Raw genomic sequence first — 72089 nt, 5'->3', positions numbered from 1 at the left:
CAGAATGGGGGGAAAAGGTGGAGAGAATAAGAAGCATAATTGGTACGTACAAAATAGACAGGGGGAGGTTAAGGATCGTGTAGGAAATGGAGAAGTCAAAGAACTTATATGTATGACCCATGGACATGAGCTAAGTGAGGAAGAATGCAGGAGGGAGGGAATGGGGGTACTGGGCAGAGGGGAATAGAAGGGAGAAAAAATGGGACACCTGTAACAGCATAATTAATAAAATATACTAAAAAGCAAAATCAAACAAAGTAGCATGCTTTTGAATATACATGCAGCTGCATAGGAGAAATAGATACAATCAATTCCATGACATTAGTTTATGAAAAAATATGTTAAAAAGTGTGCTATAATTACTTTGTTAAAGAGAAATATATACCTGCTAGATAATTTACAAACTCTCTGGAGAGGGGTACCTGACTGGATGGAGCAGCAGATGTAGGGATATCTATTCAAAAATTAAATTGTAAAAGCAAATCTCCACATAGCCTAGTAAATTAGTCATCAAAGAAAATTAAGTGATTTTATAATCATACATAGTATGATTCCAGTTATACAAATTAAAACCTTAACAGAGAAAGGGAAATTGCGAGAAATACTCTATATCAAGTTAATTACATTTGTATTTGCGCAATGGAGCTCAGGGGGGTTAGTTCATGTTTCTCTGTTGTTATAACAATAGCCCATGGTCACTTAAAACAAACTTCCAGTGTTTCTCATTCGTTCTCATGAGAAGTTGCTCCTGACAAATTTGAAGGAAGATTAAATATTTGTCCCCCCCCCCTTCTGGGTCGGGGAAGCCTTCAATTACTCTCGCAGGCCATTCAACCAAGGCTGGACTCCCAGTTCATGGCAAGCAGCATACTGGTGAATCAACAAAAAGATAGCTCCTCAGTTTCCTGGAACCACACAGTTCTTCCCCAAACCCTCTCTGGGAGAGCAGTGGCGATGCAAACTTCTCCAGTGAATCTCTCCTTCCGGGGGGGGCGGGGGGAGGACGTAGGAAGGAGAAGGTCTTAGAACTGGGGTTTCCTTCCACACCAGGACCTAGGCTAGCTTCTAGGCCCTCTGAGAACACCCCGAATGCGGGCCCCAAAGACTACATGGAGCTATTTGACTTTTGCCAAATCAAAACGGAGGTCTGATTGTGTATGCACGTCTGAGAGGAGAGAAAGAGCAGGTGGTAAACCAGATGTGGCAAAACAGAAGGTGTGGGGATGTTCACTGGAATTTGTTTTCAACTCTTCTGCAGGCAAATATTTTTCCAAATAAAAAGTTTAGGTAAAAAGGAAACGTAAAGAACCATATGATCTCAGTCATATGTGGGATATAAAACTGAAAGCAACCCATGAACCAACAAGAAAATCAAACAAAAACTCACCGACAACAGTACAGGTGGTTACCAAGCAACGGGCAGTGGGGGCGGGCAGTAAAGGGTAAAGGCGCCAAAGTGGTTGGCGATGGACGAAGATCTGACTTTCGGTGGTGGACACACAATGCAATATACAGGTGATGCGTCACAGAATCGTACATTTGAAGACTATATAAGTTTATTAATCAACATCTTCCCGATACATTTAATTTTAAAAATTAATTAATTAAAAAGAAGGAGAATCTGGCCAGGAAGCCTTTTGCAAACACTGCAGAATGAAGCTATAAAGTTCCCTAACTCAGCCAGTTTCCACTGTCAGAGGCCTGAGAGTGGGGGGCTGGTGGTGTGGGTATCAGGCAGTATCTGCCCCCCCCCCCCGTGGGCCGGGCAGTGCTCTTGCATAAAAGACACCGTTAGTCTGTTTTCCTCTTTCTCTCCAACGCTCTGGGTATCGATTCACTAGCCCTCTCTCCTTGAGCATGGAAATGAACGTGTAAAAAAAGTGGGTCTCTACCCCTGCCCCGGCATAGCTTTAGCTGCCCTGGAATGTTGCCTTCCTTAAGTGAAGAAAGCGAGGCGTGGCTTTGTGTGTCAGACCCGCATGTCAATCACATCCACGAGAACACTCGGGTCTGAATTAAGATTGGGCACAGCAGTGCTTGATTTTTAAAGATTTACACTAATCCCTTCTTTGGTGCGCTCTCTCCTGATGACCACCTAGAACAAGCTCCCTGGCCCCGGGCCATGGTGACCTGTTAGGAACAGGGCCCCGCAGCAGGGGGGGAGGGCGGTGGAGGAGTGAAGCTTCTTCTGTGTGTCCTGCGGCGGTCCTCACTCCCGCGACCTCCTGTCAGGTCAGTGGTGGCAGTAGACTGTCACAGGAGCGGGAACCCTACTGTGAGCCGTGCGTGTGAGGGATCTGGGTTGCTAACGCCTGACAGTCCGAGGCAGAGCTGAGCCAGTGATGGAAGCAGCCCTGGGAGCGGCTGCAAACACAGATCATCGTTAGCAGGGAGGTTTGACTGCACGGAGACCGTAAGAGGTCGATTCCTCCCAGGCTCATGTCAAAACCCGATCTGTGCCCTGGCTGGCGCAGCTCAGTGGATCGAGTGCGAGCCTGTGAACCAAAGGATCGCAGTTTGCTTCCCAGTCAGGGCACAGGCCTGGGTTGCAGGCCAGTTCCCGGCAGGGGACACAGAAGAGGCAACCGCACATTGATATTTCTCTTCCTCTCTCCTTCCCTTCCCCTCTAAAGATAAATAAATAAAATCTTAAAAAAAAAAAAAAAAACCCTATCGATGAGTGGCAAGTGACAATTAAGCGTCACCTGAGGGCAGGCTACAAGGCTGTCTGTCCCCCACCCTCCACTAGCCCGTGGAAAAACTGTCTTCCCCAAAACCGGTCCCTGGTGCCAAAAAAGTTGGGGACCGCTGACCTAGAAGGAAAACCATTTGTCGAGGGCCTCCCAAAGCCAAGTAACAAGTTACACCTCGGGAAAGCTGTGAGGAAACTCCCTTTTACTAAACACTGGCCACACTGTAACCCCCATTCCATTTACCTATAGTCACATGATGAAATCAGGGGTGTTCTTTTTATGACACTTCTTTCCTTTCTTAATCCTAGGTGATGTCTGTGGGTCGCCCCACTCTCCTCGGAATGAAGTCATCATTTCCGAGGCCTGGAGTCCACTTCAGGACGCTGCGTCCTTTCGGTGGAACACCACCAGGTGCTCTGGGGAGCCACCAGGTGGCCTTGGGGCCCGCAGGCCGCCCTTATCTCAGCCTCCCTGCCCTCAGTGTTTCTCCTGAGTGTTCTTGGCTTGAACTCTGCCACCAGAACATGCTTCCTAAAAGAATCTCAAAGGGTCCGCAGAGGGGTCAACGACCAGCAGGCCAACGTTTTTTTGTTTGCTTGTTTGTTGGTTGTTACAATTTCATTTGAGTGACTTCAAATAAAAGAATACTGACTCCTATTGCTGCTAGAAAATACCAGGAAGGTCTGGCTGCAACCTACGCTCCGTCTCCATCTGGCAACCCTTGTTGGAGTGCAAAGTCTCCCTTCTGCCAAGTCGGCACGGCCCTGCTTCACTCGGGTCTTCCTTACACCGCAGGGTTTCGGTGCCCAGGGCCGAGCCCGTGCTGCTCAGCGCGGTCTGTACCTGAGCATTACCCGGGACCTTCAGAAATGCAGGCGTTCAGGCTCTTTTCCTATCTGCTTAACTGCAGTCTGCATTTTCACAAAAGCCACAGGAGACTTTATTTCTCCCATTGAGGGCGAGCATCTGAGAGGCCGTGATCACGTCCCGTCTCAGCTCCCCTCACCACCTACTAATGTGCCATTTCGTGTGAGCTCTTAGGCAGAGGCTCCGCACATGTGCAACGCAGAATGCCCTCAGAGGGTGAGAATGTTATCGTGTGAATTCCTGTTCAAAAAACTTGACTCCAGGTGAAGCTTTTAATAATCAGGTGGACAGAGCCACCAAATTGGACAGCTTTTTCCACCAGCCAGGCAGCAGCTTGCTCAGGGGCTCATGAAATCTTGGAAACAATACGATAGCTGCTGCAAAAGAGACAAAGGAACAGAGTACAGGGGTCGAAATATAGGACTCAAAGATTGCCAACACTCACCGAACACAGTTCCCAACCATAAAAACTTAAATGCACTTATATATCTCATAACTTTTTTCTCCTACCCTTAGAAGTGTGGGAGGAATGACATTCCTTAGAGAAAATAAACATTTGTGTCCAAAAGTTCCTTGATTTTGTTTTGAGAAAATTAAAGGAATTATAAAATTGCCTGCTTTCTTATGAGGAGTGACCTGTGTGCTGGTAAATATTGAATAACCTGTGAGGCTGGGGAGAATGATCTGTGACGTTCACTGACTCCCACGGTGTAAACTACCCACCAGGACTGGCTGCAAGGTGTGTACGTGATGTCAACTGGCTGGCAAAGTTTCTGAAAATCAACCATTGGCTCTTGATGGTTCCAGCACGGCGAGGAGCGGGAAGCACTAACAAAATGGTCATCAGGGGCACAGCTTAAAGGAGAAGCCTACGGACTTGGAGTGGAACGAGGAAGGAGAGTTAGAACGAGGAACAAAGGCCTCCGGCTGTGTCCCTCTCCTCTGTCATCTTGGCTGAAATGCGCTAGCTGTCACTTTTACTGTTCGCCTGTTCCCCTACCGCCCCCTTACAATTTCCTGTAATTGGGGGGAGCAAAAAGAAACCTATCTGGAGAGGAGAGACGAGGACAAGCCACAGGGGCCGTCACCCCACCTGCACTGGAAGTACAGGGCCACCTTGCCCCCACCTGTGCCCACGTTGAATAAAACCTCCCACGCAGACCCCATCTCCGCTGTCCTGCTCTTAGAGGCCAACAGCTCTCATTTCTCGAGGGCATCCTGTCACTTTAATACATTTACTGTGCTTTGCTAAATCTTTCTGTCTCTTGAATTCTTTCTTGTTTTGTGACAAGAACCTGGATGGGGTGGAGGTCTCCCCTGGTGCTGCCTGACCTCAGGAAGAAACAGAAATTGGAAGAGGCCGAATGATTCTTTCGGTCAAATTAAATTAAGTACCTCAGTAATACAAAGGAAAAAACAAGTAGCATCTCTACTGTGGTCCCATTTCTATGACTAGAGCTCTCCGCCCACCCACAGAGGCACAGGTACTGCCAGTACATGGCCCACGTGTTTTTGGACATGACCCAGTTAAGAGGTCATCTCCTGGAAAGTCAAGGCAAAATTTTCTTGCCTAGGAAAGGAAAACTGAGGGCAATCGAATGCCCTGCCCCTGTGTTAAATAACATTTAGATCATTAAAACTGATTCCAAGGCTGCTTTAGGCCGTTCGCTCAGGGAAGATAAGCCCGAATGACCTCAAACCGCGTGAAGAACAGCACGTACACTCGTACTCGCCAGGCCCCTTGCCCAGCTGGAATCACTGAGCCTCTGCTCAGGTCGTAAACTTGGCTCTGCCCCCAACGGCTCTCTGCCTGCAAACCACCTTAGAAATTGCCTAACACAGACCCTGAACCCATATAGGTATCCTCCACTTCTTTCCCCATAAGGACACTACATGGAGCCTGTCCAGTGTGTTTTCCCTCACTGCGGCGAGTCTAGACAGCGTCTGGGGGTCTCTCTGTGAGAGTGGGCAGCTGTGCGTGACAGGAGAGAATCTCAAAATTAGACATCTCCCTTTCCAGCCCCTTCCTGGATGCCTTGCTTGGATGAGGCAATGGCTAAAACTGTAACAACCAGCTCTGATCAGTGAAGACCACGGCCGAGGACAAGGGGCAACAGGTTGAAGAGCGAAGGGTGGGTGGAGTGGGGCAAGACGGAAAGACTGTGGACCGCCTGACCAGTCTGGAGGTGGTCGAGCTGTCTGATCAGCCACAGGTCCATTTACCTCCAGTCTCCCTGCCCTGTTTCTCAGTTTCAGAGTGTTCAGTGATGCTTGTCACTCAGTGCATTATGGCGGACGGATAGCATCTCCGGGGACCTGCCACGGGCAGGAAGGGCACCTTGAACTGAAAGGACACAGAGACATGAGCTCTCCAGTCGGAGCAGATGGCATCCTCCATTTGTTTTCACGAATGTAGGGAAACTTCACTGGAGTGCGGTGGCCCTATGGAGCAAGGGCAGCCGCCCTGGTGCGTCTTCCCGGTGTTACCGACCAGCTTTGTAAAGTCAGTCTCCTGATGGATGCCAAAGGGTAGTTTGAAACGGAACCACGGGCTCTTTCTACATCACACGTAATGACTATGCAAAAATATGTCTACACACAGTTTACGTTTGTCCTGTTCCCATTAATAGAAATTCTACAGACATCGAGATCTTCCTAGTACAAGACATGCCGGCAGGGCAGGCAGAGCACACCCTTACTCTGGGCGGGAAGAAAACCACTCTGCCTTCGGATTCATTATTTTCATTCTCCTGTGATTCTGGCTACCTGGACAATCCCATGTCAATCAGTCAATTTGTTAGTAATGAACTGCTGGTATTAATAACTCTTAATATTAATGAGTAATATATGTTAATTTATCAAGAATAGGTTTATTTTGTTAGCTTTAAATACTCAGAACAATTGCTTTCGATCCACAATTCAAACCACCATCACTTACTACTTGTTTACAGGTCTGAAGCTTGCAAACCAGTAGCCTGAGGAAGCACGAGGTTTCTGTTAGATACAAGGTAGCACTGTGGTAGGGCTAGAGGACAAGGTCGCTCGCTCACAAAGTAACCAGCAGCTGATCGCTGGCCCCTCCGCCATCCCAGCTGGAACATTTGTTTCTCTCTCTTCCTCCAGTACGCTCTTACAAGAATAATTTTCTGGATTAGACTGTTTTCATTTTACTAAGTTCCCCATAAGTGCCAACTTCTGCACAGCTGCCACCTTATTTTTATTGATTTATTTTTACCAAATTTTCACCTTACTTGTCCAGGATTCAAGCTTATCTGAGGAGCTCCCTGGGCCTCTCCTTCCTCCCCTTTTCTTCTAATTTTTCCTCTTTAAACTGGCAAGGTTTCTGCTTTTATTTTTGCCTTGCTTTAGAGTTATATAAATTGTGTCATGAAAGCTAAAGAGCTTGATACTAGTATTCATTTAAAAATTCTTCATCTTATAATTGTCATAGAAATGACCTGATATATTCCAGGTAACCTCTGACATTAAAATGTTGTTAGTTGTTTAAAGGAAATTGAGTTTACTATTTATTTATTCTCCAGGGTTTTAAATTTAATTTACTTCTATCAAAGGAATACATAAACGTCAGCTCCTAAGGTCAAAAACTATTGTTAAGGTTTATAATCTTTAAAAAATCAAACCAAAATAGGTTCTTTTCCTACATTCCTGCTACCTAGACACAGTCACATTCCCCTCAATCCTTTCTACAGAATTTACATATCCCTTAAATTCCTTTTGAGACATTATTAATGGCGCCCTGCTGTAAGAAAGAAGGATTAACTTTTATTACCCCTTATTCCCTACAGATAACTTCCCCTCCCCCATCATTCCCATATAGTTATGACAACTGATGATATCCTTTTCCATTGTCTACTTAGTAACCACAGAAATATTCTTTACTTGAACAAATACTCAACCACTTTCCTTTTTTATGAAGTTAACAACTGTCACATTTTTTTGCATATGAATTTCCTTCCTTTATTTTTAAAACATTTTCATGTACCTAACACTACTTCATTCCTTAAATTTTCCCAGGAGAGAAAGAGCTATAAAGCTCTTCCTGATACAGTCAAATCTCTGCCAGATAATCAGTTCTATTTCTTTTTTTTCCTTTCAAGACACCCTTTTGTGAGTCTTCTGCCTTTTGTTCTAATTTGGGCTAGCTGTTGTTGTCATTCCTGGGATTTTAATTCCCTTATATTTCACCTTTTCTGTGTCACATCTACCATTTCGGGGGTTCTATTTTTCTTGGTGTACTCCCCCAGAGTAACGGAGCATATCCTATTACAGCTTTGCAAGCACAGGGATCCCCATGCTAAACTGAGACCTGGGCTAGGTCTGGACTGTAAATTGGCAGTTTTCTCCCCAGAACTGGGAAACACATCACTCCTGCGGTGGCACTCTCTAGTATCCATAGTGAGAACTAAAAAGCACTCTGATTTGATATTTTACATGGGTGACCTACTCTCCCCTCTTGGGAGTTGTTAGGAGTTTATCCCTAATTTTCTGGGATACCCCTGGCAATGCTCGGCTTTGGGGTCGGTTGTCAGTCTAATTGCAGAGTTCCTGGACTGCATGGACGGATGGATGGGCGGGTGGATGGACAGACAGACTGATGGATGGATGTTCATTTACCTTTTTTCTTTTTTAGTTTTTGTCTTCCAGCTCTCCTTTCTAGGATACTTTCAAATTATGTTATTCCACCCTTTAAAATTTTTTTAAAATACACACAGCATTTCTAGAATATCTTTTCATCTCTCTATTTACATCAATGACAATTTTAAAGTTTTCCTCCAAATTCTACCTCCTACTGTTGGCCTTCACCTTTCATTCTTCATATTGTTCTTCACTAATTATTTACTGTCCATTTCTTATGTGTGAGCACAGTACTTGACAAGAGCCTTGAAAGTATGTGGACACCAAATACCAAGTCTTCTCTCCGGGGCAACTATTCCCTTGATCTAAGAGTCTGCCTTGAGGCAAGGACAGAACCCTGAGAGTCAGCATTCCAGAGGCCCGGCGCCCTAGGAGTCCATCTTACTGTTCGGAATGCAAGAACAAAGCCCATTTATTTTTAACAAGCAGTCTGTTCACCAAATATTTAATGAGTGGCTACTGTGGACTTTTCTCAGCATTTAAGGTGAGAAACAGAGGTAAATAAGACATCTTTTCTAAAGGGGGAATGCGAGTAACATGTGTTCTCGGCGAAAGCATGGCTGTACTGTGCCACAAAAAGAATAAGCCACTGATCTTCCATTGGGGGAACAAAATCCATCAGGTTCTCAACTAGCCAGTGGTACTGTAGGTATGTATTACCACTAGACTTCTGGGTGATAGAAGAATTTCAGTCCTTGTGCGAGAACTCTATTTTAGATAAACACACCTAAAACAGAACTCTCAAGAACTGCATGGATTTTGAAGCTCATATATGAGCCACAAAGAAATCTCCCAGAGTAACTATCACCAGCTAACGGGAAAATGACTCTTGGGACTTCCAATCAGTACACAGTCTTAACCTGTAATGGGCTCTGTTCATCTCTGAGCATCCACAGCCTTCTCTCTAGCAGGTGTTTCATCTCACCTTTGCTGCTAAGGACAGTACTGCTCCAGCCCATCCGCGACACTAGAATGAACTGCTGTACGTGTGTGAACAAGTATCATCTGTTCTTGATGATTGAATAGGCTTAAACCCTCTTCACACAGTGGATTGCCTTCCCTTTTAGGTGGAGCAATAAATTAGGCTCCACACTCACCTCCTGTAAATACATCTCAGCATCTACATCTGAGCCCGAAAGCCGGTCTGCTCTCGGGTCGGAAAATACTCAATTCTGATTTTTTAAGTCATAAATATTGGGAGACATATTTGGCGAAACTTGATGGTCACTGGATCATAAGATACTAGAGACTTCTCACTGGCAGCCATCGCCTTAGCAAAACAAAAAATAAATAAATAAATAAAACATTCTTAACAGTTGCTTAGACAGAATTGTACTCCAAAGCTCCGAACTGTCTCACCTGCTCACGAACGTCAGAAATCCTGTTTTGTTTTTATGTAAAATGCCCAGCACACAGGGACCCCTTAATGACTACTTAGCAGTTGTTCTGTTCACCAGTTATTCAGTCCTTGCCATCATGGAGGTTACATTCCAGACAAGCAAGACAGATAATAACTAATACTAATTCAGGCAATTTATGCTATAAAGAAAATACTATAGGGTAAGAGTTTAAGGAATGAAAGTGAGAATTAGATAGAATGTCCGGGGAAGGCCTTTCTTAATGGAGTATAGATTGTGGGAGGCAAGAGTAGAGGCAAATCCAGCAAGAAGCCTGCCAGTTGTCTAAATGAAAGACAGTGGTCTGGACTAGTGTGACAAAAGGGAAGACAGTTTAAAAAAAAATGCTTGGATTGGGAGATATTTGGAAGGTAGAACTAACTATACTTGCTGATGGATTGAACGTAGAATGATAGCAAAAATAAATGGTGATTCCAAAGTAAATCGAAATAAAGTGAACCCATGAAGCTTATATAAAACACTGGGTTTCTAAGAGGTTGGCACATTTGGAAATGTGGTTGGTTCAAACTGGGATGGGGAAGACATTCCTATTGGATATTCACGTCTTTTTCCTAAGATTTTACAAAGAGGGTTTGGCCTAAAAAAGTGAAGTACGTCACACACCGCCTCCAGTTTCCTGGGTGCACAGTAGACCCAGAGTACACGCAGGAAACTAGTGTCTCTGCCCCTCTCTCCAGAATGAGAAATCTAACTCCACAGTGAGTATGAGGGTAGGCTAACCTCTGAGGATATTCACATGCATAGTCCCTGGACTGAAGTTCACTAGTTCTTTGAAGTGCTCAATCCCAACTTCAATAGCTTTTAGCTTCAGTCATTTCTCAAGCCAAAGAACTAGAGTTAAGGCACTGCAGGAAGTAAGCTTAGTCCTTCAGACCCAACCCCTCCTTCAGAGAGAAGATCCCCTGGTATTGCTAAGCACCAGGGGGGACCACATAGTTCTCCTATCAGAATCAGGAGACACAGTACAGGGTAACCTGGATCTGATTAGGGAGGGCTCAATAGGATGAACACATATCTGATCGAAATACTCACTTAGAAAAGAAATTCATAAAGGGTCTGAAACTATTTTTTGACTATGAGTTGTATTACACCAATCCATAAATACAGTTCATGCAAATGACTTCCCATTAAGTTTCTATTAACCTCCTCTTTGGAGAAATGTGAATTTTATGTGGACATCAGTACGGGGCTGGCCTTGCCCCACCCTCCCCTGGCAGTCGGCCTCGGCTATCTCACAGATCACACCCTCAGGGAAGTGCCGACCCCGGTGGCTGACACACTAAATGGACTGGTTTCTCTAGTCTGCCTCACATACTGTCCGGTGATTTTTAGCATATTTCTGTCCTGAAAAAACTAAATAAAAAGCATATACTTCTTAGAAATAAAAGAAATAGATAGTGAGGTTAACACCCACAAGAGTTTGGAGCCTCACCTTGCAGAGAATGTAAGTATAAACTTAAATTATTTTACTATGTAGTGTTGAATTCTATCTAACACTTTTTTCCATTCTATTGCCATTGTCTGTTGCTGCAGAGAATTCCTTCCTCTTGCTAGGGTAAGTTACAATCTCACATTGGTTTTTTCCAGGGCAAATGCCCCCATTCTCTGGCATGCTAAATTGCCAAGACAACTAAAAGGCAGCTTTCTGCAACTTTCTGTCTCTATCTATGTGCTTTGTAACTTCGGTGTGCCACTGATGATGTTTATTATATTCGAATCTAGAAATCCAAGAAATCAAAGCTTCAGGTCACTTTCTTTCCCATTCCCCATAAATTCCTCCTCTCCCCTTTATCTTTTTCTTGCTTGCTTTATACAAGATCAAAAAAAATTAACCTGCAGTGAGGTCACCTGCCTTTCCCTTTTTTCACCCAAATTATTTCAGCAGACTGCCTGGTACCTCAATGGAAGGTGAGTATGCTTGGGTGGGTATAAGCTTTGAGCCTTCCCTGAATTCTTAAACTGGAAGTGTATTGGTAGTTTAGCTATAAAGAATTTCACAGCTTGACTTTGCTACACATTTGCAGAGCACTATTTCCAAGTTATGACTACAGAGTGAAACTGGATTTTTTACTTAAATGTGCCCTGGCCAAAAAACTTATTATCGTATGCAAAGTGTTTTAAGGGTAGAGATATAACCCCAGCATGGTAATATCCTCCTAAATGTTCCAAACTACTGGAGGCTTCTCCCATGACCCAAGATTTCCCCGGTCTGGCTTAGACCAGATATTGAATGCTATGCAACTTCCGCTTATACCTTATCTCACCAACCAACTTCCCGAAGCAGCAGTTTGACTGGCAGTCCCAGTCATATGAACCAAGCATGCTGGGTCTTCACCACAGGCAGCTTGCAAAACTCATACCGGGGTTGCAGGCCGGTTCCCTGCAGGCCAGTTCCCAGCAGGGGACGCACAAAAGGCAACCATACATTGATGTTTCTCTCCCTCTCTCCTTCCCTTCCTCTCTAAAGATAAATAAAATCTTAAAAAAAAAACAAAACAAAAAAACTCACTCCAATCTGCAAACTCACAGCCCAGCTCCCCAGCACTACCCTCCAATCTTTATAGCTTAAGACTTAAAATTGTCAGCCACCCGAAAGGATGAGCCACAGACCAAACCAGCTGTTGTCAGTTTCTTGCCTCTGCTGAAGTTCCTGCTGTGGCTGCACTTTGTAATTACCCTGGGGGCTTTGGAAAAGTGATGCCTGGGTTCCAGCTGGGGATTTTTGAGTACCTACGGGGTGGGGGGGATGAAGGTGGGCCTAAAGATTAAGGGGTTTAACTCAAGGGATTTTAGCACAATTGGTAACCCTGCTGCTCTACATAAAAAGCCATTTTCATACCAACCCATCTGATGTGGGATGAACTGTCATTGTTCCCACTGCACACACACACACACACACACACACGAGAACTTACTTAGAAACAGGGTCATGATGTTACAGAACAACAGGTGGGGGGGGCAATACTTGGCCCATCTAGGGATGCCAAAAACTGCTACAGAACAGGGGCCCCTCCCAAGGACACAATACTAATATCTCATGGGCTCTTCTGTCCGCCGCCAATTGGAAAGACATCTCTCAATGCCAGAGACTTGTGAAAAGGAAACGAAATGTTTATTTAATGCTATTCAGGCCTAACGCCTCCACTAAAATATCACAGTCCTTTAGGGTATACACCTACACCCACACAGAGCTCCCTTCTCCCACTGTCCCAACCTCGGGTACCGTAAATCAGGAAAAGAGCATACGTCTGTGTTTCAGGCCGCTGGTACCATCAGCTGTGTCGCCGTGCAGGAATTCTAGTTAATCCAAAGTCACGTGGCACCTTCTCATGGTCCATGAGCAAAAATTCTTTCTACCAAGTTCCAAGCAAAGTCTCTCCTGCTTTCCAGGCCACACGGCCAAAGGGGGCACCCCAAAGCTGTGTGGGCCTCTTCTGCCAAAGCTGCAGGGGTCAGCACTCTGACCAAAAGTTCATGTGGCTTTCTTCTTGACCTGGCCGCAGGGATCTCCATTCTGGCAAAGCTGTGTGGTTTTCCCTTTCACTTTGCTGAAACCACGTGGTTCTCTCTTTCATCTGGCTGCAGGGATCTCCATTCTGGCAAAGCTGAGTGGTACTCTTTTCACTCTCCTCCAAACCGCGTGGCTCTCCCTTTCACCTAGCTGCAGGGGTCTGCACTCTGGCCAAGAGGGGGGGATCTTAACTCAGTTGAGATTGAGTAACTCTCTCTCCTCTTCACCTCGGCAAGAGGGCGTCTTAACTCAGCTGAGACTCCGTGGCTCTCTCTTTCAGTGGCTGCCGCGTCTAGGTTTAAATCTCTGAACCCATCCTCCTTTGCGGCCCTCTTTTCAACTCCTCCTACAATCAGTTACACCTGCCAGGACTCTCGTACCCTCCCTGCCTTACTGGACTGCCATCATTAGTCTGGGCAGGTATGGCCCCAGGGCGTGGAGCCAATCAACTCCAAGCTCTCATGCAGGCGCTGTAACTCAGGGGACCAGCCCCCAGTTACATCCTGGGTGGAAGCCACTCCCTTCTCCCTGGCTCAAAACTTGGCCACAGCTATTTAACATATCTGTGAAACCAGTTAGTTATAGATATGTTAAATGACCGTTCCAGAGGTTAGTTGCAAAACTGTCGCTATGCAAAACAGCTCTCAATGGCCCTGGCTTCCTTTGTTCCTTCCCCCTGGGGCGAGGGGGTGGTGAGGACATCTTAATATTTCCTGGATACCCTGAGCTCTGGACCCCATTCCAAATCCTTTTCTGGGGCCCCCCTCTTGGCTGTGCCCTGTTCCAATGATGTTAAAATGAGGCCCTAACTGTAGCGTGTGCCCCTCGTCCAATACAACTGAATGACTGGTGCCCTTATTTAAAAAAAAAAAAAATTTGAAAAAGAAGCCATGCAAAGGGTCAGCTTCACAGGGAGAACAAATGAAGGCAGAATCAGAGGAGGTGACTCATCAATGAGCCAAGGACCACCCGAGATCACCAGGAACCTTCCAGAAGTGAGATCAGCATGGGACTGTCCTCAGGAACCACCGACACCGTGGTTTTGAATTGCAGGCCTTCAGGAACGTAAGACAATACATTTCTATTACTGAAGCCCAGTTTGTGACCTTCTGGTATGGCTGCCCCAGCAGACTGCACCACAGCTTCACCTGAAGTCTCATTGACCTTGGAGTTTCCAGGCAGGCATACCTCTCCTCCATTCCACCCCCACCAACGGTTCCTGTAGTTCACCACGGTTCCTGCTTCCCCTGCTCATTCTTAATGAATACACACTGAAAGACAGACTGCACTAGGGACTATTTAACAGCAGAAAGAAAAACCAAAACGGGCAGTCCTTACTCTCGTGGAATTTACAGTCGAGGAGAGAATGCAATCAAATGACCAACTAGATTAAAAAAAAATCGCAGCTGTGGTTTGTATAACACGATCTGTCCTTGTTGCAGTGATCTCCCAGGATTCCCTCTTAAACATGCCTAAGAGGAGTGCCCCTTGAGGGAAGATCTACAGAATGAGCCAGAATTAGCAGAAAGAGCAGAGTGCTGCCCAAAGGACGGGACCTTGCAGGTGCAGGGTCTCCGTGAGTGGAGGGAGGCCCTGGGCGTCCCCCTGCAGAGTCAGTGGGCAGTGTCCATTATCTCCAAAGGCCTAAAAGATGACCCATACACACTGGCAGACGGACCTGTGTCAAAGATTTTATTCAGCTCAGTCATTCATTAGGGATCCAGGCAGACAGTAAAATTGGTTCCACAAAGAACGCCAAGCAGTTTATACAAGTCATCAAGACTATAAAAGAATTTAAAATAAGATTGCTTAGGTCAGATACAAAACTGGTTAATACTTCACAGGACAAAATAAAAACACCTTTGGTGAGAGTTTCTTTCTACCACATAAGTCACTGACTTAACATGTAAGAACATCACAGGGTGGGTTCTCATTGGTAATCACTGAAGTCTAGTGCAGGCATGGTTTTGTAGAAAACATGAGTGTTTGTTAGACAATGTCCTCAGTGACAATATAGAAAACATGATCACAATGATTACAAATTCTCATACTTCTCTATACAATAAATCACCACCTTTTCTTTTTCTCTCAGAAAATTGGGAAGGGGTCTGAGAGCTGCCCCTTGAGTTTTTAATCTTTGTGTTCCAAGTAGTTATCTCACTCCTAAGCCATTCACCAAACCCAACACCCACCTCTGAGATGAGGGCTACTTTCTTTGATTGGGTGTGAGATGGGCGAAGACTTTTTCTAAGCTACTGCTTTACATACACACATAAACTATCCACATGATGTCTAAGAGGAAGACTGAAAACTTCAAAGGGTCAATTAAAAATTTTTCCCCCAAACGGAAGTAAATAAAACTATACCTACCCGCATCCCAATAGAAACTATTTTCTTATATTTGCCTCTTATTTTGCGCATCCTGAAGAACAGAGACTCCATCATACATACAGAGAACACCTAGAGAGGGAAGTGTAAACAACATACTTCCCCTCTTCCTCTAGAAATCAGCCTGCATTTTTAGGAAAGGGGGATAAAATCAGACCACCATCCTAGCAGGTCATGTGTGCACAGCAGGTTCCTACACAACAGAATTCAAGAGGGAGCTTGCTTTTTGGCAGGTTGATCCAAATGTAATTCATTATCCTTGTTACTTGGGATATAAAGTTGATAAGCCTTTCACGTAAAAGCCCCCCTATAAATCTGTTGTCACCCACTTCTCAGAACTGTACAACTGCCCCCGACAAGGCCGTACAAAAGAACATCTTTCAGTGGATCGTCAAACAGAGAAAGACGGGAGCATTACAAGACAGTATTACTTAATGTGCTTCAAAGTATCAAGGCTTCTTTTAAGAACTCTAAAAAGGAGGATACTTAAAAATAATTTTAAAATATTCACATTTCTAGTGACACCTCCCTTTCCACCTGATAAAATACGCAGGGAAATTAAGTGGTTCTCCACTTGGAGTGATAAATGTTATGAAGTCTTGATACTAGCAGCAATAGCAACAGTAATAGGGCATCTCCATTCCACAAGTAGCTATGATATCTTCAAACCTGAAGTCCTGATTATACCTAATTCTGTTTTCAGAAATCTCTCGAATCCTGCACCTAGTCCTAAGGATGCCAGACTATTATTTATTTCTCCTCTAACTTCCCAAACTTATGCTGCTCACGCATCTGTTGTTCTAATTAGCATGGGGCACTCCAGTTAAGATTCGGTTTAAAAGTAGCCTCTCTTACACGAAATAGGTGTGCAAAGCCAGGCCACAGTGCAAAAGTTCTAGGGGTAGAGAACAACAGTTCCAACTCACTGCGAGAAGTCTTTTTCATGGATTACTTAATAAAAACTCATTTATAAAGTCAGGCCCTTGACTTTTGAGCATCTTGTGGTTTTAGATTTCACAGGTGGGAGGGCTGAGGGTCAACAGCACCATCATAAGAATCGGCCTCTGGGAGGCAGATGGTAAGGGATTCTGTATCTGTGACTCTTCTTGGAAAACAGAGAGAAAATAAAGGCTTGACAACTCCATCAAAGACAAGATGAGAGAAACTATAAATGAGGAGTCCCTTTGTCACATCATAGAATGCTACCTGCCCGTACTTATAGTCTAAGAAAACTCCAACTCTGTGGATTCGCTCTCCCGAGAATACCCTTTTTAAAGGAGGAAAGGCCCAGAAGGTACAGTCGGCTCCCATCATGGACGCCATGAGCAAGCATTTATCTCCAGAAGCTTTGAGCATGATGTCCGGTCCGCTGGCAGTGTCTTCGTATACACCCAACTGCCATTTGGTTGCCTGTCCCACATCCACCTCCCAGTAATGCCTGCCCGAGGTGAAACTCTCCACACCCAACACAGAAGCACTGTAGTCGAATCTCTCTGGGTGGCCAAGCTCATTCTGCTGGATAGTTCTGAATCTGACAGTTCTCAGATGCTCGCATAAGAGAAGGAAGGGATGAGCTGTTGTGGGGTCCAAAGTGACGGGTCCTACAAGGAGAGAGAGATTTGGTTAACTCGGGGGGTCCGTCACTGCCGGTGCCTGAGACTGAGGATTCCCAACACGCAGGGGCTTCCCAGGGAGAGGCCCAAGTCTCAGAGGCAGAGACAGCAGAGGAAATGCAGGGAAGTCCAGGAAAAGAAACCTCTAAGCTTTGTTTCAAGAAAAGACCTCGCAGGAGAGAAAACGTTGACAAGATGATGGAAGGACAGACCGCGCTCTCCACGGAGGAAGGACAAAACCGAGACTAATGGACTACAAAGAGGTATGGAAGTACGCTTCAGACCATGAGGGAACTTGACCTGGCTGAAATGTCCCGGCATCCAGTCCTAGCCAGATACCACCTGGGACCCAACTCTAGTCTCCTAAAGATCTTCTCCAAGCCTGCAACAGCCGGAAACACTGAGTCTCCTAATAAAACCAGTTGAGCCGTGCTCTTCCCTGTGACTGAATTGCTCTCCTCACCTTACCTGTCACCAGGTTGCGACGCAGATGCCTAGACACTGCTGCCAGCATGCCCTTGAGAGTGAGCAAATCCAAAGTGAAGGTATTAGCAGAGGCGACAAAACCTGTGAGACTACTCCAGAAAAATCAAGCTGAGAACAAGAAAGTTTAAAGTATTATCTCCTACCTGAGTGCAACTGATCCTTGCCTTCATGTCTGACTGTTTTGTTCCCTTCCCTCTCTGTTCTGACTCTAAAGATAGTGATTTTTCACAGCTTTGTCTTAGGCCTGCCTTTTCCACTTCTTGTCCTCCTTCCCCCATGTGACTTCATCTAGCCTCAGTGTTAAATATCTTCTATATGTTCATTACTTACTCCATCCATAGAAAAGCTGCCAAATACAAGCTGGACAGAACACAGGCCTTTCAAACACACTGCATCCAGAATGGGGCTCCCAGACCTCTCCCTTCCCACTTGCTACTTTCCAGTTAACAGCACACTCAGTACTCAGGTTGATCACGTTATAAACCTGGAGTGGCTCTTTATTTCCTACTTTCTTTCACATTAATCCAGTAGCAAGTTTTATGGCCAAAGAAACTTAAGTCTCTGGACCTGCAACCCAGTTCACATCATTATTATTAGAGCAATCGTAGAAGGCCACAAAGCCTTGATTCTAAGTTTCAAGTTGCCCCTGGCTCCCAGCATTTCTAGAAGACTGGCAGAGACAAATGCAAATTCTTTCTGGAAGAATGCACACCTTTGTTCTTGGCCTCAAAGAATTTCTAAAATTAATATCTAAGGAAAAAAGGAAAGCTTCCTTCTTTAAAAAAGCACGAGACACACACTCACAAAGTAAGGGGGCGGTACTGCGCAGAGTAGCAGAAACAAATCTGAAGAACTCAAACACTGAAATTACCGGGCACAGACTCTGCTTACTATTTTGAAGGGGAAAAAAAGCCTAAAAAGTATCTACAGGATGTAGCAAACTGAAAAGTGAGGCCGAGTGGGCTTGACGAAGAACCACAGAGATTATCTGCAGATGAAAATATTCAAGTGAATTAGCTGAAGTGTCAATGGATGACAACAAGAAAAGAAAGCTACAGACCAATGTGCTTCATTAACATAAATACAAAAGTTCTTAAAAAAAATTAGCACATTAAATTCAGAAATATATAAAATGGACAAAATACCACTGCCAAGAGTTTACCCTGGGAATGTAATACCAGTGCAACATATGAAAATAATATAATTCATCACATTAATAGAGGAAGAAAACACAGGTGCACATTTTTGTAGAAACAGAAACTTAGAAAACACATCTAATATATTCACCATCCATTCATGATAAAAGGTTTTATCAAACCAGGAACAGAGGGGAATGCCCTCGGCTTGATGAAAGGCAACTACGGAAAACATACACTTAAACTTGAAGGTGGAAGACTTAGTGCTTTCTTCCCTGAGATCCAGAATGAGGCATGCGTCTCTCATTTCTATATTCAGCACCCTTTTGGAGGTCCTGGCCGACCCAATCAGGTGACAGAAACAGAGAAAAGACTTACAGATTGAGAAGAAGGAAATGCAACTGTATTCATAGATTACCAGACTATCTCTGCAGATAATTCCACAGAATCCAGTAGATCTTGTAAATGAGTTTAGTATAATGATAAAATGTTAATATTTACAAACCAGTATTTTTCTCTGTACTAGTAATAATCTAAAATTAAATGAAATTTAAATGAGAAATTCATACTTAATACTAATAATAGCACTAAAAATAAAATACTTAGGGATCCATTTAATTAAATATGCACAATATTTGTTTCCTGAAGACTACAAAACCCACCTAAATAAATGGCTACATTACCTTATCCCTAAATTAATCTATATAACCAATGTAATACCAACGACAAACCCAGGAGTTTTTTTTTTTTTTTATAAAAGCCAACAAGCTAAAATTTATGGGAAAAGGACAAGATATAGAATAGCCAAAATTGCTTTGTAAAGGAAAATCTGCAGAATTCATGATGCCCAGTTTCATGACTTCTTATGGAATAATGAGACAAGCCAGTGTGGTATTAGCGAAAGGGTAAACAGACAAAAACACGATGGCCAATGGTTTTTGAGAGTCCAAACAGACTTGCTCACACACGCCCACTGATTTCCAACACAGGTGTGAGGCACACTGAAGGGAGGACAGTGTTTTCAACAAGCGATGCTGGAACAACCGGACATAGGTATGCACACTAAAGGGGACGTGTACCATACCCTGGATCACGAAGAAACGTTAACTCTGAGTGGATAACAGACCTACACATCCGAACTAAAGCCGTAAAACTTCTGCCGAGAAAAAGCTTTGCTGGGACAAGAAAAAATTTCTTAGGATGCAAAAAGCAGTCATGAAAGATAAAAATGAAACAAAGTTTCCAAATTTAAGACTTCTCTTTGAAAGACTATTAGGTAAATGATAATATAAACCACGCACTAGGAGAAATCTTTGCAAAACACATACCTAATAAATGATTTATAATCAGAATATAAATAAATCGCAAATCTCAGTAAGAAAACACAACAGTTTTTAAAACTGGGAAATGTTCACAGATATACTTCAAAAAAAACAATAGTAAAGGGTGAGTAAATGCATGAAAATATGCTCAATATCATTAATCATGTCAGAAATGCAAATTTAAAATCAAAGTGATACGCCAGTGTATGCTTATTGTGTTAGCTGATAAAAAACAACACTACCAAACACGGGCAAGGAGGCAGAGCAACCGTTCAACCAAAAGAACCGTGGCCTAAATCTACATAAGCCACGGCCACACAAAAATCTGTAAGGAACTATGTATAGCACAAGGTTGGAAACAACGTAAGTGTGTGCGGAATCACAAAAACGATAATCATGGTACACGCCCACAATGGATGCCCCATGACAGCAAAAAGGAACAAGCTCCGGAACACGCAACAACCTGGGAAGTGCCTCGCACACAGCGCACTCAGTGATAGAGGACAGACTCAAACGGCCACAGACTGTACGAATTCACCTGCCCCATGACAGGACACTCAGAAAAAGACAGAGCTCAGTGCGGGAGGCATTAATCCTTCGTTACACATATCGCCGTTCTTCCCTAGGAGTTCAACAGTTTTAAACAGCAGAATCTGCCTGCAATTACGTGGCAAGCCTGGGAAGAAGGGGAAGGATTTGCACAGGACAGCCTTTCAACATAAGAGCAACAATCACTGTGATAGCTTTCTAATGTATGTAAGCCTCTTAAACGCCACGCTCCTTTACACCCTTCGGCTTTCTGGAATTTACCATTATTTATGGTAGGATGTAGTAACAGATGCCAACTTACTTTGAAGTCCTCCCAGTATCTTCCTTATTCCCGGGATCTGGCACAGTCTCGGGTCCATGATTTGGGCAGGCTCTAGGCTCTGAAGCAGCACCAGGCTGCTACCTCTGTAAAGAAGGGCAGCGTGAGGCCGGTGGCAGGTCCCGGGCCCTCTACCCAGAGGACGACCTCAGGACATGAACTTCCTGTCCTTCCCTGACACCTCCACTCAGGTCTGCTCACATGTTAGCCCCTGATCCTGACCCAAGAATCTCCAAGGTGAAAACTTACCGTTCGAAATAATCTCGTGCATCCTGCAGGGAAACAGGGAGACAAGGTTACTGTATCTGAGCCAAGCCTTTGGTGAGGAGTTAGGCCCATGAAAATATCTTCTAACCAGGAAACTCCAGTTCCATGTAATTTCTTCAGTCTCATGATGCTAATTCTCAGATATCAAACCTTGACACTGAATAGGAAAAACTGGACAAACGGTGTGAAGTCATCATGACATTCCCAAGAGAAGTATTATCCATACCTCACCTCAGCCATCTTACTCAGGACGTGCGTCATCCCAATTCAGAGCATCTATTTGCTTTCCACGCCTGGGGTGGCGAGGGCTGAGCATGCGAAGGGGCCTGCTAAGCTGCGAGGGGGGTAGAGCCAAGTTGGGAACTGCGCAAAACTGACTCACACCTACCTCTGCTTTGGAACTAGCCTTGGCTCTAAATTGGAAATTAAGGGTTTATGGGCAGGGGCTTCTCGAATAAGAGCACCATGTTACAAATACCGGCCAGGCAGAGATACAAATGGAGTCTTTAAAAGGTAATAATGTACTTGTTAAAAATGCAACATAAATTGCTACAGAAAGTTTTAAAGATATACAATACTATCCAAATAAATATCCCAAGGTTACCACTGATTAAAATGTGTCTTTTTTTTTTGCCAGAGGCAGTCTGAATGTTAATGAGCATGTCTCTGTGTTTATACACATTCTTTAAAGCCAAACAAGACACGGTTCTGCATCTTTTTTTCCACTTAACTAGGTATCTTGAAGATAACCTTTCAGTGCCCACAGAACTACTTCATTCCTTTTTTATGGTGGCAGAACATTCTATTGTATAGATGTATCCTAATTTGACTAACCAATCATTTAGGTATCAGGGACATCTCAATTCAAACTTACTACTCATGATTTTAAGGGGAGTAGCTCTATGATTTTACCATGCTCCATGATTTTGGTGATAGGAAAATAGCCAAATAGCCTCCATGAATGGTTGAAAATCACTGGATATTGTGCTCTGGACATGACCCCTAACGAGTCCAGTCCGCTTCTCGTTTCTCAAACACCGTAATGACGGTTCTTGCTAGACTCTCACCTTGAGCAACACCAACGGCATCTCCTCACACTTGCTCTCCAGCTCTTGGATGGTCACCTGCAGCACGTAGATCTGCTCGTAGAGTCTGAGTTCACTCTCCTGCAGCTTACTCATGTTCTCCATCCTCAGCTCCCTCAGTTTCTGCGGAGGCACCGCCTCATTACTATCCACCAGCCAGCAATTTCTCTCCTTCACTAACAACCACCTTTTTAACAACCCGTTTTATCGCCTGCCACCCCGGGAATACACATAATTGGGTAAGGCCAGGACATCCCTCCGTCAAGCAAGACACCTCAGCAACTTGATTCCGTGACACAATGTTTTTATGCTGACACGAACGCTGTGCATATAGTCTGCTCATTCAGATAACAACCTGGACCTAAAATGCATCATTGTTTAATGGGAAGTTTTGTTTAAAAATTTTCCTATTTCCTTCATCAAATTAAAAACTAAGATTTGAATCAAAAATTAAACATCAATAAGAATAATTCATCAAGCCACTGACATCACTTTCCTTTTCATCCTTGTGAAGATGCCCACATAGGTGCAAAGTACGTGTCCGTGATATTTCTTAACTGATTTCACAGAGAGAGGGAGAGAAACATCAATTTGTTGTTCCACTTACTTAGGCATTTACTGGTTGATTCTTTTATGTGCCCTGACTAGTGATTGAACCTACAGCCTTGGTGTATTGAGATGATGCTCTAACCAACTGAGCTATCCAGCCAGGACCCATTTTTTTTTTCCTTTAAAGAACACAAATAATTGAATATTATACTGTATTATTGATCTGACAACTTGCTTTTCCCTAATGTTCTGGTGGGACATCCCTTAACCATACACACAGCCTATTATCTTTTCTAAAAGCTAAAGAGCATTTATTTTATGACATAAGTCTATTTTGTAAGTCCGAGATTGATATAGGTTGTACCTAGTCTCTTGTTATCAATAAATGTTATAGAAGTAATAATACCTAATACTTATCTGGTGCACAAAATGTACAAACACTATTTCCATTTTATTGACTGATTTTAGAGGGAGAGGAAGGGAGAACAGGGGAGAAAGAAAATTGATTTGTTGTTCTATTTATGCATTAATAGGTTGATCCTTTGTTTAAAATGTATTGATTGATTTTAAAGAGAGGGTGGGGAGAGGGGGGAGAAGGAAAGAGAGGAGAAAAGGAGAGGGGGAGAGAGAGCAATCTTCTCGTTCCACTTATACATACATTCATTAGTTGATTCTTGTATGTGCCCTGACTGAGGATAAAACCTGCAACCTTGGCGTTCAGGGGGCAACGCTCTAACCAACTGAGCTAACCGGCCAAGACTACGAACACCATTTTAAAATCTTGCTAGGTTCCCTCCCTACCTTGTTCCCTCTCAGTTGTGCATCTCCTACACCCTCAGGGTCTCCATCAGGCTTGCAACGTGGGAGCAATGGGCAGAGGCAGCTCATCCTAGTCTTGCCCCTGAGCACGACTCAAAGCCCCATTTTTTCTAACTTCCTAGTGAGCCGAAGCAGCCCCACCCAGGCCCCTTTCTTGTTTCACTGTCCTTCGGCTTATTAACGTACTCTCAAAATCACCTGGACTCATATCATGAAATCGTTCCTGCATGAAGTCAAGGACTTGAACACTACTCACCAGCCTGAGGCCAATCTGTTCTTGCCTGGTTCCTGTCCAGTAACAAGGACAGTAGTGACTTTTGGGTTGGGGGATGTTAGTGACTAGGCTGGCACTCCAAGAAAGCTTCTGGGGGACGGCAAATTCCTGATTCTTGATCTGAGTGTTGGGCTATCACTGGGGTGTGATTCAGTTTGACAAAACTCGGTTATAATTCATGCTCTATGTTTTTCCTCAATTAAAAAAAAAAAGCTTATGTAGATTGCCACTCTCAGTCCTCACATCAGTATTATGTACCAGGAGCCATTATTATCCTCACCTTACAGCTAAGAAAACCAAGCCCAAAGCCACAGAGAGGCTAGTAAAGAGCAGACAGATTCCAGATGGGGATCTCATCAACCTGACTTCAAAGACTACATCTAAACCAGACGGAAATAATTTTCAGTGTTTCCTTACTCATGTGTCTTTTCATATGCATGTAAGTGTATATGTAGTAAATTCTCAGAAATAAAATTGCTGGGTGAATATATACATTCATTTCATAAATACACTGATACCACTGAATGTCTTACTCTGGAACTGACATGTGCAACTCTGCTTTCTGCCATTCCCCAAACACTGGAAGATGACATTTTCAGCATCTCACCTGTATCGCTTCCTGGAACTTGTCCTCTAGCTCTGCGACAAACGCTGCCCTCTGAGTCGAGGTGGCTTTTCTCAAGTTCAGGTTGAACGTGGGCCCTTCCAGGTTCTCGTCACTCTCTTCGGTCATCAACCGGAATATCATCTTATACTCAGACTCAATCATTTCTCTGAAGTCCTGCTCCTCTTCCTTCAGCACGGATACAGACACAATGGACTTCAAGTTAAACACACCACACATTGCCCACGAATCTCTTCCATCTCTAACTTCAATGTAAAGACAAGGAGACACAGGGTATGGGGGGAGAACCAAAAGGACAAAAATGCAAAGGACAAAGGGAATTTCAGTGTGAAGATGGACCAAGATACCAAGACAAACCTACCACGTGAAATGCAGATGAAGGTATGTTAATTGACTTACAGGAATTTACAACTGTAGTTGACTAAAGAGAAGGCAACCAGGAAAACCGGACGGAATCCCCAATGACATTTGCTGATGCTTTCAATAACAAGCACAAGAAAAGAGAAATTAATGAAGGATTCCAAGATTTTTATTTTTTTAAATCCTCATCTGAGGGCATTTATTTATTTCATTGCATTTTTTTTTTTAAAGAGGAAGAGAGACAGAAAAAACATCAATGTGAGAGAAAAACATCAATTGGTTGCCTCCCATTCATGCCTGGACTGGGGATCAAACCCACAACGGTAGGTATATGCCCTGACCTGGAACCAAACATTTAACCTTTAGGTTCCAGGATAAGGCTCCAACCAAGTGAGCCCAACTGGCCAGGGTTATTGCAAGAGTTTCAGACTTAAACAACTAGAAGAACAGAATTGCCAAAACACAGAAGGCGAAACTCTGGAAGAGAGAGATTCCAGAGGTGGGGAATGAGGAGCTCAGTTTTGGATATGCTGATTTTCATTAGTCAATTCCCCACCCAAGGAGAGGATTTAAAATAAAGCCTATTATCTGGAAGGCAGGGCTGGAGATTTACTGTGGGCATATTCAGCACAGTGATAATTTAATCTAATCACACTTAATGGATTCAAGATTTATCAAGAACCAGAGCACTGAGCCCTCTAGAACCGCCCCTCCAGGTCACCATCTCTGGGCCCTGACCCCTGCAGCAGCCCCCGTTACAGGTCCACTCCCACTCTCACCCTCCCAGTCCATCCTCACTTCAGCAGCTAGAGCATTTCCGAGACAAGAGGAAGTTAGGTTCTGTTTTTCCTCTGTTCAAAACTTTCCTGTGGAACCGCCCCGGATGATATGGCCTCTTTACCTCCTGCTCCCATTATCATCGAAGTCTCTGCTTTCTTCTTACAACACATTCCTACTTATCCTTCTCTCTGTCTAGAACATTCTTCCCAAAACCACATGGCTCCATTTCTTGAGTTTTCCCAAATGCCAATTTCTAAGTGGCAAGGCACTGACGGCTTTATGTAAACCTGAACTCCATCACTTCTGCTTTTCAAAATAAGATTTTTATAGCACTTAACATGAAACATACAATACTTTGACTTAGGGCAGTAAATACATGACACACACATGATGTACTGTAGAACTGTAGGCCTGAAATTTACATAATTGTATGAACCAATGTCACTTCAATAAGTTCAGTAAATAGAAACATATACCTTTTACTTGTCTTATTCTGTTTACCTACAGTAAAACAGCAGTTGTACAAGGGCAGAATTGTTTGGTTTTTCATGGCTAAATCCCCAGCACCTAGTCTACTTTCTGGCAAACAGTGGGAACACAGTATTTGTTGACTGTATGGTGCTTGGGCTGAAAAAAACTTAGGGATCAGTTAAAAAAATTCTTGTACAGTCAGGAATTCTCCTCTATCATCTTCTACTGGATGTTTTTCTTTAAAAATTGAAAGAGGGAAGACCCACAGTCTGGGCTATCTGGCACCAAATAAGTGAAATATGATGAGAAGGCTTGAAATTAGAAGTGAAACTTGTGCAGAGAAGATGGTGAGCTCTCGGTGTGTATGGTAATTCTCAAATCACCCTTTAAAATGGTGTCAGGGTTTATATGGCCACCGGAAATACACAACATGTTCCTTCTTCCACCGCATTGTTATAAACTGTTACCAACTTTTTTGGTCTTTGCCAAGAAGGATTGCAAATGTTCTCTCACTATCACTTAATTCAATTGATTTGTATTTTACTTACCACCAGCAAAGTTCACAATCTACTTCTGCCAAGATGGAGGCATAGATGGAGAAGCCTTGCTTTCTCTCACAACCAAGTTTAGAGACAACTAAATATTAGCAATAGAAAACACAGCCAGAACACAGAAAATTGAACTTTTTCAGAAGTCTGATAACAACAAATTCTTCAGCCTGACTGGTAAGAGGGGCGAAACCAACAGCTGTCGGAGCGGGGTTGCACAGGAAAACTCAGTCAGATGGACTCAGGCGCCTGGAATCCAGGCACAGGATTGGACCTAGTGAGAGACCCAGCGACCGCGGGGAAACAGTGAGGGAGCAGGGCTTTGGGTTGACTGTGGTCGCACTTTCGTGTGCAGATAGACAAGCAAGGGAGTGGGCGGTGAGACCATGGGACTGAGCAGGCCTCAAGAGCCCCAGCACAGGGTGCCGCCATTTCCCCGCTCTGACCTCGCCTCCACATATAGGGTCACAACCCAGCAACCTAAGAGTCCAAGGCTCCGCTACTCATACTTAACGGGCAAGAACACACCAAAAATGGCTCAAGAAGATCTCAAAGCCCCAGAGCCTATAAATCTAACCGATGAAGAAACAGCAAAACTCAGACGCACAGTTTAAAACACTGGTCATCAGGATGCTCACAGAACTGGTTGATTACAGCCACAAATTAGACAAACATATGAAGGCGAAACTAATTGAAATGAATGGAATTGCACAGGAAACCAATAGCGATGAAAAGGAAACTGGGACTCAAATCAATGGAGTGGACCAGAAGAAAGCAAATAATGGCCAAACAGAAAAGAATGAAAAAGCAAGAATTCAAAGAAATGAGGAGTGTCTTAGGATCCTCCAGGACATCTTTAAATGCTCCAACATCCAAATTATAGGGATACCAGAAGGGGGGAAGGAACAGCCACCAGTGGAAAACTTATTTGAACAAATAATAAAGGAGAATTTCCCCAACCTGGCAAAGGAAATAGATTTCCAGGAAATCCAGGAAGCTCAGAGAGTCCCAAAGAAGATGGACCCAAGAAGAAACACACTAAGGCACATCATCATTATATTAGCCAAAATTAAAATGAAGGAGAGAATCCTAGAAGCAGCAAGAGCTAAGGGGACAGTCACCTACAAAGGAGTTCCTATCAGACTGCAGCTGATTTCTCAAAAGAGACCTTACAGGCAAGAAGGGGCTGGAAAGAGGTATTCCAAGTCATGAAATCCAAAGACCTACATCCAAGATTGCTCTATCCAGCAAAACTTTCATTTAGAATGGAAGGACAGATACAGTGCTTCTCAGATAAGATCAAATTCAAGGAGTTCATCATCACCAAGCCCTTATTATATGAAATGTTAAAAGGACTTATCTAAGAAAAAGAAGTTAAAAAAATATGAACAGTGAAAGGAGAGCAAACTCACAGTTATTAACAACCACACCTAAAACAAAAGCAAACTAAAAGGACAGCTAGATCAGGAGCAGAACCATAGAAATGAAGATCACATGGAGGGTTAGCAACAGGGGAGTGGGAGAAGGAGAAGGGGGGAGAAGGTACAGAAAGTAAGTAGCATAGATGGTAGGTAGAAAATAGATAGGGGGGAGGGCAAGAGTAGTAAGGGAAATATAGAATCTAAAGAACTTGAAACACATGGTCATAAACTAAAGGCGGGGGAATGGTGGGGGTGGGGTATGCAGGGTGGAGGGGAATGAAGGGGGGAATAGAACAACTGTAATGGCATAATCAATAAAAAAATAAATTTAAAAAAAGTTCACAATCTTCTTGTATATTCAAAAGATGGCTGCCATTTTCTTTTCTCTGAACTCTCATTTCTTTGATCATTTTTCTATTAAGTTTCCAGTCTCACACTTACCGACTTTTTTGTTTTTTAAATTTTAATTGTTCAAGTAGTTTTCTGCGTTTAACTCCCATTCCAGCCCACCCCCACAGCCCTCCCCACCTCCCTCCCATTTCCACCCCCCTTAATTTTGTCCATGTGTCTTTTATACTAGTTCCTGTAAACCCTTCCCCCTTTCCCCTGAAATTCCCTCTCACTTACTGACTTTTAAGCTCTCTTTGTTAAGAAATTAGCACTTTGCCTACCTATGGATCTTCAAATATGGTTGTCATCTGTCTCTTGACTTTGTTTGTTATTTGCGATCCAACATTATAGGTATTTCCCTCCTAAGAATCAAGATAGGCACTGACCTGAATAATGACCATTTTTTCTTGTTCTTCAGCCAGCAGAGTTCTAGTAACTCCAAGTTTCGCCTCCAATGTGCTGGATAACTCCCAGAATAACTTCTGCAGAAAAATAGATCACAGAATTCCAGGTAAAGCACTTGCTTCAGAACAGTTAAGATTCCCCAACCTAAGACAACTGAAAGGCCAAGAGCCTTACTGTATTTTCCAACCCTTGACCCGGAAGGTCTACTACACATGGCATTCGTCTAATACATACTTTTTGATTAAACCTAAACCAGAGGAGTGGTCTTAGAGAGTCAGATTGATTATCTGTCTCCTAAATAAATAAGTTAATAAACAGAGTAGGCAGCCACAATGCTGGATTGCTCCAGAATTTGGACAAAGCTTACCCTGTAATTCTCAGCTGCCTCCTGTATCCCACACACCATGTGAGTCTCATGATCCTCGCACAATAAACATTTGCCACACAGGATAGCTTGATCTTCCTCACAAAACAGCAGACGCAGTTCCAGGTGTTTCTGGCAATATTCCTCTTCGGAGATGATTGATCTAAACATCCTGGCGTGGATTCCCAGGTGAAGGCTGGCCCGGTTCTGGTTCGGATGTGGAATACCTCCCTGCCCTGAACAGGAGGAGAGTGGCACCGTTCTAGCGCAGACACGTGGCTCAATATCAGAGCAGCCTACCTGGGCAGCTCACCACCTGCGCGCCTGCGCTCAAGCACTTCCTGTTCCGCACCCCTGGCTTCCGGAAGCAGTCATCAGCCATGACGTCACCATTCTAGTTTAAAGGGCTCGCTCTATTCTGAGAATTTTGAGCCGTTGACTAAAAATTACTTACAAATAACATCACACACCATTTCCCTATAAGGCTTGGGCGGGGGAGAAAAAAAAAAGGAGCACCGTTCAGGACACAGTGCTTTGCAATAAGTATTGAAGGATCTTCTGGAACGGGTGAGGCTCGGTCTGGCCGTTAAGGCATAGGGGACCACTCAATTTTACAGTGCTTGCGGGAGCCAGTAAGGAGTGATCACCTTGAGTGTCTCCTTAAATGAGAGAGGCGGACGCGTGTCATATTTACACATGCGTCACATATTTATGGAGGCACTCAAGCTCCCCCTAGATGCACCCACTCCCGAGTTCGTGCCTGAAGCCCAACATAAGAACCATCCGGAAACTAGCCTTGAAAGGACCTAGGTTAAAAAAAAAAGATGAAATGATTCCCCAAATAAGTAGGTGTAATTTTTTGCCCAGGCACTAAAGGAAAACTGCATATCCGCACTTCGGCACTTTTTAGTTTTAGAGAGAGGGGAGACAGGAGCCAGAGAGGGAGAAAAAGAGTGTGGTCAATTCTCGTGCGCCCCCTACTGGGGACCTGGCCCGCATCCCAGGCATGTGCCCGACTAGGAATTGAATCCGTGACATTTGGGCTGGCAGGCTGGCACTCAATCTGCTGAGCCACACCAGCCAGGGTTGGTTTTTGTGTTGTTGTTTTTTTTGTAACTAGGAAAAGTAGCACAAGAAAACTATAATCTTTGGCATCCCCATTTCCAGACAATCTTCTGATCACCACTGAGCAATAATTCTGCCTTTTCCCTAGAAATATTTTAGTTACATACCTACTGATTTGGGGGAAACTTTCCCCAGTAAAAAAAAAACTGTCTTAGTTGATTTAGTTTGTCTCCAGCCATCGTTGGGTGGCTGCAGACAGCCACCCTGTCTTAACCCTGTCTCCAGACATTGGTGGGTAACAACAAAATGCCAAGTGTTAATATCTCCCAAGCCTCTATTCTATTTATCTCTCTCCTCACTCCACCTTAGGAATCAGCTGTTTTGACGCTATCTCTTGAAACAAACCCACCTGACTGATCTGAGATCTCCCAAACTTCCATTTCTGGGTTTACGAGTTTTGTCCACCCCTCATTCTCCCTTCTGCCCAAGTGTTTTCTGCCATCAAGTTGATCTCCTGTCCTTTCATTCATTTTTAATTTTGTATTTGATACTTAAGATATGTAATGCATTTTATAAATCTGAAGTTGATTACTTCTGTACATATAATTTTTTTTTGTTATTTTTTAGGGTACATATAAAAGCAGTTTTGAAAGTGCAGTTCCCAAGACTTGATTTCCATTTTTCACTGGATTGACATTTGAACCCATGGTAGATATAATTGCTTGTGTCTTAACCATTAGTCAACCAAGTAGAACCTAACAGTACTGCAGTCATTTACTGTATTGTTTGAATCTCTACATACTTGCATACTCAGTTAAAAAAAGAGGCCCGTTGTACTTAATATTCTTATTTCTTGATAAAGTACAAAAATATGAAATCTCATCCTTGGAGTGCAGGATTTATTTAATATCCTGGACAACAAAATGAAAAATATACATAAGGCATTTATGCTACATATGGAAATAAAATGGTTGTCTCAAGAAAAAGCATTTTATATGATGTTAGGGTGGCAAGCCATACTAGCCATGTTTTTTCCATAGAACATTTTTAGTTGAAGGAGCAAATGAAACAAACTGTAGTTATTCAGATGTAATGATTTAGAAGACATTTCTCAATCACTAAAAAAGTGACCCTGATATTTCAAGGAAACTGAGGGTTACTTGCCAATGATAACAGTTGAGATTTTAAGCAAAAAGTAGTTTGGAAAAAGTTCTACCCACTATTTGAGTTTTGAAAAACTTTTACTTATGGTTTTAAGCTTGATAGCTTCCCAATATTTAGTCTTTTCTGGTGAAATTGGTGGTGATATTAACAAAATATGTCAACTTTTGAAAAGTCTGTGAATTTAGTGAGCCAATATTTTTCAAAAGACCAGTGTATAATCATTGTTATACTTATTCAAAGTATAAAACAGACCAATAGATTTTTATTTAACAAACAATAAAATGTTAAAAGATCAATTCTCTAAAAAGCGATTAGAATGCTCTCCACTTTTCCAACTCTGTATTTGTGTGAGGACAGATTTTATTCACATACTTCAACTACAATAACATTATGAGAGATGGAATATTGGAGGAGATGTAATAGCCATGTTCTGAAAAAAATAATAAAGAGATTAGCATGTTAAATCATGCCATTGTCTCAATAATTAGTCAGAAAAGGTTCTTTATGACAAAAGTGTCAAATTTTTTGCCCACTCAGTAGGTAGGAAATGGTATCTTTATATATTTCCAGTTTGTATTTATTTTATTATGAATAAAGCTATTATTTTCAAATGTTTAAAGGCCATTTTTCATTTTTATTTTCCACAAAGCATATATTTAAGTCTTTTACCCATTTTCTTCTACCTGGTTCTTGGTCTTTTTTTTTTTTTATTTTAAGAGATAGTTATACATTGAAATCATCATTCCCCTGTTATTATACAAGTTGCAATTATTTTTCTCTGTACTTGTAATCTGGCTCTGAATTTGCTCCAATTCTGTTTTTACTGCCTGGATCCTTCAATGCCCTTGCGTAACTTCCCTTGTCTGGACTTCCCAAATACGTGGTCTAGACACTCAACTGAAAAGAACTGATTGGTCACAAAAATGAACAGGTTTACAAATTCCATCTCCATGGCTGGCTTTATTTTATCTGAGCTTTTAGTAGCAGTTAAAGTAAGTGACCTGTGGCCCTCCTTTTGCAGCATTCTCTTCTCTTTGCTATCAAGATCACATGTCAGACATCCCTCCCACTTGACTGATTTGTCTCTCATCATCCTTCTTTGGCTTCCCATCCTTTTGAACTAGTAAATTTCAGGGGGCTTCATGAGTCAGCTCTAGTCCCTTACTCAAGTTCTACTGTGTTCCCTAGGTGGTCACATCTATTTCCAAAATGTAAGTCCCACTGTCCAATTTCACAATCTTCCACCTAGACACAGCACTTCCGACTCATTTGCAATCAAATGTCTACTAAGCACTCAAATTAACATATATAAAACACTGTTTTGGGTTTCAGCCAATACCTTTCTTCCCCAGACTCACTTTAAAACTAGTTCATTGAGAAGCTTAGTTTAAGCTGCCACGATTTGCCACTCGTTGATATTCAGCTCTGCCCCATTCTCTTGTTTAATTCTTCTTATCTCAATAACCAAAATACTACTTTAAAACCTAAATCAGGTTTCTAATAATTATCTTTTGCATTTAATAGAAAGTCCAAGTGGCTAAATGAGTCTAGATGATGTGGTCCCTTGCCTTATATCTAATCTCATCAAAGGCCTCCCCCCCCCGCAGTATTGATTCCAATTACAACCAATTCATCTGTCCTTTCTGCTGCCTCATCTGGCAATGCCTTTCTCTCAGGTTTTTGTCATTCACACTCCTCTCTTTCCTTCACTTCTCAGTGCAGACATTACTCCTCCGGCCTTTCTATAACTACTCAATTTGAAATACCTTCCTGCCATTCACTATCTTATTTTCTTTAACTCTCACTGTATTTATCTATGACAAATTTGTTGGTCACTGTGTTCATAAAAAACTAAGTTCCTCAGGTATCCTGTCCATAGCTGACATACTAGATGTTCAATATGTTTTTAAAAATACATTTTAAACCAAAACAACAGAAAGGAAAATTCAGACAAGGACAGAGAGAACAGACATTGAACATTTTGATGGAAACCATGAGAAAGTGAAGTTGGAGAAAAATCTATCTCCCTAGTAAGTAAGTGTGCTGTTTGGGTGCTAAATTCATACCTACCTACACTTATCTTCTTCCTCCTAATTTTATTTTTTCTTTGCCTTGCTCTCATGCTTATTCTTTAATACTATTGCATTGTATATGTACACATTCTAAGGCTCCCATAAATACTAAGGTCAAGTTTAGGTATCTAATTAAACCCGTGACTAAGGAAATGATCATCAGAGAAGAGCTCACCTTCCTTTGGAATCTTGAGTATTTCCATGGAGACTGAAGGGCTTCTATACATACAGCTGCTCCCTCAGCCCCTCCTCTGATGATCCGATAGGAAATCTGTAAAGAGTCAAAGTATACCCGTAAAACAAACCTAGGTCAGGGGTTATTAAACTTACATAGGCATTAACATCTTCTGAGTTTATTAAACAGATTTCTGGGCCCATCCCCAGTCTCCCATTTGACAGATCTGGGGTGGAGTCAATTTACATTGTAATGAGCTCCTAGCAAAGGTTGAATGGCTGACCTTGACCAGAACTTCCCCTCTCTGGCTAGGTGAATATTTCCTTGTTCTATCTCCAAGGCCTTATACAGTGCTTACTGTATAGGAACTCTTTAATAATAAATTTTTTTAATGAACCTCCTGTATCCATAAACATTTCATGGGAAGAAATTCTTCTACAAGCTGTTACCCTACAAGCTCATTGTGTTTTGCCCTTAGCCACTTTCATTTTAGCTTAAGCCATTACATACTTTCACTAGAGAATCGCGCTCGACTTTATTGTTAGTTTCCAGAATATTTGCTGAAGGAAGTTGTCATTGCAGTATTTGTAGATTAAAAAAAAAAAAGTCAAGAGTAGGGAATAACTGCCTGTCTGAAAATTGTTTCAGAGATAGGAGGTCAGGGGGCAATTTCAGATTAGTCCATGGTTGACCTCTGTGGAAAAGAAATCTGCACAGCTTCCCAAGTTTTAGAATTCTATGCCTGGAAGGTTTTTAATGTATCAATTCTCTGCTGATCAACCTACAGTTGTTTATTTTACTGTTGTTACAATTATTATTTTTCACTAAGGACAAGACAATGAGAAAAATCTCCTACTTGCCATCTGACCTCCTGAAACTGGTCCCACCCTATGGAATCTTAAGTATACCTTCCCCTTTTATCTGAACCGGCATTTCCTCTTCTGCATCCTATCTCCTTCAGATAGACTAGATTCCTGTCTGTGCACTCCTCTCCTCCTCGGACAGGGTAGCCTTCTCTTCTGCTCAACATTTTTTTATACCAAATCCTCCATGCTCTTCTAAGACTCCCTGCAGTTAACTTCTATAAAGACTTTGTCAATTACTCAAGTCATTTATTCTCACCATCCTGAGCTTCCCTAATTCACACGACTTCCTTTGGACAGGGAAACCTCATAATGTTTGAATTAAAGGGTAAAACATTCAGCAAAATTTTAATAAAATGTCAAGCAAAATTCTCCTAGCTTGGATTCTCTAAAAGCCCATCGTAGATTTTTAAGTAAATAAAATAATAATTCTAGAAGACGAAATATTTGAACTTAAGATAATTCTAGAAATGGTACTCGATAGTGTGCTAAGCTCGTTTTCATTACTCTCTTGATATTTCTCACAATCCCGTGAGGTTTGTGTATCACAATCCATTTTACAGCTGATAAAGATGATAATGTAGAGGTTAAGTTAGTTGACCCAGAGCCCTCAGAACAGAAAATTACAGATCTGGGCTTTGAATCACAGCCAAATTTCATGGCACATCCTTATTTCTATTAAATGTTAACCAAATATTTTGCCAACTTATAAAAAAGTCTCAAGTTTGCATTATAATTTACCACGAGATATTTTTATAAGCCTAGCGAGCAACAAACTTATAGGGAGCATATCACTTTAAAGCGTTAGATTTTACATAGGAAAACTGTCGATTAAAAATGCCTAAAGAAACGTTTTGGGTTTTTTTTTTTTCTTCCCCTACTGTCAAAGAACAAAATTATCAATGAATCATGGTTGCCATAGTATATGATGAACTTTTTTACTAGTCCTATCATGTTTGTTAGTTACAGGTCTCCCATAGAAACCTCAGGCAGCATCAGCCCAGCTTCTGCGTGGAATGGGCGTGGCTGGTGCCACGGAGGTTATATTTGCTACTTTTGGACTTGTTTTGCTCGGGGGAACCACCGCCGCAGCCGATTGCACAAAGGCGTGGTGGGGCGTGGCTCTGACCAGCACCGTTGCTATCTCCTTCTGGAGGGACCGGGTCCTTTCTGGCTCATTTATCTCAGGGATGTTCTGTTGGAAGCAGGGGTCTGGTTTTCATTGGCTTACTCCCTACAATTTTAAGAGGCCTGGAAGTCTATAAGTTCAACTGCTGTCTTGCTCAAAGCATTCATAGTTCAGAATAAACATTAACAGCTGACTTCAATCATAGCACAACTGTTCTTTTGTTATAACAATAGATCAATGCTTATGTAAATCCAACCTATTATTGATAGTTTGGTTTTAATTTTTATTTTTTAGACTTTTTAAAAAAGATTTTTATTTATTTTTAGAGGGGAAGGGAAGGAGAGAGGGAGAGAAATATCAATGTGTGGTTGCCTCTCGTGCATCCCCTGCTGGGGAACTGGCCTGCAACCCAGGCATGTGCCCTGATTGGGAATCAAACTGCAATCCTTTGGTTTGCAGGCCCGTGCTCAATCCACTGAGCTTTACCAGCCAGGACTGGTTTTACTTTTTCCAAAGGAGATAATTGTTCTAGGTAAGAGCCCAATGAAAGAAAAGAGGTCACTTTTACTTCACTTTTTCCAACACAGAGACAAGAGCTCTTGTTTGAACAGCAAGGGGTTGGCTTTAGTTTGGAGCAGTTCTGACTCTGAGAAAATGAAGTTCAGAGTCATAACTGAACTTCAGGTGAGTGCACATCCTAGACAGCACCTCAATTTTAGCATCCTAAAACCCCAAGCAGAGAAATCAGCCATGGAATGCTGGATCTTTGACCTACAGAATGGTAAATTCATAGGTGGATGCTGTTTTAAGCTGCTGAATTTGTGGTAATTTGTTACGTAGCATTAAAAAACTATTACAGACACTTCAGTGAACTGTCATTTGATGACTGAGGAAAGAAACAAATAGGGGCAGAGATGAGTTCTTCGGCAATTTCTGCATCTAATGTTGAATAGAGAGACTAGGTCCATAATATTGTTGTAACAAAATAGTCTTGTTAAATCTGAATTATAGCCTCAAAAGAAACTTAGCTTTGACAGAATTTAACCTACAAAAAAATTCTTAGTTGGGATTTTTTCATGACAAAATAAAAGGATACAATTTATACTTTCTGTAGGAGAGAAAAGTACCCAGTCCCTGAATCAAAACATCATTAGAGAATATAATGTATTTCTTATTTTCTAAACAGTGACCTGAATGTCTTAACTTGTTCAGTAAGATGGGTGCGAATTGCTATTGATTTTAGCAGCTTTTTCTCTGACAAGATCTTGTAAAAATCTCTTACAGAAGTCTCCTGTAATATTGAGAGATTCTTGCATTATAATTTTGTTTTCACTCTAACTTCTCACCCATTTATACAAATTCTTTAATGTTTATCATTAACTGGGTGATTCCATGCTGGTTGAAGTCAGTGGCATGTCCCATTCTCAATTTTATGAGGACCAGTAACTAACATACATTCTTACCAATGGGTGTCCACTTTAAGAAGTGAAATAATTCCTCGAAAGGAGACTTACAAAAAATCACAACATACAAATAAATAGTTGAACTTCCCATCCAGGCATTTGCTTATCCAACAACTTTGAGATCCATCTCCATACACATGGAGTTGTTAGCATACAATGGCGCTAAAAAACAAAAAACAAAAACAAAAGCGTTTTTCCTACTATCATGGGGTAGATTTTCTAGCCTGTAGGTTGCTATGTCAGTTTAGTGAACCAGAATTAAAAGAGACTCGGTACCTTATTCATGGTAAAATGAAATATGTTTCAGAGACTGAGTGTCCCAAATTGTGTCAAAGTCTATTTCTTCCAGTGGGTCATGGTCGAGAGTCTGAAAAGCATCAACAGAAGGAATTTAAAGTCTGATGCAAGAGACAGATGATAAAAAGAAAGAAAAAAATAGCAACACCAAGACCATGAAGTCAGATACAAGAGACTATGAGGCTAGTATCCAAGAAAAAGAGCTTAGCTGTCCAGTAATAAACTGGGAACACTTCCTTGAGAAAGCTCAAGCTACGAACACAGGGAGTGGGGGAGGTACGGGCAAGCAAAGATACCCTTCACCCTCTGAGGTGTATATTTCATTAAACTTAGAGTCATTCTAAGGTAATCATTGTTGCATAAACAGTTAAATGCAAATTCAATTCCTTCTTTAAAATCATTGGTGGTTTAAAGGGAAAGATTATTATCAAGTATAGAACAACACATCTTTCACTTTCTTCCCATCACCTAGATGGGCTTTGTTTTGTTCTTTTAAAACATTTAGACCCATTAGTGGTTCAGAAGGTCATTCACATGGCTCCAATGTGGGCCTTCCCATATATCATGGGGGTGCAGGTAGGGGATGTCTCCAGAGAACTATTTGGATGTTTTATATGTATAAAAATAAGCACAAATATGTCTTTGGATTTTTTAGTTTAGTTTTGTTACATAATTCTAGCAAACTTTATCACTCATGTTTGGTTTACCACTAAATGGGTTTACCACCCATTTAGAAAGCTAAATCATTTCATGTAGTCAGGCTATAGTTTCAGTTTAATATAGTCAATATCTTTGAGTATTTCCATTGTATTATTAAAAAGACACTCTACGCAAATAAACTTCTTGTGATAAATTAAGCTTATAAAATAGTGAACTTGAAGTTCTTAAATATTACAATTCTTTTCATACATCTGGATCTCTGCTTAGAATCACAAATCTAACTCAGTGACTTAAGTGGCATGAGTTATAAAGGGAAAATTATTTCTAGTCAAAATGGGGCCATTGGGGCTACCAAGCCTCCCTGGTGATGGGTCTGGGATGAAAAAAAATTTAAATACGTATCAGTTTGAAGACCCCAAGTGTAAAGGAAAAGACTGATGGGGAACGGACCCCTGGGATTTGGAAAGAGAAACGATCTCCTAGCAAAGGTTCCTTTGGCTGTCTCAGTGGTAAATACTGTGAGAGTCGTGTTTTTGAGATGGCAAACATCTTACCCAGGAACAGGCCTGCGATCCAGCACACAGAGCCGCTCTAGTTTTTCTTGGTGTGTCTCATGCTCTAGTCCTAAAGTCCATCGTGTGAGGATTTTGCGAGCTGAGCCATCATCCCCAGCTGCAGGTTACACCTGGATCTCTCCCCTGGTAAATGTCCCTCCACGTAATACAGGCGCTGCCACCAGGCCTCTCCTTCCAGCTCCTTAAGAGGCCTAGACTTGTGTTCACATCCAACTGCAACTGGTTCATTTGAATAGTGTGAACTGACAGAACACGTCAGCTCTTCCACAAAATTGGGTAGGTCTGAGGCAACCATTGTCCTTTCCTGGGTGGCAGAGAAAGTCTAAGAAGAAAAAAAAGTCACTCATTTTAACCTGCTCTTTTGCAAGATCAGAGATTTGTCTTCAGCATCCACTCATGGTCACATCGTTTTACCCTCTCAGTCACTCAAAGCTACCTTTTTAATTACCATTCTTACCCCATTGAAAAGTAGCCTGGGACTTTAAGTCTTCTACCTTATATCTCTCTCCCAATGTTCTTCTCCACCTATATTCAAGCTAGAGACTCTTGTTTCTAACCAACAGCAGGAAGACAGGTGAAACTTCATCAAAGGACCAGCCTGCAGCGGCCCTGGCACCCCGTCTTTGTCGGGTGGTTTTGTTCATGAAAATCATGGCTCTGAAACTGCATTGCATCATCTGAAGAGCTGTAACAATTTTGATGCCCAAACCTGTGGCTTCCAAATTTTACAGAACATCAGAATCACCTGGAGGGGCCGTAAGCTTCAGGTATGTAACATTGCAGGTGATTACCCACATGCCAGTGGAAGGGTTAAGGGATACCTGAATGGCAACAGATGTGAAACCTCAATGTCCTAGCCCAGCTTGTGACCACAACATAGGCTCTGTGGCCCCAGTTGCTTCTCCAGCAAGGATTGCGCTCCTTTGCGGGTGCTCCTCCCCAGATATTCCTTTCCCTTCACTTTGTTTCAGTCGCGATCCCAGCAATTTTGCCTGGCCCCAGTGTCAGTGCCTCAGCTCCTTAAGGCATGGAGCTCTTAGTTTCTATACTTGCAATAATTTCCTCTAAGGACATTTGCACAGGACCTGGTTATCAGCACGAATTCCTATAGTCACTGACTTCCCTGAGACCTTCATTCTTTAGGGTTCTCTCCAACTGTGTTGGTGACCTAGCTCATCAGCTGTTCTCTTAGGTCTTTGCAGCTCAAGAGCAGAGAAAAGCCTAGTGTAGTGAAGAGGGCGCCAATTTGTTTTTCTTAAGAGGTTCTACTGGCTTGTTTTAAAAGCCAAGTCATAGACTTACTTAGTAGAAGTGGTCTCTCCTGACTGTAACGTCTGCAGCTGCAAACAACACAGGGACAAGAGAGGAGCACCACCTGGCAGCATCCGGCACCAATTGCCCTCGGACAGTCAGGAGAAGGATAAACAGCCCATCTACCTTCAGTGTTTGACTTGACTTGGCTGGGTCCTTGCACAACCAGTAAACCTGTTTCTGGTCGCAGTTGTAAGCTCCTTGAATGTAACGTCTGTGTCTGGTTCAAGCCCGTGGGAACGTCAGCGTGGCTGTGGGGGTAGAAGCACGGCCGCCTCTGTGGCTCTAGGGCAGGTTTCAGAACTAGAGTTTGTTTTCTCATCTATAGGTGGGGCTAGAACTAAGTTACCTCATGAGGCTGTTGGGAGGAGTCAATTAATATCGGGTTGGCCAAAAAGTCCGCTTCGTTTTTTTCCATAAAATAAAAGATACATTTTTCACCTTCACCCACAGCTTGACTGATTTGGGTATTTTGAGTCAGTTGGCTGTCTCCCGCCTGGTATGACATTCATTGTTCTCAATCGATGTCTTAATTTGATCGCTATCAACTTCAACTGGTCTACCTGACCATGGACCATTGTCCAGTGAGAAATCTCCAGCACAAAACTTTACAAATATTTTTGACACATTTGATCAGCCATGGCACTTTCTTCATACACTGCGCAAATCTTTTTTTTTTTTTGCATTTTTACCTTTCTTGAAATAATAAAGCATAATATGCGAGAATGTTGCATATTTTCTTCTATCTTCAATATTAAAATGACTACACAAAATTCACCAATTTTAATTTTTTTAAATGGATGCTGATAGGACAGCTGTTTCACAACACAATCTAATGAAATGATTTTGAATGAAGTTAAAAACAACTGAAAGCTATTAGAGCCATCTTACAGGGAAAGAACCAAGCGAACTTTGTGGCCAGCTCAGTAGAGGGAATTGTTGAGAATGGTGCTTGGCTCAGAGCCAGTGCTCTCTATTTAAACCAGCCAGTCTCACGCTGCTCTCCCTAATGATACTGTAGTGTGATGAGAGATAGTGTTATGAAGAGGTGTTCAGATTGCCTTGAGAAAAGAAAACAAGTGGACCTCCTCATTCAAAAGCTGAGGCAACATGGATACACATGAGCATTTGTGTCTGTACCTATAAAATACCAGTCTAACATAGGGTGATAATTTGTTTTTCTAGTCTACTGGGTAGACTACATCACCTAGTATAGAAAGATGTTGAATAATTCCTGCAGAATTAAGTTATAGGCATCTCAAAGGGTGTCATGTGATAGAAGCAAGGCACAAAACAAGTAACCTTTTCACTCTTAAGTATATTTTTAAAAATCTAGCATATCCTACCTCCATAAAATCCTATTCACATGGTAGTAACTCAAATTATTTTTTCTGCAATAAACTCAAACCTTATACCCCACACTAGAAAGGAAGGAAAGAAGTTAGACTGTTAACTCTTCTTCAGGAGTTTGTGCTAAATTCAGAGTATGCTTTTCTATTCTCAGTTGTCAATATTTATTTCAACAGCTTCTAAAAAGTTTTCTCTTCAGGTTCCCCAACTCTTACTTTCCTTTGGGCTTTTCTTTTGAATCTCTTTTAGAGAAAAACTACATAAAGCATCCAGCATAAATCCCAGAACAAGTACATTTTCAATGGTCAACTTTTCTTAAAGCAAAGGGATGAAACATAAAGGGGTTATTCTCCAGAAAAACCAACAAAACACCTCACCTCACAATGTGTAAGTTGCTAAAGTTCTGGAAGGCCAACACTCAGCCCCAACCTTGGCAACTTGGGAGGAGTGTCTGTGTTACACCTTCTGACGTAGTCTACGGATTTATAATACCTGGACCCTGCCCCTCGTGACCTGGCCTCCAGGTGTTGCTGGTCAGACCAACAAGCTACCTATAAAAAATAATAAAGATGGGTATTTCCAAGTTGAATTGGCCTTTTGATATTTCTGAGATAAAAAGGATGTTACAATCTAGAATTTTTTTTGTTATTGTAATATTTGTCCCATTGTCAGATCATCTATATTATTCTTCAAATATTTCAACAGTTTTCCCACTTCTGAATGGCAGCTGTTCCTTCATTTGAAATGTGCCTTAAAGTTCAGATAAAATACCACTTCTCTCAAGTTTTCCCTGAAAGAATGAAATGTTCCCTCCACGACAATTCTGAAACAGTAATATATTTAAATTCAACCACTCTTAAAAAATTAAATTTTTTCAATGACATTTAACAATATTTTTTGTTTACATTCAATATTCTTTTTGTATCAGTTTCAGGTATATAGCATAGTGGCTAGGCATAAATTGTACCATTCTTAAAGTATGCGTGCATTAATGTTTTGAACCTTGTCTTTCTACATGTGTATGTCATGCTTTCATCACTGAGCTCATTCCTCAGTGATAAGAGAGGCTTAATAACTATTAGTTAAATAAATAAATGCATTAAAATCACAAAAGCATTTTTTAAAAATTATTGTATTACAGCTGAAACTAATCATCTGTGATGCTTTGTGTGGTTTTTTTTTACCCTCTCACTTGAGCAAATTACCTCACTACTTGGTTTAGTGCAAGTCACACCTCAGATTTCTTTGCTCCTGCCCCATTATTTCTGTACTGGAAAATGCTGAAAACCTGCTAAAAAGGCTTAAAAAACTACAATTTTTATACAATAATTTATACAATGAAGAAGTAAAAGTGATTCCTTCCAATGCTGCAATCCCACCACATGAAACTGCCTTTTGGGGTGTTATTTTTAACACTTTTTCTTTCATTCTCCTTTAAAATTTTATTTTGTTGTGGTAAGATCACTTAACATGAGATCTACCCTCTTAACAAAAATTTAAGTTTATGATATAGTATTGTTAACTGTAAGCACAATGCTCTGTAGAACTCACTCACCTTGCATAACGAAGACTTCATGCTTCTCGATTAAACACTTTCCATTTCCTAATCCTCCTGTCCCCTGTCTTCTTTCTGATTCTATGACTTTGATGATTTTAGATACCTCATATGAGTGGAACCCGTGGTTTTTGTCCCGTTACTAGCTTATTTCACTTAGCATAATGTTCCCAAGTTTTATCCATGTTGTTGCATATGGTGAGACATCCATCTATTTAAAGGCCCAACATAATTTCATTATGTGAATATACCACATTTTCTTTATCCATCAGTGGACATTAGGGTTGTTTTCATATCTTAGCTATTCTGAATAGTGCTACAATTAATATTGAAATGCAATATCTCTTCAAGGTGCTGATTCCAATTTTTTTGGATAAATATTCAGATGTTGTATTGCTGGATCAGATAGTAGTTATATTTTTTTAAAGATTTTACTTATTTATTTTTAGAGATGGGGAAAGGAGGGAGAAAGACAGAGAGAGAAACTTCAATGTGCAAGAGAAACGTCAATTGGTTGCTTTTTGCACGCCCCCAACTGGAGACCTGACCTGCAACCCAGGCATATGCCCTGACTGGGAATCGAACTGGTGACTTCTCAGTTTGCAGGCTAGTGCTCAGTTGATTGAGCCATACCAGCCAGGACTGTGTTTTTAATTTTTATAAGAATCTCCATAATTTATCCATGGTGGCTTCCCCATTTTACATTTCCACCATCACTGTACAAGGGATCCAATTTCTCCACCTTTACCAAAACTTATTTTGTTTTTTAAGTCACAGCCACATGGACAGGTGTAAGGTGCCATGTCACTCTATGTCATTGTGGTTTTGATTTGCATTTCCTTGATGATTAGCGACATTGAGCATTATTTCATATTACTGTTGGTCTATATACGTATTTTTTTGGAGAAATGTCTATTCATGTCCACATTTTAATTGAGTTATTGGTGGGGTTTTCTTGACATTAAGTTGTAATAATCCCCCATATATTTTAGAAATTAACCACTTATTTGATAGAAGATTTGACAATATTTTCTCCCATTTCATAAGTTATGTTTTCACTCTGTTGGTTGTTCCTTTGCTATACAGAAACCTTATAGTTTGATGCATGCCTGCTTGTCTATCTTTGCTTTTATTGCCTGTTCTTTTGGTGTTATAGCCATGAAATTTCATAGTTTTTCTATGCCTTTATGTATATACATTCATTACCAACATTTGTAGCATAAACACATTTATCTGAGAACAATACATACATATATAACATAATTTTTATTATTTATACCTAAACTATTTGGGGAAACAAATATATGAGGTCTGTCTAGAAAGTATCCAGCCAGGAAATATGAAAAACAGAGACATTTACTGAAGATACAAGAAACATTGTACATGCAACAGTGATGCCTCAGTCCCCTTCAAAGTGGGCACCTTGGGACCTCACACAGTTCTCCCAGTCTCCATCAGCTGCCCTGTCATATTTTCCTGAATCTCATCATCAGTCTGAAATCTCTTCCCTTTCAAAGGTGATTTTAGTTTTGGGAAAAGTCAGAAATCACAAGGTGCCAAATTTGGGCTGTAGGAGGGCTGAGTCCCCTGGGTGATTTGATGTCTTGCCAAAGAACTCTGCATGAGATGTGATTCATGAGCAGGTGCCTTGTTGTGACGAAGCTGCCAATCACCAGTTGCCCATAGCTGTGGCCTTCTGAATCATCCAAATAGTTTCTGCAGAGGAACATTCAAGCTTAATGCAAAATTTGATGCAGATTCATGTTCTACCTCCCCAGTCATTTTGAATGTGATGGCCACACAGTACACATGCTCACTCAATGGCATCTAGTAGATGCCTCAACTGACTAGTAGAGTGAGGTCATCATTGTGCATGCGCGTTCCAGTCCACTCTCCTTGATGGCCAGGTTACATTGATGTTAAGCAACCCATTCTCGTTATGTTAACAATTGAACTTTTTCTGGACAGACCTTGTATATTTTTTCCTTAATATCAAATAATGGATATTACATTATATCAGTGACTATAAATAGATCTGTTATTTTAAAGTGTAGTGCAGTCGTGGAAGATCACTTCATAATTTAAGATTAGGTATTTGAAACATGTGTTCCAAATTCTCTCTCCTGAATTGCCATTTTAAAAACTTTAGTTGATTACTTATTTCTTTTGCTGCATTGAAGTCTTTAATTTTATTTATTTAAATTGACTGATTTTTTATAGTAGGGTCCAAGCTCTGAATCCTGCTTTAAAAGTCTTCCATAAGTAGTACCTTTTAAATTTCTCTTGTGTGGCCAAAATCTCCTCTTCTGATGTGCTTCATTCTTTGTATATAATAATTTGCCTCATATTTAACAAATATGGTCTTTACTTGCTAAAAAGTTGTGAGGTGATCTAGAACAAAAACACACACAAATTCATAACTAGGGTAGGGAAAGGCAAATACACACACATACACACATCTGGAACACACATTGGTGTAAGTCGTTAGGTAGAGATCCAAGTATTTTTTTTCCAGATGGCTATCCTTTTTGTCCTAAACCATTTCTTGGATAATCTATCTTTTCCATGCCAATATGTAATGACAGACATATTTTATAAACCAGGCTCTTGAGCAAGAGTTTTTAAAGGTTTTTCTTTTCTTTGCACTCCAAACCTAATTGCATGTGGGCGAAAATTATGACTGTGGACCTCTTGGGGCGTCCCTATTATCGTCTCCTCAGGAGAAGACAGGTAAAGAGGCAGAGTTGTTGATGTCAGAAACATGCCTGGCAGTGCAGAGCCTTGAGGGTTGGTGGAATGTACTTTGGGATAGCTGGTGCACTCTCTAATTTTCTTTATCCATGAAGTAAGCTTAGTCAATGTGGTCAGAGAGATGATAAAGAGGTCTGCAGCCCCAATAGTGCATGTAGCCAGTGATTTTTAGGTACCTGTCACGACATCACACCATCATGACAGCTGTTCAATTTCCTCCTGAAAGCCCATGAGCAATACTTATTTCATTGAGATAAATGGAAATATTCATCCACTCACAGACAAGTGCAATGCAGGGGAGAGAGTTGACAAAAGAGAATTACTGGGAGATAAGAGAGCCCATTTCCAAGTCCTGACTTGACTCTTGTAGTAAGCAAGTATTCAGAGGTGAACTCAATTTATTCAAGTCTCACATTTCTTCGTCAACTGTGGAAGGTACTCGGACTATGTAATCTCTTGGTTTCCAGCCGGATAAAAGACTCTAATTCCACAACACCTTTATTTGTTTATTTAAAATTTATTTATAATAGGGTTGAGCCCTTCCTATAGGTAAAGAATTTTTGTTGCCGATGAGTAAGATATGGTTACTGTGTTAAGGAGTTTCTGAAAGGAGTTTATTTGGAACAGGGAAGTGGGATGGAACAGATCAATATGACTTCAACTTAGAACTTACTTGCTAGTCTCCTCATTCCAAATTGGAATACAGGTTCTGTGTTGTACCATAATTCTACTGTAAGGCTTATTCTAATGAGCCTAGTCAACATTAAAGACTCCTGGGTTCATGTTGGAACAACACACTGAATAGATGGCCGTTCATATTTTCCAATGAAGGCAGTTAGTGCTGTTGTATGTTATTTTTTGCAAGACTGTTTCTTAAAACTATCTTCTAATATTTTAAAATTCTGCCCAAGTTACTGGCTTAGAAGCTATCTAAGGAATAGAGGTTTTATGAGTCCAAAATGATGCTGTCTTTCTTCCTATTTAAACTAGTATAACTCTTAGATCGGGTTGTTCTTTTTTTTTTTTTCTTAGAGTAAATTCTCATCCTAGTAATTCACAAATGCTATACAAAGGACAGGTGATTAAAACATTTGAAATTAATGACTTTGGAACAATGGCTTTTAACTAGGAAAAAGGAAGGTGGAATCTTTTGAGGCCAGGGGAAGTCTTTCTACAAAAGTTCAAGATAAGAAAATACCCAGCATCCTCTTGGAGATGAGTAGAAAGAAGGCTCGGTTGAACCATGAAAATCAGTAATTTATGGAATAATATGGGTGATGGAGACACAGCGGAGGTTTCTAAGCTGGAGAGTGACCAGTGACCACATAATAATAGAAACAAGGTATGGAGAACTTAGCGGGAGGGTGGGAGTGGTTAGATTCTGAGCAAGAGCTTCTCAGGTCCCACTTTCCGGCATAGAGTCACAGAGGGCAGGCCAAGAGAAGAACTGAATCATGAGCACATGGCATCGTGAACTTACAGAAATTGGCACTAATCTCAGTGGTCATTGTACACAGCCTCCATGCTATTTATTTTGTCATAGGTCTAGAAATAATGTCTGCACATTTAATTTCTGTCCAGTAAGAGCTAATAAGGATTTAAAACGTTCCAGTCTAGACATTTTCAAAGAGTAAAAATAAGTGAGCAAAACTATATTTATACTAAAATATAATTCTTTCTCTCCATTCTATAGTGTAATTGCCTCTTGAGGCAACTTCCAACAAGGATGATGTTTTAGATGCTTTCTATGGTGGTGGAAAGGTGAATACCATGGTCTTTGGGGGAGAGCAATAAACGTGACTAGAAATCCATTGTACATCTAAAGTCAAGGAGTACTTCATTGGAATTATTCTAATTTTACTGGGGTAAATAAAATGAAAGGACACAGTACCTGATAAAGGAGCAAAGAGTGTTCAGACTTGTCAAGCACTGAAAAGACCCTACTGATGGAAGGAATAGATATCACAATTTTATTCCTTCAGTTTCTAAACTGGATTCCACTAGTGGGTTTTTCCAAAGGATTTGGACCATACATTCAATTCAGATATTATTAGAGATCCATGATTTAAATCTCTGTAGTGGATTATACCAAATTACCCAAACTTCCCATCTAAGAGCAATGTGTTTAAATGGTTTTGTGGTGCTGTTAAGAGTTGGGTTGATGGGACCTTAAAAGTTTTGGGGTGATGATGAACCAGTGCACAGGAGTTCCACATTAAGTCATAATTGGCTTTGTGTTGGGAGAGTATGTGTCAATTGGTGAACTCAGGCACAGAGGAGAGTAAGAGTTTCTTGTACTAACAACACAGCACCTGATCTTAGTCAGAACAATCGAATCTTGAGAGGAATTTACTAATTCCAGAATAGGCGTGACCTTGCTCTGATGTCCTTCTTAGAGAAAATGTCTACAGCAGATTTGATGGAGAATCTCAGGGAAGAACTGACCTGTTTCATCTGCTTGGACTATTTCACCAACCCAGTGACCACTGAATGTGGGCACAGCTTTTGTCTGTTGTGTCTCCTGAGGAGCTGGGAGGAACATAACTCTCCACTGTCTTGTCCCGAGTGTTGGAGGACCTTGGAGGTCCCTCACTTCCAGCCCAATGAGCGTCTGGGGAGGCTGGCTGGCATCGGCAAGCAACTCAGATCCCAGGTGCTACAGAGTGAGGACAAACAAGGCCCCTATGGGAGAATGTTGGCAGCCACCGAGGTGTTCCCTGGTGATGAGCAGGGTATAAACGCCTTCTCGACCCAGTGTCATGGCACAAACAGAGTGTATGTCTCGAGTGAGGCTGAGGAGCATCACAAAGTAAGATTGGCTGCTCGATACAACTCTCAGAACACTGTCAGGTTCCGTCACTTAACTCCCATACCATTGTCTGTCGGTGACCACCCTGGGTTCTGATCTCTAGTCACAGACCACACGCTTGGCCTGCATCCAGCTTCACCCATTCTCTTAGTGGCCCAGTCATCACCTCGTCATTGGTCCTCAAGACCCTTCGCAACCTGGTGTGCTGCTCGCTTGCCACAGAGTGTTTGTTTCTTTGCAGGAGAAACTCCGGGAAGTCCTAAATCTTTTGAGTAAAAAGAAAAAGGAAACTCAGGTTATATTAACCCATGAGAAGGAGAGAGTGAAATTGTGTAAGGTCAGTAACTGTACTTTTGCATTTTGTACATGATTCTGTGAGGAGGGAGTCCTAAGGGGATACCTAGGGGGAAAGGATGGAGGTACAGTGTGCAGTAATCTTGGCCTTCCTATCTCTGCTCGTGTACCTGGGGACCTCAAGGCTTGGCTCAGTTCCCCCATCCCCAGGCCAGTGTTGCATTTCCTCGTTGGGTACCTGTATAACTCAGAGGCTGTCTCTATTTTAGCTCTTATTATAATTGTTTAAAATACAGTTTGTATTTATGTAACATGACATAGAAATTAACAAAAATATTTCAAAAGCTTTGGACCTCCCCTCCCCCCCAAAAGAGTGTAAATACAAAAAAAAAAATACAGAGAAAGGGAAATAAAGGCAAAACAGTAGTTGGATTAGTATGCCTGAACAAATGCTCATGGGCGTTCACAGCTTTGGATGTGAGCTGTCTAGCAAAGCAAAGACCTAAATGTTTAGATATTTAAAAAATACACATGTATCTGATTCTCCCAGTAAACTCTGAGTCCTTCAGTGGGAGTATTTGTGATATACATTTCTATCACTAGTATGTGATCCAATGCCGACCTTTATTGAATAAATATTTGCTGAATAAATGAACATACTTTTTCATAATTTTGTCCTTATTTTTTATTGCTTTGTATTTTATAATGGTACTGATCACCCCCATCATATATTTTTCATTTATTTTTGGGTTTTTTCCCCACTAGAAGGACAGCCTTCAGGGAATAGAAATGTTGGTTTTCTTTACTACTGTGCCTATATCACACACACACACACACATAAAATATCAAATTATGAAATTATGGACCCAGCCAGTCAACAGAATAGATATGTCTCAAGTTTCAACAACTGTCCCAGTGGAACTTTAGGACGTTGTAAGGGTGGCAAATGGTATTCTGTTACTAACCTCATTGTATTGTGGTGTGGGTGTCACGGCAGGAAGAGACAAAAAATTGTAAACAGGTCGTTGTGTCAGAATACGCAAAAATGCACCAGTTCTTGAAGGAGGAGGAGCAGCTGCATTTCCAGCTACTGGACAAGGAGGAAAGAGAGAACCTGAAGAAACTGAGGGACAATGAGATCAAGCTGACCCAGCAAATAAGGGGCCTCAGCAAAATGATGGCTCAGATACAGTCCATGGGTCAGAGCTGGATCGCAGTATCCTTTGAGGTAAGAATATTGGGGAAATTAATGGAGCATGTGTAGTAACACGTAATATTTCAAGTCATACGAATGAATTTTCTTTATTTACTTAAAAAACTAAGTTCTGGTCCAAAGATGGTTTTCCTAAAGAATTAACATTCTGTAAAGTGCTGAAGAGGTGGAGAGGAAAAACAGCTGATAGCCATGTGAACCGAACTTGACGCTGACCCCAGTCTCCTCTGTGCCTGCCTTCCTGCAACCTCAGCTTTGTCAAGTACTTCAAGTTTAGTGAGCACTGACTATGGGCTGGGCACATTAAACATCTTCACAAAGGCCCGATGAAGTTAAACACTGTTATGGTATGTACTATAGGTGATTGTCATCGACAAAATGGGTTTATAGCAGCTCTCGTTTAAAAACTCAGACCTAGGGCAGTTAGGTAGTTTGCCTTTCAAATAGCTAGTAGCTGGGAGAACCCAGGTATCTGTGCACTGTGCCCACATCCCTCTCCATTTCATGCTCTACCGCGGTCCTGGGCTGCTACTGCATTCCCGGACCCTCTCAGACATCGGATCTCTGTCCTGGACTGGCTCCTCCAAATGCTGCGATGTAATGTCATGCTTTTCCCACAACCTGCTCTAGCTGTACATGGGTTCAGTCTCAGCTAGCACTGGCCACTTTCCTATAATGGTCTCTGACTCCCCAAGACACTGTGTAATGAAGCCAATAGTCTGGTCCCTTTGTCAGCCACAGGTTCTCTTGACAAAGTAGTGATATGAGAAAAAGAAAAGGACAAAGTCATCTCTAGTGATCTGAGAAGCATCTCATGTTCACAAGAAGTCACCCCTAGAGGAAGCAGGGGATTTTTTTCCTACCGTGTGCTCTCCCATACAAGGGGTTCTAGAGCCGTGGGAAGCAGTTCTGCCACATTTGCAAAGGACTATATCCAACATGATTCAGCCTTCACTAGCAATCAACATGCACAAATACTAACCTTCCTTCTTTTATACCCTTAGGAGGTGAAAGAAGCACTGGAAAGGTAGGTTTCCATCATGTGTTGAGTAGTGTCCAATACAGGGATGCAGTGCTGATGAGATAGGCTGGGGATGGAGTGGGGATGAGAGGGTCCACGTGGCGGGGACCAAATGAGCTGGCCTCTCAACCTGGAGCAGGTCACGTGGTCCACGCAGAGGAAACAGAGTGACGGTCTTCTCTCTCGCAGGAGTGAGCCGCTCTTGCTTCAGTGTCCAGAGACCACCACCACGGAGCTGAGTCTGTGCCACATTACTGGAATGAGGGAGATGCTAAGAAAATTCAGCAGTAAGTCTACCTGGTTTATCCAACCTCTTGTGCTTTCCAGAGTTCACACCACTGTATTTCAAGGGATGCAAAACTAAGCCCTTTGGCAGCTTCTAACAGAATCGCTAGCATCTGGGTGCCAGTCTGTCAGAGAAGAAAGGCATCCAGAGCCAGCAGGGAGCACCAGGGAGGGCAGGGCCACAGAGCATCTCTGCGCTGGAGCGGACAGAAGCAGTGAGATGGGACTGGTGTCTGCTTGGCTTTGCTTCCCAAGGAGTCATGGTCGTTCCTTAGTTTTCATTGCTCTATGTTGTCAGTCTCATCCCCTTGCATGTTTGTAGGCACACACCTTCTCAGGGGTCTTTGCATTTCCACCTGTCTTTGCTGAGATAAATGCTAACTAACTTAAATCCCAGGGAGGGAACATTTAGCCAAGGGTCACTGGGTGTTGCCCGAACCCCTGGGAAGCTGCCTGCATGCATGACTTAATTAAACATGCTGATTAGGAATTGCTATTCCAGCACGCAGTAACTCTGCAGTCTTGGTTCAGCTTCCTCACCTTTACAAACCCAAGTTTTCTCTTTAATAAGAATAGATAAACAATAATACCTGCCGTGATGGGATAATGTACGGAAGATGCTTGGCTCCTCGGTAGGAGTTCAGTAAATGATTACTGTCTGTAATTTCCTCCACTCAAATTGAAGAATCAGAACCAACCTTGGATGAAGCAAATACAAATGACAAGGGGTGGATCATTATTACTCTCCACATGATGGTCTTTGGTTTTCTTTTAGAAATTTACTCTCCAGTTAAGGAAAAAAAAGGGCTCCGAGATTCTTTTTTAAAAACAGAAATCCCCACCATGCCCACCTAACTTATATTGAAAAAAAAAGGACTGAATACTAAGAATTTAATTGTAGTTGCACATGTATGGAGGGAAAGGGGTTCAAGGATGCCAGTGAGGATTCATTCTTTTCTCCTTCTGCAGCGGACATAACTCTGGATCCGGCCACAGCCAATGCCTACCTCGTCTTGTCTGAGGATCTGAAAAGTGTCAGATATGGAGGGATCCGACAGCAGTTACCTGACAACCCGGAGAGATTCGACCAGTCTGTCACCGTGTTGGGAGCCCAGAGCTTCACCTGTGGGAGACACTACTGGGAGGTGGAAGTAGGAAACAAGACGGAGTGGGAAGTGGGCATCTGTAAGGACTCCGTGAGCAGAAAGGGGAACCTGCCGAAGCCCCCTGGGGACCTCTTCTCACTTATAGGCTTAAAAATTGGAGATGATTATAGCCTTTGGGTCTCATCACCTTTAAAAGGGCAACATGTTAGAGAGCCCGTGCATAAGGTCGGTGTGTTCTTGGACTATGAGTCTGGACACATAGCATTCTACAATGTGACAGACGAGTCTCTCATCTACAGCTTCCCTCCAGACCCTTTCCAAGATGCCCTTAGACCTATATTTTCCCCTTGCCTCCCAAATGAAGGGACAAACACAGGCCCCCTTACCATCTGCTCATTGAATAGCTATGTCAGAAGGAGATGCCCCTGAGCCTTCACAAAGGATGAGGTCTAAGACCAACAGATGACTAGTAACTAAGATGACAAATGTGTGGACAGCATTAATAGAAGGTGATCTTTTTAAAAGTAAAGTCCCCTTAAAGAATTTCTACTTACTTGAGCCCTCAATGAACAGCCAAATTGGGCAATCAACTTCTAATATCAATAGGAGAAAGCTGATTATATCTCATATCTTTAACAAAATTTATCATTTAGACCATCCATGTATGTGATGATTGCTAAAAATGTAGAGTTAGAACTAGCCCTGTTACTCCAAATCCCACTGTCATAGGTCAGTTTTATAAATATATGTCATTTTTTCAAGTATGTATTTATTTGACTTCAAAAATCTGTTTGAATGTGCCTTCATTGCACGCATGGAGCTCTGCACACTGAGGCAACCCTAACCTCCAGGGGCTGGGCACGTGGGCTGTCCTTCCCAGGGTTGATGAGAAGGATTCAAGGAACAGCCCTCCCTGCTGTCCTTTTTCTTTCCATATGGAGCAGAGCCTGGACCACATGTGCTCAGGGAATTTCCAAATGACACAAGTCTGTGTGTGAACGTCATGCACATTTCCATAAGCACAGGGGGCTGGAACCTCTGTTTGCTGTTCAAAGATGACAGAGATGAGTCTCTGCTCAATAAAACTATCAAGGGGATGGGTGCCAAGAGACCTTGTTAAGTTATATATAAGGCTATTGTCTGTGCTTTGCTGTTTGCTATGAGCAGAAGCCTTTAAAAGTTATCGAAGTTTGGGGGATGATATTGGTTAGTAAAATGATACAATTGTCTGTGCTTTGCTGTTTGCTATGAGCAGAAGCCTTTAAAAGTTATCGAAGTTTGGGGGATGATATTGGTTAGTAAAATGATACAGTTTTCATGTGTATATGACACATGGTTAAAATTTATATATTATTTATTTATATTTATTTGTGTTTATTTTTCTTGATGAATTTCTTCACCTTTCTCATCCAGCTTCACAACCCCCTATACCCTCTGCCACAGTGAGTCTGCTTTCTCTCCATGAGTCTGTCGCTATTTTGTTCACTTGTTTATTTTGTTCAGTAGGTTCCACAAAGGAGCAAAACCATATGGTATGTGTCTTTCTTTGACTGGCTTATTTCATTTAGCACAATACTATCCAGGTCTCTGAATACAGCCACAAAAGCTAACATTTTCTTCTTTTTAAAGACAGAGTAGTATTCCACTGCATATATGTACCAAAGTTTTTTTAATCCACTCATCTACTGATGGATGCTGGGGCTGGTTGTTGTAAATAACAGTTCAATGAGCATAGGTGTGTGTACACACACATATATATTCTTTCAGATTAGTGTTTTAGGTTTCTTTGAATATATTCCCAGATGTGGAATTGTTGAGTCATCAGGCAGTTCTATTAATTTTTGGAGGTAAACCCATACTACTTTCTACAATGGCTGCATCAATCTGCATTTCTACCAACAATGCACAACAGTCCCCTTTTTCCACATCCTCACCATCACTTGTTTGTTGACTTATTGATGACAGCCATTCTAACAGGTGTGAGGTGATATCTCACTGTGGTTTTAATTTGCATTTCTCTGGTGATTAGTACCATTGAACATCACGCACTTCCCTCTTCTGCTCTTTGCATTTTACCCTGACATCATGGAAGACCAATCATGAACTCCAGATAATTTGTTGCTCTGTTTCCCTTTTCTAAATTTTATTCAATTTAAATTCTTGATATATCACCTCAAAAAGCTAAGAAACAAATCATAAACAGCAAACACCAAGCATATTTAAAATATATCTTCCTCAATCCCAAATCATTGGTTTTTTAAAATTTGGTAAATGAATATAAAATTTAGTGTGCATCACATTTACTTGTAACTCAACCTAAATGAAAGTTTTTAATTTTCTTTGTCTCAGTGAGGTCAGTATCGGCAAGGAAACCAGTCCATTTTTTCCCCTGGGCGAGTCATCCCAAGGGGGTCTATTATCCACAACGGGCCCCCCACTGGCTGGGTGTGGCAGGGGCGTGTTGAATCTACACTATCTGTGCTCTTCTAAGCTTGCATAAGCAACCATGAAAATGTTCCAAGAAAAATTTCACTTCAGATTTCTAGATATAAACCTGAAGCCAAGCACTGTGGTGGTGAAGTGGGGAGCGAGATTGAATGGAATGAAAAACAGAATTTCACTCACTAATTTGGAAAGTTTATCCCTTTGCTCTGTTCAAGGGTCTGGGTCTCTCTGCCTCAGAGTGTGGACATTTGACAAAAACATTTTCTCGAATACGAATGATGTAATCCATGCAGAACCTGCCACCATTACTCTTATAACTCCTCCCCTTGCCACATCTCTGTCTTCCACTTTCCTGAGTGGACAGTTTCCCCAGGAAATAACGAGTCACAAGTAGCCTCTTGGCGTGGACGTTACCAACATGGAATCTGGAATCACAGCCATCGCCTGCTCTGCCTCTCCTCGGTTCTCCAGAGGAGAGGGAACATATCTAGACCATATGTAGAGGACATCAAGAGTGATGTCACACACAAGATCCCAGCTTGGTTACTTTTTAAAATGATCTTTATCCATCGCAGAGTGCCTTAAATATCAAACACTATACATATGTTTCTGTGAAATCTGATTTACCAATAAAACTCCCTTAGCTCTTTAAATGAGGTCTTTATCTGGCCTGCTCTAATTATCCTGTCTCCCCATGACATAACTTTGACCTATTATCCTTCAATAGTATTGGTATGTTATCTTACTTAATATTATTTTTTTCAAGCCCTGGCTGGTGTGGCTCAGTGAATTTAATGCCTGCCTGTGAACTGAAAGGTCACTGGTTTGATTCCCAGTCACAGCACATGCCCAGTAAGGGGTGTGCGAGAGGCAACTGGTCAATGTAACTTCTGCACATCAATGTTTCTCTCTCTTCCTTCCCCTCTTTCTAAAAATAAATATATAAAAAATTTCTTAGAAATATTCTTTTTATAAGGCTCTCTTACACTAATTTAACTCAGGAATGTGTCAATCCCCCTTTCTGTAGTCTTGGATTTCTTCTTGTGCATGGCTCTTGGTGGGTGGGAACAAAGTAACTGTAGGCCAAGTAGGAAAATTGAAGACTGCTGAAATGTACAAAGAATAAAATAAAGATGGAATGTAGTCTCATTACACAGAGCTAATCAGTGTTATGTTTTGGTGTGTATCTTTCCAATGTGTTTTTCTTATTGTATATATGTTTTATTTCCCATGTATGTATTTTAAAAATTAATTATATTGTGAACATTCTTATCATTGGGTATTTCTTAAAATATGACTTTTTAAATCCTTAAACATATAAATAAGTATGTACGTTCTAAGAATTAGTACCTTTTGTTAAATTATATTTATATCAAAAATGTGATAAATATTTATGTATTCAATAAGTGCTATTATTTAATTATATTTAATAAATAGTTAATATTAAAAATTTCTCAACTCGGCTTGTAATGTTTTTTTAATTAAATTTACTGGTGTGACATTGCTTAATAAAATTACATAAATTTCAGGTGTATGATTCTAACACCTTGTCTGTATTGTGCATTTACCACCCCAAGTCAAGTCAAACTTGTAATGTTCTTTCGTTTTGCAGCATGCAGGGAGAATATAGGATCATGCAGGAAACGTAATTGTCTTAGAAAATATAATTTTAATGGGAGCAACATTTTATTTTATGAGTGCCCCTAATGTATTTAATTATTTGCCGGTGGTGAGACACTGAGATTGTTTCCCATTTGCAGCTGTTATAAACGACGCTGTGATGAACACGCATGAAGATAAAACTTTGGGTGTCCTTGTAATAGCTCTTCAAGTCTGCCTCCCGCAGGCCGAGCGGCTGCCTTGGATCCTGCTGGCCTGGGTTCGCAAGTTGTGCATCGGACATCAGTGTTAGGGGCACCACAGGTGGTCCGAAGGTTTAACTGGAGGGCCTCTCCACACCGGAGGTGCAGAGCACAGCTCTGAGACCAGCTAAAGAGCGTGTTTCCCTCTGCCCTGCAGTCTTGCCAGAAGCGCTGCCTTTACTCCGCAGGAATCTGCCCAGGGAGGAATGGAGAGTACTGCTTGGGCTTTGAAATCAAATAGTCCTTGGTTTGAACACTTCATCAAATAATTTTTTTCAACTTTCACAAGTTGTTTCAACTCTCTGGGCCTTAGTTTTCTGTTCTCAAAAAAATGTGAGTAATACCTGCTTGTGAGGATTATGTGAGATCACAGAGAAACAGCGAATCTGTGGGCATGGTGATTTTTGTTGCCCCTCCCCTGCCCTGCCCCGCGCTCCCCTCCCTTCCCCTCCCCTCCCCTCTCCCACCCTAGAGGCTGGGATTTGCAATTCTGTCAGGGCTCAGCAAAGCCATAAAAAGCTTGTGAAGACACGGGCAACAAAATCTCTGAAATACTTCCAAAGCAGGTGTTACTATCTTAGGGGAAAAGTGTTACCACAAAGTGTAGTTGGAGAAAGAGAAAAACCTCTCTGTGGATCATGGAAGTCCTTTAGACCTTCACACTGGTGAGCAGCTCATTACCTAATAAAAAATAAAGCAGGAGACAACAATAAAGCCTCTGCCAGAGAGGCAGTCTCCTTTTCATTCTTGGCTCCCTCGCACAGTTGTCTGGCTTCCAGGACGTGGTGTGAGCTGCGGGGCCATCAGCTCGGCTAACCCTTGAAGTGCAGTCCCCACAGGAATGGCAATGAAGCTTTGTTTACTTCTGTGCCTCAGTCAGTGGTGCCCCAGGACACTGGGGCCCTGAGATAGCCCATCAGCCTCTGGGTGGGGTTTGGGGTGGTCACCACCAGCTGTGAACCTCTTCCTCCTTTTTGTGCCTTATAAATCATTTTAGATGTGTGCCATGACTCAAGAAAGCTGGGAAAACACTGACCCCTCACCTCCAATAAAGGTGATCTTCTATCTATCTATCTATCTATCTATCTATCTATCTATCTATCTACTTACCTATCTATCTGATATATTACTTGCTTACCTGGTTGCCCTAAATAGCTTTCTTATTGACAACTAGCAGGAAAAACTAAATTTCGTGAGGCCTAAAGCTTATACGAATGAGGAGAGTCATCTTTTTAAAAATAACAAAAATTAATAATTAAAAAAAACTTACTAATTAAAAAACTGATTTTAGAGAAAGGGAGGAGAGAGAAAAAAGAGGGAGATCAGTTTGTTGTTCCACTTATTTACACATTCACTGCTTGAGTCTTGCATGTGCCCTGACCAGGGATCGATCCTGCAACCTTGGCCTGTCAGGATAGCACTCTAACCAACTGAGCTACCCAGCCAGGGCCAAAAGATTACAAATTTTAACATTAGGTCAGGATCTTAGAGGGTCTCAAAGAAATAAAGGGCCTGAAAGTTAAGTTGAACTAGTTTCATGGTTATCTGCCCCTGGGTTAGCCAGGCAGTAAAGCCAGACCTCTCTAGGTTCAAATCCTGGCTCCACCACTAACTGTACAGTGCTGGGCAAGGTGCTCAACCCCATGTGTCTCGTTTCCTTCATAGGTAAGACATCGTTGAAATAGTATCTGACTGATGGTTCTTGTAGAAAATGACATAACGTTTGCCCTTAGAACACCACCTAATTTCGGGTGTACCTACTCAACAGATAATTAATTCTTAGCATTTCCTTACAAAGCTTTAGAAACTACAGTAGCGGGACTCTTTGCATTTTTGAATGCTGCCTTCTGTGGCTCCATTTCCCACGATGCTGACCATGAACTTACACTGAGCTCAGAACACTACTTCCCCTACTCTTGTTTCTACCCTCACATCCTGGCTTCCATCCTTGATGAAAACTCTACCACCAGTTGTGTGACCGCCTCAGAGCACATTGCTGGGCTTTGTGAGTTCCTAATTCAAACCCTCACTTCTGATTTCTTAGGAAGTTTTCTAAGAATTCTTGAGAATATCAAGTATTGCCTTTTAGTTGACTTGTTGACTCTTTTTCTTCTTTTTCCATACACCCTAAAGAACTGTTACACTCAATGAACACTTTATTAGACATTTTATAGAGCAACCATTAAATGTTTTCTCTTTGGAAGTGTTGGAAATGTTTGCTAAAGCAGTCATCCAAACTTCCATCCAACCTTCTCTCCCCCTCTTCTTCACTGGGGTGTGTCCTTAGCCTGCTACTACCCTCTGCTCCCTTTACAAAGAGTTACGTGCTGCAGCCCACTGGACTAGGACTGGTTCAAGGGGAATGAACGCATTTCTTCTTACCTGGGGTTTGGGGACACCACGCTGATGGCTAGAAATGGGCTACAGTGGGAGCATGTACATCAACCAGTCTGCGAACATTGTAAGTCCAATCTTTGCCCTGGAGAGACCTAATTGCTAAACAATTGTCAGCATCTCATCTTGTAAAATTCCTAGACATTTCATCGTCTCTGGTGTCTGCTTCCAGGAATACGCAGATTTACATAAAAGAGGAGAGGAGAAAACATCACATCAGTTTTGGACATGTTGAGACAGTGGATAGAAATCTTGAGAACCTTGAGAAAGCAAAATAGAATTGCTTTCCTCAATAGGAAAATTATCATCAGCAATAGCTAAGCCATTGCCCTCAGGAACTAAAGCTTAGGGTATTGGCTTTTAGCAGAAATAATTCCAAACACTGAGGCAGCACACTTTCTCTTGCTCAGTGGCCTCTCAGACTTTGGAATCTGACCTAGCTTCTGGGCTCCTGGACTATAAATTGTTTTTCACTGAGTTGGGAATTATTATTTTTTTCCCTTAAACTGTATTTCCTCACTTCATTTATCAGCATAAGCTAAACTTTTCTCAATTTTTCGTATATTTCTGATTTTTTTTACCACTTCTTTGCTGTTCTTGAAAATCTCCAGGATTTTTTTTTAAAGCTAATCTGTACAAGGCAATTCCGAAATGTGCTTTCCCTTTTTCTTAAATATTTCAAAACAATTGAAAATAGTCTATCTATCTATTCGTCTATTCCCCAAATCTTTCTCCTACTGCTTCTGGCCCTTTAACTCTTTCTTTTCTTCTTCTTCTTCTTCTTTTAATTGTTGCCCAAGTATGGTTTTCTGCCTTTAACTCTTTCTTAATTCCTGCAGTCTGGATAGTGCTGGGTAACACATCAGATTGCAAAGCCTGGCTTGTGATCAATGGTTGCAGATGCTCTTCCTCCTCTGAAGACTCCATTTTTATTTTTATACCAGGATGTCCCGGAAATTGCTCTGCGTGGGCTCCTTTCCCTTTGTTCCTCCCTTGAGTCTTTTTCTCAGACCCTGTGACTCAGTGACTACTCCTAACAAGCGTGTGTGTCTGTTGAGGGGTGGTTAGCTTCTTTCCTAAAATGTATGTATATGTGGTAAAAACCAGAGTCTTTTGGCAACTTATTTGATCCTTCCATTTACTACATCTCCCTTTCTCCAGCTTATTCTACTAGTTTTTTATTAGCTCCCTGAGACATGAGAGTTCTTGGGAGAAAGACCATTCATTCCTCCAGCTTCTGAACTGATAGAAAGTCTTGTTGGAGTGCCTGCCTTTTCTCCACGTATCCTCTTAGATTTATTTCATAGGGAGTATTTTATGAACTCTTAAGCCATCTGCCAAGGATGAAGGGTGCAGGGAATGAAGATCCCCTCCTGTTCTTAGAGAATAAGTTAAAAGGGTCTGCATTATCTGTCTTATGTTGCTTAATGAGGCCATGTAAACATGTTTGAAAATGCCTAATAATGAATTTAAATTCACTTTTTGTTAAAGAGTAAATAGAGATCCTGACCTGTGTATGTCCTCTCTATGCCTATCCCAAACTAACACCACCATTTTGGGTTGTATTTAAGCTCTGATGGTAACATCCTCTGGTACCATTTGGTTTTGCCTGTAGAACAGCACATGTATTATGCATGTACAGGGAAGGATGGTAAATGTAAAATTTGCCCAAGCCAATGAAAGCTATGTGCTTCTCCAGTATCAAAGCAATGTTTAACCTTGGGCAGTTCCATCCACTTCTTTACCATGAGATTTCTGCCTGTTTATTAGTAGAGAGAAGTATTGTTCTGTGTCAGGTAGCCAATGCTTTTAATTGGTGTTTAAAGTGCTTTATAGCATATGCTTTGTAAGCTAATTTAGAATGAGAATTGATGCAGTGAAATTCAGCTTTGAGTGCCACCCTTTATGGTCAAAAGTTGGCTGCCCTTCAAGACTCATCTTCTGTATACATGTATATACAGAGAGCTGAACAGAGCAAGCTTCCTCATCTAACAAAGAATCCCATCAAGCAGAGGGTTACTCTTGACCCGTCACTGACTTATACATTGTTTTCTTCTGTCCTTAGCGGGGTAATTGCTTTGAGGAAAGAAGTGTGTCAAAATACAATGGTAACAGTAATGATTATGAAAGCAAATCCTTATAGCACTCACTCTTTGTCTGGGGCTGTTCCAAATGCCTAAACACGCTTACTCATTTTATCTTCATAAAAATCCAGAGAGGTAGTCACCCTGATCACCTCCTACTTCCTAGAAAGGAAACCAAGTACAGAGAGGCTGAGTAACTTGACCAGATTCACAGAGCCAGTAAGTAATGGAGAAAAAAACTTGAACCTTGGTGGTCTGGCCCAAGTGCACAATTTTGGACTATTATTTTAATTACAGAATAAAATATATCCCTCACATACTGAAGGTACCAGAGCTGTATTTGTTAACTCTGCAGGAGTTGGACAACTCATTTAATGATTTTTCTCATTGGCACTAGATATAGAGAAGAGGCTAAGAAGGTGTGGAAGACACAGTATCACTTCACAGCACCTGAGTGCTCTGCTGCTGGAATCAGATGTCCTATCACGCACCTCTTCTCACCTCTACTGCCTTTACCTTTCAGCTTATGGACAGTATCTTGGCTCTGCCCTTGGGTGTCAGATCCTTACCCTTAGCCCCTGGAGACTGTAATGTGGCTTTTTACCCCAATGGATGACATCTCAGCTTCGTGTTTAGATCAGTAAGTTCCCCGAGATGCTCAGCACCTGCTTTCAACCTGCTTTGATGTATCTATGAGGTTAAGGCAAAGAGAACACTTCTGACCTGCAGGATTTTCTATGCATATGTATTTTCTCTGTAATAGAATGATACTCTTTTGGATAAGGTACCCCAGGTGGCAAATAATTTCTCACAGTTATTATTGGCCAAGTACTGTGCAAATATTTATACTACTATTAAAAGTTTAAAGACATTGCCTAAATGCCACACCTGTCAAAGGGAAGAACTGCACACGTATCTAGCTCTACTTGCTCTGGGGACTCTTTTTTAACTCCTTGGCTGTACTATTGTTCAATAGAAATTAGTCAAGTGAAGGAGCCAGTTTGTTTCATTGAGTGCTCGAGTGTGAGTGACATTGTGGTATGTGAATGTGGAAAAAACAGTGAACCCCTTGACTGTTAGGGACCGAAAATCAGTTCTTCTGACACGTTGGGGCTGATGGAAGCTTTTTTAAAGCAATTATTGTGTATGTAATAACTGAACTTGTAAGACAGCATCATTGTATACTGATAAAGCCTAGAGATCAAGAAGAATATAGGGTCAAGTATTGAGATTTAGAAGAAATCCTCAGTTTAGTTTAAAAAAGTAGCAGACCAGGAGGATACATGAGTCTCAGATAAGGGTCTATTGAAAGAGCCTTTGAATCAAGACAAGTCATAGAAATACTGAGACCACTGTACTATTTTATTGTATTAAATTCATTTATAAATAATTTATGAGAGAAAAAGTTATAGGTGGAAAAGAATCAGATGTTATAATAGACTCAAATTTTCTTTCTTCCAATGTTTGAGTTCCCTTCTTCTCTTTCTCCATCCTGTATTTGACTAACTCAAATGAAAAAAGGTAGGCCCTGGCTGGTATAGCTCAGTGGATTGAGCGCAAGCCTGCGAACCAGACAATCGCGATTCGATTCCCAGTCAGGGCACATGCCTGGGTTGCAGGCCAGTTCCCTGCAGGCCAGTTCCCAGCAGGGGACCCACGAAGGCAACCATACATTGATGTTTCTCTCCCTCTCTCTTTCCCTTCCCCTCTAAAGATAAACAAATTTTAAAAAATCGAAAAAAAAAGAAAAAAGGTATTTAATTTCAGGGGGCACAAAATATAAGATCTTAAAATGACAACAAAATTTAGTCATAAAAGAGCATATCATTAACTAAGTTGAGCTTGTCCTCCACATATATTTGTAATGTCTACACTAAAGTTCTTATCAAACAAAGAAATTAGAAAAGAACTTTTTATTTTAGAGCCATTTAATGTTCATAACAAAGTTAGTGGAAAGTACAGTGATTTCACATTTACCCCCTATATCCCCCAATGCCCATACATGCACAGGCTCCCTCGCTACCAGCATGCTCTGCTAGAAAGGCACATTTCTCATAACTGATGAAAACACATCGACACATTATGATCACCAAAGTTCACTGTTTGCAACAGGGTTCACTCTTTATGTTGTATAGTCTATGAGTTTTGACCAAGTATAAAAACCATAGTTTCCCTGTCCTAAAACTTCTCTGTGCTCTGCTTATTCATGACCCCTCCCTTCTTAAATCCTGGCAACCACTTACCTTTTTACTGCTCCTACAGTTTTTGCCTTTCCCAGAAAGTCATGTATTTGGAGTCATATAGTATATAGCTGGAACCTTTTAGACCAAAAATTTGGTGGAACTTCCCTTTATGCTACGATTGACTGCTTGCTTTCCTGCATTTTATCCTGTGTCTCTCTGAGACATCCTCACACTCTCTTCTCCATTTAGCCTTTAATGTAGGGAAATGACTTCTATTTCCCACCATATGGTCAGTAATACTCAAAGGTATCAGACAACAGAAAATGACTTAGAATTAATAGCTTGATAAAACACTGCCCTTTGGTATTCTTCCTTCGGAAGGGTCGGATCAGGAGCTTCTGGCCAAGATGGAGGCATAGGTGGAAATACTGTGCCTCCTCACACAACCAAATTTAAGGACAACAAAGATTTAGAGAGAAAAACACAACCAGAACAGACAGGAAATTAAAACTTACGGAAGTCTGACAACAACGAACCTTTCCTCCAGACTGGTAAGAGGGGTGGAGTTGGTGGCCAGTGAAGGGTTGAGGCAGGAAAAAGCAGTGGCTGGCAGACCCCAGGCACAGGGAGGAAATGAGAAGACCCAGTGAGGCACGCAAGGCAGTTGTCTGACCATGGACACACATTTGTGTGTAGATAAACCAGGCGAAAATGGACAGCGAGATAGACCACACAAACCAGGGCCCCAGTGCAGGGAAATAAAGCTTAAAAGCACCGATTGAAAACACTTGTGGGTGTTGAGGTGCTGGGAGAGACTCCCAGCCTCACAGGAGAGTTTGTTAGAGAGACCCGCAGCATCCTAGAATGTACACAAGCCCACCAATCCGGGAACCAGCACCAGAAGGGCCCGATTTGCTTCCGGGAAGCAGCAGAGGGGACTGAAATCCAAGAGAGAGTGGAGCAAGCACCACTGTTCCCTCTCTGGACCCACCCACACATACAGCCTCACAATTCAGCAACTTGTCTGCCCTGCCCTGGTGAACACCTAAGGCTCCACCCCTCATAAGTAACAGGCACGACCAGACCCCCCCCCCAAAAAAAAAGGGCTCAAATGGAAGAACAGATCAAAGCCCCAGAACCAATACATCTAAGTGACCAAGAGATAGCCCAGCTATCAGATCCAGAGTTCAAAACACTGGTGATCAGGATGCTCACAGAACTGGTTGATTTTGGTTGCAAATTAGATGAAAAAATGAAGGCTACACTAAGTGAAATGAAAGAAAATGCACAGGGAACCATAGTGATGGAAAGAAAACTGGGACTCAAATCAATGGAGTGGACCAGAAGGAAGAAAGAAACAGCCAAACAGAAAAGAATAAAGAAACAAGAATTCAAAAAATGAGCAGAGCCTTAGGAACCTCCAGGGCATCTTTAAACATTCCAATGTCCAAATTATAGGGGTACCAGAAGGGGAAGAGGAACAGCAACAAGTGGAAAACTTATTTGAACAAATAGTAAAAGAGAACTTCCCCAATCTGTCAAAGAAAAGAGACTTCCAGGAAGTCCAGGAAACTCAGAGAGTCCCAAAGAAGGAGGAACACACCAAAGCACATCATAACTACATTATCCAAGATTAAAATGAAGGAGAGAATCCTAGAAACAGCAAAAGATAAGGGGACAGTCACCTACAAAAGACTTCCCATCAGACTGTCAGCTGATTTCTCAAAAGAGACCTTACAGGCAAGAAGGGGCTGGAAAGAAGTATTTCAAGTCATGAAAGGCAAGGACCTACAATCAAGATTGCTCTATCCAGCAAAGCTTGCATTTAGAATGGAAGGGCAGGTAAAGCACTTCTCAGATAAGGTCAAGTTTAAGGAGTTCATCATCACCAATCCCTTATTATACAAAATGTTAAAGGGACTTATCTAAGAAAAGGAAGATAAAAACCATGTGCAGTAAAATGACAGCAAACTCACAATTATTAACAACCACACCTAACACAAAAACAAACTAAGCAAACAACTAGAACAGGAACAGAAACACAGAAATGGAAATCACATGGAGGGTTAACAACAGGGGAGTGGGAGGAGAAGGGGGAGAAGGTACAGAGAATAAGTAGCATAGATGGTGGGGAGAAAATAGACAGGGGAGGGCAAGAGTAGTGTGGGAAATGTAGAAGCTAAAGAACTTATGACACATGGACATGAACTAAAGGGGGGGAATGTGGGTGGGAGGGGGTGTGCAGAGTGGAGGGGATGAAGGGCAGGAAATGGGACAACTGTAATGGGATAATAAATAAAATATATTTTAAAAAAAGAGAAGGGTTGGATAAGAACACTCATATAAAAATGCAGTCACTTTTGCTATAACACTTGTTCTGAAAATGCAAATTTGTTCCTACACGACTGGTACATCAGGGAGTCATTTGAGCACAAAAGGAATCTCATGTTTGCTTGTGTGTGATCTCATCCATGAGAAACCCTAAGTGGACAGAAAATGGCATTCAGCTGCCCTCCCCATTGCAAACATCCAGCCACTGCTTGTGTTAGCCACACCCATTCGCATTTGCCCATTGCAAGTAATGTAATTTGTTGTTACAGCTTTCGCCTGACTTCCTTTCTTTCTTGTCCCTCCTGGTTACCCTCTGGTCACTAGTTCACAACGGCTCACAAGTTTCAATCCTTCTGATGCCTGTACCAGAAGCAAATTCAGGCCTTTTTCACCGCAAAGTACCATATTTATTATAGCATTTATGTTGTTCTCAGCCATTTAACAAGTATAAAATTGTGCTCCTATATTTATTTGGTCTCATTTTTTAGTGTGTCACTGAGAAAGATTTTGAGTGTTAAGTTCATAAACCCATAAACCCTGTGGTTTTTATCACACAATTTTGCATAACTCGGTAGTTTTTAGGAATACATATATAGCATTGTAGCAGAACTGACTGTATGTGACAGGATGTTAATATCAAACTCCTTTTCTCTGGGATTTCACTGAGGAACGATATCATCTGTATATCAACCTTGATTTTTCTTATGTTAAACTTGCAAAGCAGTTGGAAAACATAGCTCTTTCATTTACTCTTGTTTTAGGTGAACCAGTGCTTAAGTCAAAGCAGTTGGAGGTTTATTTGAAAACTGGAGGCTTTCTTTGGAGAGAGTAACCTGTGTACTCAGGATCTCTGTGTACTCCCCTCTCTCTGGGGGAAGGATGGCGCTTACTTCCCTCTAACCTCATGCCCCATGAAAGGGACTCCAGGCCACTGAAACAGCTGAATGTGCGTCCACAGAGTATGTGGTTACACAATGGAGTGACGTCAATCCGCTGTCTGAAATACACTGATCACACTCACTTTTGCGTATCCTGCCACAAGTGCCTAAAATAACTGTTCAGTGGGGTGCCCCTGGGCATGAGAAATACCAGAGATGATGGCCTAGAGGAGTGTGGACAAGACATAAGATGGAAACAGAGATTAGAAAGGAGAAAGGGACATTCATGGGCCACACAATGACGTTTCAGTCAATGACGAGCTGCATATATGACTGTGGTCCCATAAGATTGTAATGGAGCAGAAAAGTTCCAATTACCTATTGATGTCATAGCTATGTGATGTCAGAGTACCATAGCACTAAGTATTTGGGGTGATGCTTGTATATACAAATTTTTTTGCACTGCCAGTCATATAAAAATGTAGCACATACAATTATGTGCCGTACATAATATGGGGTGATGAATGACTCTGTTACTGCTTCAGGTACTCAGTATGCCATACTTTTTATTGTTTGCTGTAAACAGTATGCCATGTTATTTTGGCCTCATATATCTCATGTTTACCATGTCTGTTGATTGCATCTTATTCTCTTATTCTTGATTTAATCTCTTGCTGTTTTGTATGGTAACATGCTGTACGGGCTGCAGACAGGACTAGGTAGCCTGGTTGTGGAGTAGGCTATACCACTCAACTTAGTGTAAATACAGTCTTTGATGTTCTTACAACAATCGCCTAACAATGCATTTCTCAGAAGGCATCCCTGTTGTAAAGCGTGGCATGGCTGAGCTCTCCTGACTTTAAAGGTGGAGGAAGGAGCTACAAGCCAAGGAATGCAAGTGCCTCTAGAGGAAAAAAATGGCAAGGAAACAGAATTTCCTCCAGACCTTCCAGTAGCAACTCAGGCTTCCCTACACCTTGATTTTCACCTAGGAAAAATAATATTGAACTTCTGGCTTCCTGACTGCAGGATAATAAATTTGTGTGGTTTTAAGCCAGTTAGTTCATGGTACTTTGTTTGAGCAGTGATAGAAAGCTAATATATACTGAAATTATAGGCAGAGGGGAAAAGGAAGGAGAAGGAAAGACCTTTAATTCTTCCTTGAAAGCAGGATTACAGTCACATTTGCTCACTGACTGCCAGCTTCTCTCCTGAGACTGGGGCAGACTCACTGGGGACCAGAGCGAAGGCACCTGGAAGTGCTGCAACCATCTGGCTGTGCCACGGCCAATGATGTAAGGGGCTCAGTCCAGACTGACACCTGCTATTGACTCCACTAATAATGCATTCTGGTTGCTATTGGTAAAATATCTTTCATCTGTGAGTAAAATGATGTCATTAATAAGCAAAGTTGAAATCTTAAAAGATTTTCAATAAACTCCTTAGGGCTCATTAGAACTGAGATCAATTTTATATACTCTGGTTTGGATAGCATCCTTCTATGATTAGAAGGTGAGTCGTGAGCAGCCCCTTGTGCTAGGAAGAGGGAAAAGTGCTGGCACTAGTCACATGTGAGAAGATTTTCAAATTTTCCAAGTTGAGTGGAAGGACAGGTGGAAAAAGCTCAGTGGGTTCCACACCTTTGTGCTGTGATGGAGTCAGTGAGTGGAACGTTCGGAAAGTTCCCTCCTCCTCTCTGTCCTCTCTTTCCTTCTCTTTCCATTTTTCCCGCCTGAATCTGAATTTAGATTTCACTGATTTAAACAGAAATGTGGTTTATCTTCTGTTGCATGTTGAGTTTTTTACTTCCTGTCACTTCAGCTTTGTTTTACTTTTTAAGTCTTCATGAGACACTGAGTGAGAGTCAGGTAAAGCTGGGCTGGATTTTGAGTCCTTCACTTTCTAGTTAAATGGCCAGGCTCAGGGGCTGGCACGTATTAAATGCCAGACAAATGTTGCTTTTTGCCTGGTCCCTCTTTCATAATACATACCAGGTCATGGGTGCACATAAGAAGCACAGAACACAATGTTGGGAAATGTTGCCCTAGGTTCAGGCCAAGAAGATGCACAGACACCGATTAGTCATATAACGGGACCTACCAGTGACACCTGTGACTGGTAGGTTTGCCTGTGATCTAACAGACACCTGTGATCTAAGTGAGGTTTGCTCCAGAATAACCTAATAGAGTTGTGTTCAATCAGGAAAAGGGAAATAATATTACCGCATGCCTACTATGTCCTAGGTACTGATTAAAGTGCAGAGTATGTACGAATATTGAACTTCCTAACCGTGTTTATGGCTGAGCCATGGTGTAGGCTTGTCAGGCAATACAACCTTCACACCTGGTACACTTAGGGTCTTAAATGTTAGGAATTTGGTATCAGACTGGGGTTGGAATCTTTATTTCTTAGAAAATGTATGAGCTTATGCAATTTTTTAACCTTCCCAAGCCTTGCTTATTCAACGGGCCTTCTATTGAGCCTACATGGTGTCCACCACTGAGCTGTCCCTGAAGAATAACAGATAAAAGACAGGGTCCCAGCCCTGCAGTGAAAAACATCACCTTTAGTTTCTGCAAAAGTGTCCAAATCTGCACGATAGTACCCATCTTGCAGCATGCTGTGAGGATTAAATGAGATACATTTTTAGGAGAGTGCTTCACGTTTAGAGCAAACTTGGTCACTGTTAAATTCTTTCTTTCTCTAGTGCCAACGTAGCGGGAAGAAAAATTTTAAGCTAAGAAATCTTTATTTGTTCTTCTCAAATAACACTAACACTGCTCTTGGGGTGACTGGCTTCAACAGCGATTATGGAAACAATATTATACTGAAGGTACATCCATAGCTATGGGAGGTTTTGGTAATGTATAGTGAGGTATTGGCCGATCTCCAATGTTTGAAAATAACCTTATAAGATTGATTAGTATGTACAGTTTTTGATGTGGTTGGAAGTACTGGAAGACAACCCTGTCTTTGCCATCCTAGTCAGGTGGGGAATAGGTGATACTTTTCAAGGGAATTAACGGAAGTATGTATTAATGCCCTTGGATTTCTAAGACGGCCTGCTACAGCCAGTGTGCTAGCTACTGGAAGATATGCCAGAAAAGAGTTAAAGATTCCTTAGTACAGTAATATTGTGATTGTTGATTCACAAATGGCAGGATCAATGTCCCACTAAAAAGAATATTTTCTTCCTCATAGGAAACTAGACTGTTTTCTCCAAGAACATAGCTCATCTTAGAAGGGTGCTCACTTTTTAGGTCATTTTATAAGGAAGTCCCGCAGTCTCCATAATGGACAGAAGAGGCTGAAAGCAGAGAGGGGTGATTACTGTTGGTGCCACCAACCAGATGCCACTGGAGCACTCTGCATTCAACAAGGTGGGGTCATTTTCACTGGGGGCAAGGAGACCACCTGGTGGGGACCTACCAGTTGTCTCAGGCAGAGAGTGTTAGAAAGGGCTTACTATGGGATCTGGATTTTTGTTTGCTGCTTTGGTTCTTCTCTGATGCTTTCAGAAAATCCTCTGATAAAGTGTATTGATTTTTACCTAGGATGCAGGAGGAATGGTGTAGAATTTAAGCAGTGGTCTGTAATGGAGGAGCCATTCACACCTCCTGGGTGAAGGAGATGTTTAGAGTTTGTTCTGATTTGCACAGTGTTGCTTTTCATCTGTGCTCAGACATATTCGGAGTGGTCTTATTTTTGCTTCCATCCATCACAGTCACTGAGTGGCCTTGTCTGATGCTGGTGTCCTGTCAGATTGTTTTCGTTCTGCAGAACAGCAGGCCTTGCTGTGTGCGCCGGGCCAGCTCCGGGCCAGCAGTTGTCAGGAGCAGCTCTTTCCTTTCTTGCCTCTTCCACTCACTCCTGTGCGCCTGTTCCCTCCAGGGCAGCAGGAATGGGTGGTGGCAGACCCAACAGAAGGAGCCTTTAGCTATTGGAATTTGGAAGAGGCCTAAGGCTTTAAGTTTGAAAAACACAAGATGGACATAGTTTGTTAATAAGGAGAAGAGAGAGCAGTCAGGTAGAGGCTGCAACAGGGAGATGGCAGCAAAGGAGGAAGTGGAGAAGGACAGCCCAGGGAAGGAGGGAAACACTCCCCTTTCGGAGCCTGGAAGGCGTCTTCTTTTGTTTGGTGTAAGGAAATGTAGAAATATAAATTATACACAGAAATCCTTTTTTGAAATCTACCAAATCCATTAGTGAATAATATCTTTGCACATCGCCCTTGGAGTCTGGTTTATGCTTTGGTTTAGCAAAACTGGAGGTGCTTGGAGAAGGGGCCAGAAGCTCCCCCTCAATCTCTTTCATAAGTTGTATTTGAGTCAGCCCCGTATCAACCCCAGTTACTCACCTCCATGGTGCTCATCTGCCATTCATTCTCTGCAGTTACCTCAGGTGTTCATAAAGTTAAAGGGGGTAGAGGTGTTATTCCAGGAGCAGGCAAGCTGTGTGCGCTGGAGAATTATACCCTCTATTTATTAGAAATAGGAAAAAATGCCCCCTATTTATTAGGAAACAAAACAAACCTCCAACACAAACAAATGAACTGAGGGTGGTCAAGACTGAAAAGTCAGCATCTTCCAGTGGACTGTATACTGTCGTACTGTACTTCCTTAGAGTACAATAATGAAATTTGTGATAGAAGGTTTTCAAATATAAGAACTATTTCCTAAATGAAGTATAAGAATCATTTCTTAAATTAAATATAAGAATTGTTTCTTAATTTAAACACAAGAAATATTCCTTAAATTAAATGTAAGAATTGCTTCTTAAATTAAAAATGTCTGTATTAATGATGAATTATTTAATTAACATACATAAACTTTAATTTTCAATCCTTAATCTTAATTTGCTTGCTCCAAAATTAGGTTTAGAATAGTTTTTTGAGATATGACTGTAGAGAAGAACATATTGAGTTGTACTAAAGACATATATCAGGGGAGCTTTGCAGTGAAGCTGGAATTTCTTACAAGAAATGATTTTCAGTCAAAGGACATATGCACCACCTCTGCAACCGGTGTCATGGCTGCAAATCTCTAAGGACTCCTGGTAACACAGAGAGAAAAGAACCACTAGTGACCCTGCAGACTAGCAAGTTCAGATGGCACAAGGCAAGGGCAAGGGCAGCTGGGTCAGGGGCTCACCGTACATTGGGAGGAGACACCGCCTCCCGTGGAAATGACTGCTCTGATAATGACAAAGGAACAGACCGTGTGCAAGTGTACAAGCGAACATCGGGGTTAGGAATGGCCCCGAAGGAAGAGGTGGACGACTCTGGCAGGCGACATGGAGCTCAGTGCGGGACACCTAGCTGGATCCAGCCCAGACTGTGATCATATTATTGGAGAAAAATGTGTATCAGAACCTGTTACATTACTATGTAAAAACTCATTTTGTAACTATGTCCTCAAAGTACACAGTATATCATTTTC

General features: G+C 41.7%; 2 protein-coding genes across 2 annotated transcripts; one reads left to right on the top strand and one right to left on the bottom strand.

The window, feature by feature from the left end:
- Nucleotides 1-16547: 16547 nt before the first annotated feature.
- Nucleotides 16548-29698, bottom strand: TRIML2 (tripartite motif family like 2). Its single transcript, XM_053660084.1, has 8 exons — nucleotides 29617-29698; nucleotides 29320-29552; nucleotides 28934-29029; nucleotides 24560-24745; nucleotides 22293-22433; nucleotides 21208-21230; nucleotides 20941-21089; nucleotides 16548-17134 (listed from the first exon to the last, which is right to left on the bottom strand). Exons 1-8 carry the CDS (start codon nucleotides 29696-29698, stop codon nucleotides 16548-16550), a joined length of 1497 nt encoding a protein of 498 aa, XP_053516059.1.
- An 18431-nt stretch (nucleotides 29699-48129) lies between these two features.
- TRIML1 (tripartite motif family like 1) lies at nucleotides 48130-52903 on the top strand. The gene is made up of 6 exons (XM_037128907.2): nucleotides 48130-48555; nucleotides 48797-48892; nucleotides 49847-50077; nucleotides 51067-51089; nucleotides 51273-51370; nucleotides 52338-52903. Exons 1-6 carry the CDS (start codon nucleotides 48130-48132, stop codon nucleotides 52901-52903), a joined length of 1440 nt encoding a protein of 479 aa, XP_036984802.2.
- The last annotated feature ends 19186 nt before the right edge of the window (nucleotides 52904-72089 follow it).

Source organism: Artibeus jamaicensis, unplaced genomic scaffold (assembly GCF_021234435.1).
Source record: "Artibeus jamaicensis isolate MK-2021 breed Jamaican fruit bat unplaced genomic scaffold, CSHL_Jam_final scaffold_833, whole genome shotgun sequence".
Taxonomy (NCBI): Eukaryota; Metazoa; Chordata; class Mammalia; order Chiroptera; family Phyllostomidae; genus Artibeus; species Artibeus jamaicensis.
Note: the sequence above shows the minus strand (reverse complement) of the source record. Positions and strands in the feature narration are given on the sequence as shown.

Bases quoted from the DNA above. Each gene is read 5' to 3' on its own strand.
- TRIML2 (XM_053660084.1), bottom strand. From the start codon at position 29,698: ATGGCTGATGACTGCTTCCGGAAGCCAGGGGTGCGGAACAGGAAGTGC. The intron at 29,553-29,616 runs GTAGGCTGCTCT...CCTCCTGTTCAG, and splicing joins GCAGGTGGTGAGCTGCCCAG to GGCAGGGAGGTATTCCACAT. The intron at 29,030-29,319 runs GTAAGCTTTGTC...ATTTTTCTGCAG, and splicing joins AGGCAGCTGAGAATTACAGG to AAGTTATTCTGGGAGTTATC.
- TRIML1 (XM_037128907.2), top strand. From the start codon at position 48,130: ATGTCCTTCTTAGAGAAAATGTCTACAGCAGATTTGATGGAGAATCTC. The intron at 51,090-51,272 runs GTAGGTTTCCAT...TCTCTCTCGCAG, and splicing joins GTGAAAGAAGCACTGGAAAG to GAGTGAGCCGCTCTTGCTTC. The intron at 51,371-52,337 runs GTAAGTCTACCT...CTCCTTCTGCAG, and splicing joins GATGCTAAGAAAATTCAGCA to CGGACATAACTCTGGATCCG.